At 43.4% G+C, this 72,089-nt stretch overlaps 1 protein-coding gene across 2 annotated transcripts; it reads right to left on the bottom strand.

Annotated features, from left to right (window-relative positions):
* Positions 1–33,011: 33,011 nt before the first annotated feature.
* On the bottom strand, positions 33,012–62,624 carry PSMD12 (proteasome 26S subunit, non-ATPase 12). 2 transcript variants are annotated; one of them, XM_021678421.2, is made up of 11 exons: positions 62,439–62,624; positions 53,830–53,889; positions 53,615–53,743; positions 47,014–47,121; positions 43,958–44,062; positions 40,198–40,347; positions 39,974–40,108; positions 38,650–38,762; positions 37,686–37,860; positions 34,562–34,639; positions 33,012–33,595 (listed from the first exon to the last, which is right to left on the bottom strand). In XM_021678421.2, the coding sequence occupies exons 1-11, from the start codon at positions 62,544–62,546 to the stop codon at positions 33,386–33,388; spliced, it is 1,371 nt and encodes a 456-aa protein (XP_021534096.1). In that variant the 5' UTR covers positions 62,547–62,624; the 3' UTR covers positions 33,012–33,385. The 2 variants fall into 2 exon arrangements, with proteins under 2 accessions (XP_021534096.1, XP_044777300.1); XM_044921365.1 differs by lacking the exon at positions 53,830–53,889 and having other exon boundaries at positions 62,439–62,609.
* Between the last annotated feature and the right edge of the window lie 9,465 nt (positions 62,625–72,089).

The following is a 72,089-nucleotide window of genomic DNA, read 5'->3' as shown; positions in this document are numbered from 1 at the left end:
AAAATTTAAAAATTAAATTAAATATTAAAAATTAAAAAGGGGCACCTGGGTAGGTCAGTCAGTTAAGCCTCTGCCTTCTGCTGAGGTCATGACCTCAGGGTCCTGGGAATCGAGCCCCAAGTCTTCGGGATGGGCTCCCTGCTCAGTGGGGAATCTGCTTCTCCTTCTCCCTCTCCCTCTGCCCCTCCCCATTACTTATGCTTGCTCTCTCTCAAATAAATAAATAAATAAATAAATAAAAACTTTTTATCCTACTTCTATTTGATTTACTTAACAATTATATTTAGATTAAAAAACAATTATATTTAGATTGTTTTTGAAAATTTTATCAAACCAATTAATTTTTCTTGCTGACAAATTTTGTATCAGAGATAGCATGAACTTACTTGATTAATAAACCCAGGTAGGATAAAAGTTGCATTACAGGGGTGCCTGGGTGGCTCAGTCGTTAAGCGTCTGCCTTCGGCTCAGGTCATGATCCCAGGGTCCTGGGATCGAGCCCCGCATCGGGCTCTCTGCTCAGCAGGGAGCCTGCTTCTCCCTCTCCCACTTCGCCTGCTTGTGTTCCCTCTCTCACTGTCTCTCTCTGTCTAATAAATAAATAAAATCTTTAAAAAAAAAGTTGCATTACATTATTATATATTGTTATATAATAATATTATATATATTGCATATTATATACATGCATAATATTCAATGTTGGTAACTCTAAAGAAATGCCTATACTTAATTAAGCCTCCCAAATTAAATTAGCTTTAATATTGGATATCTTCCCAGATCATGTGAATCTGAAAAGCATTTGGGTCAGTTCTCATTACATTTTTGAGAATTTTTATGAATACTCAATTTATATGTGCTTGTTTGTTTAAGCCAATTAAATACACCTCTTTTACAAATTAATGTTAGTAATACCATCCAGAGGGAGCAAATACCACATATCCACAATATATATATATATATAAACCCACATAAACATACAGACGGACGCAAACAGAGATTTTATAGCTTCAGTGCACTTAAGATTTCCCATTTGGCCAAGTTCTAAAAGACCTACTGTAATCCCTGCCTTTTTTTTTTTGCTTCTGAGAATTATCTCCCTGAAGTTTTTACTTTAATATTCACATCTTAAAGGCACAGGGAAGAAGGCAAGTTATAAGACTTGTAGTAAGATAGGGGCGCCTGGGTGGCACAGTCAGTTAACCCTCTGCCTTGGGCTCAGGTCCTGATCCCAGGGTCCTGGGATCAAGGCCCCCATCGGCTCCCTGCTCAGTGGGGAGACTGCTTCTGCTTCTACCCCTCCCCCTCCCCCTGCAGGCGCGTGCGCTCTCTCTCTCTCTCTCTCAGATAAATACATAAAATCTTTTTTTTTTTTTAAGTTCTTTTTTTTTTTTTTATTTGAGAGAGAGAGAAAGTGAGAGAGAGCATGAGAGGAGAGAGGGTCAGAGGGAGAAGCAGGCTCCCCACTGAGCAGGGAGCCAGATGTGGGACTCGATCCAGGGACTCCGGGATCATGACCTGAGCTGAAGGCAGTCGCTTAACCAACTGAGCCACCCAGGCGCCCCAAATACATAAAATCTTTAAAAAAAAAAAAAAAAAGACTTGTAGTAAGATAAATAGGGGAAGTTTGGGGATTGGTGAAAAAGGATGACCTCTGAACTGCCTCTAGACCTGCAATTTTAGGTTTGCAAAGAAATGTAAATTAGGACAGTTGTTCTCAATTCCTCCAAGAGCTGGGTTGCAACTGAAATGACATCATAAGTTGATTCACCCATAAATCCTTTTACAATGGCTTCAGAAGACTTTCTTTCCCTCTGGGTTCATAATTTTAACTTCAGAGAGAGGGCCTAAAAAGAATTCTATAAGGCTCCTGCAATTGGGCCAATCCCTGACCACAGGACTCCATTGTAGTTTTTAGTTGGGAAAACAGTAAATATTCCTGGCAGTATCAAATACCCCTTGGACTTCAGAGGCATCCCCAAGGAAGGTGCAGAAGCTATTTTATTTTCCTCTTTCTCCCAGCCACTACACACAAAGGTCTGGAAGAGAGACTCTGGCGAGAATTCTCACCCTGAGCCAGCTTCTGCTCGCTTTCCAGGATCCCATCTGTAGCTCTGGTATTTACCAGAGTTTGGCAAGGGTTTTCATTATTTTTAATTTTAGTTTTCCCTTGGCTGTTTAAGAGAGTAACATAGAAGCTTACCAGAAAATCCTTCAGAGTCCCAGCCACGTTGGGAGGGGCCCATATGGGGAACCTTCTTCGAGGGAAGGTCATTAACGTGGCCGACTTTTGTTTATAGTCTTATAAAGGCAATTCGGACAGGATTACTGGAATGAGTACTCAGATAAAGGGGGAAAAACCCGAGCAGGGAAAGTTACATAAATCTTATTGCTTCTTGGTTTTTAGGTCCCTCTATGTCTTTCATTTCTCATTAGTCTTTTGCAACAAATCTCTCATCTATTTTTTATTTTTATTTTTTTTTAAGATTTTATTTATTTGAGGGCGCCTGGGTGGCTCAGTTGGTTGGGCGACTGCCTTCGGCTCGGGTCATGATCCTGGAGTCCCTGGATCGAGTCCCGCATCGGGCTCCCTGCTCGGCGGGGAGCCTGCTTCTGCCTCTGACCCTCCCCCCTCTCATGTGTTCTCTCTCTCTCATTCTCTCTGTCTCAAATAAATAAATAAAATTAAAAAAAATCTTAAAAAAAAAAAAAAAAAGATTTTATTTATTTGAGAGAGAGAGCACAAGCTGGAGGAAAAGGCAGAGGGAGAGGGAGGAGCAGACTCCCCGCTGAGCAAGGAGCCCGATGCGGGACTCGATCCCATCATGACCTGAGCTGAAGGCCAACACTTAACCGACTGAGCCACCCAGGTGTCCCTGGGAGCCCTTGCTTTCAAATGCACTTTTTTTTTTTTAAGATTTTATTTATTTATTTGACAGAGAGAGACACAGCGAGAGAGGGAACACAAGCAGAGGGGGAGTGGGAGAGGGAGAAGCAGGCTTCCTGCTGAGCGGGGAGCCCGATGCAGGGCTCGATCCCAGGACCCTGGTATCATGACCTGAGCTAAAGGCAGACGCTTAAGGACTGAGCCACCCAGGCGCCCCATCAAATGCACTTCTTAAACGATCTTATCTACTTGGAACATTCCTCATTATGGCCGGTGTAATTCTAGGTTGTAATTCCTGAGGGCTGGCAACAGTTTCGTAGGACCCTAGCCGCAAAAGAAATTCAGCTCACATTTTCTGTCCAGCTATATCTAGTCACAAACAGAGTGTGACCCACATTTTTAACAGGCCACATTTTGGGGCCCCCAACTTAAAGGTGACCAAACTACAGTCTCAGGACACAAAACAAGTGTAGTTAGTTGTTGTCATCTGCTAAGCCTTGGGGTCTCTTGGGGGCAAAATACCACCTAAAGGGGATGTGTTGCTGGCTTGGGGATTCCATGAAAGGGTTCCTGAAGTTGGCGGGTGGCCTACTGTCAATCTAACCCATTCTGCGAGCAACTTACTCTAGCCTGGGAGTCTTTGAGTGATGGGCAAACACTCTAATAGATTTTAAGTGTTTGACCCATGGCCACCAATTTTTGCAGCTTTTTGGCCTCTGAGATCTCCATTAGCAAAAGCTTTTATCTACACAAAACAAGACAAACAAACATGTGCACCTTCATATACCAGCGGCAACCAAACAGTGTTACTGTGGACAGGCCAGGAGAAGGCCACACGCCCTACCAGCAGTTCACACGGCGTGGATTCAACCTGCAGACTCCAGGGGCGCCTAGGTGGCTCAGTCTGCTTAGCCTTCGGCTCAAGTCATGGGATCGAGCCACACTTCGGGCTCCCTGCTCGGCGGGGAGTCAGCTTCTCCCTCTCCCTCTGCCTCCAGCTCCCCCTGCTTTTGTTCTCTCTCTGTCAAATAAATAAATAAAATCTTTTTTTTTTTTTTAATCTGTAAATGGGGATTGCAGACTGTAACTGGGGAAAGGATGAAACCACCAAACCCCAGTAAGTGGGGACTGGAGACTGGAACTGGGGAAAGAGATTTCGAACAACAGGGCAATTTTGCACTGAACCGAGAGTTCCCCGAATGGAAACATCTACCAGCTCAAGCTGACCTGCTAAGCCCTGGACTGGAAAGCCAATTAGACTGGGAGCTCAACGCAAAGAAAGCAGAATTCAGAGCCGAGGGGAACTCACCCACAGCCCTCAGAACGCACGAGAAAGGCAGTGAACTCCAAAGTGCGTGCAGGGCACCACATCTGTGTTTCTTGTTGTTCCCCGAATCCTTGAAAGTCTCCTTTGTTCCCAATCGATGGCACCAAATCTGTTAAGCAACAAAAATTCAGCGTAGTATCTTTGAAGAGCAAATGGGCTTCATTCAAGAATTCGTGAATCAGGCAGTGGCCCATCTAGCAATAGAAGGGAGCTCCCTTGATAAGGAAAATCCATGTCCTAAGACGGCCCACCGAGCCAGCAAGAGAGTCCCAGTGCCTGCCCCCGGCTCTTCCGGGTTCTCCCTGCTCCGCTTCCCGCGCGCACCAATCCGGGTCCTTCTCCCTGTCCCGCTGCGCGCAGGCGCCAAAAGTGCCAAGTATGCGGAAGTAGAAGTGTATAAATTGCCCCCTTTGTGCTTGGGGCTCAGACCTTTGGCGATCACTGGCTTCTGAGTTTATCGTGTTAAATAAACCTCCTATCCTCCAAGATCTCCGAGGGTCGCTTGGTTCTTCCATCAGGCGATCCAGTCCAGGTCCCGTAACGTTTGGTTCCCTGACCGGGAAACCCAACTGCGCTGGCCCATTGTTGCCACCAATTTGGGGCAATGGCAGGGCAGTGACGGAAGGAGGGATCATAACGGAGAAAGTGCAGCCTGCCTAATTTTCGGCAGTCTCCCACCCCAGTCACCTCAGGCCAGCCCCACTCCACTGCTCCCGCCGGACTGGAGGAGACTTGGCAGGTGAGGACCTGGTCCCGACGTCAGATTCGGACCCCAGGACCCACAGACAGGCCCACCCCCACTGGGGTGGAAGGGGAGCCTGATCACCTCCCAGAGACTTCTTAGAGGTCTCACAGGTAGGGATTCCCAGGGAGGGAATGTAATAACTTCTGGAGTGTGAATGTGCAGTCCGACCTGGCTTGTTCAAGCGGGCTGATTCTGTGACTCGATGGGGTGGGCACCCTTAAGGTCCCCAGAAGCCTACAGAATCTGGGCCCGTCTGCGATTCCATGGTGAACGGCATACAGACTACGGCAGCATCGGAATAGTTTCTGATCATCAGTCACAACGCTAAAAAGAAAAGGGAATGGGCCATGGCTGAGGGAAGCCACTCTGACTGAAAAGGATGGTGGATGATGCCAGGTGGGCACATCTTTGTTCCAGCAGCAACTGGAGGGCATCTAGTCAAGGAACACCACCAACTCACTCATCTGGGAAAAACTGCATTAGAGGCCCTTCTCAAGAAGCACTACTACATCAGTCAGCTGCCAGCACTATGCCGAGCAACAAGTGAACGATGCATAACATGTGCTAAAAATAATGCTCGGTCTGCACCATGGCCCCTGCCAGGTGTCCAGAGGATGGGAGCAACCCCCTTCGAAGATCGAGAGGTAGATTTCACAGATGTGCAGCCGAGCAGGGGGTTCAGATATCTCCTAGTAATAGTATGCACACACTCTGGGTGGGTCGAAGCCTTCCCGACCAGGACAAAGTTCTCTTGCGGGAGATCATGCCCCGGTTCAGCCTGCCATTAACAATCCATAGTGACAATGGACCCGCATTTGTAGCAAACATTGTACAGTCTTGACCAAATCTCTCAACATCACCTGGAGACTCCAACACCGCTTACCAGCCCCAAAGTTCAGGGAAAGTAGAGCGAATGAATCATACCCTCAAGGGAACCTTAGCCAAGTTTTGTCAGGAGACTAACCTCCCATGGCCGGATCTGCTACCCCTAGCTCTCCTGCTTGCTTACTGCACGCCCGGGACATCAGGGTTCTCCCCATTCGAATTAATACATGGACAGCCTCCCCCATGCTTGGGAAGCCTTCCAGGAAACATGCATCAGGTTGGAGATAAAGGGATAAAGGAGCAGCTTCAGGCCCTGGGGGCCACCCTAAATAAATTACAAAAGTACACCAATGAGAGGGCCCCAATCTCCTTGGAGTCTCAGGTACACTCCTTCCAGACAGGGAACTCAGTTTGGGTCGAAGATTGAAAAAAAGACCCCCTCAAACTGCAGTGGACAGGGCCCCACACTCTTCTAACCACACCTACTGCCCTCAAGGTCTCAGGTGTCACCCCGTGGGTCCACCACTCCAGAGTGAAGAAAGCTCATCATTCGGACGAGGAGACACGCCAGTGCAGAGTCCAGCCAGACTTCACGAACCCACTCCAGCTTCACCTTCGACGAGACCCCATCGACTGATGGACACCTGCTCACCGTGGTCCCTGCCTCTCATCGGTGTAATTTCCCTCGTCTTGGGAGTCGGACTCTACACTGTTGCCCCTCCTGACCGGACTTTCCCCCAGAAGCTTACTATTGTCATTGCTTATTGGGTGTCCCTAGGGTGTATTATTGCACTCACTTGTCCACGGGTTTCATCTGCTGTCAGGTTAGCCATGATGGTGCCCTGTACCTAAGGTCATAAATCCCACTTTTACTGGCCCTCTGCTGTCTACTCCTGAGCGCATGTCACCGTGGTTTTCCTCGCCCCAGTCAGTCCCAGTTTTCTGCTACCTGGTGTGCTGTTCCTCCACACTGCCTCTAGCTTGCCCGGCCCGGCAAGGGGGGCAAACTCTCATAACACCATTACTGGCAAATGGACTGTTTCCAGCTTACCCCCCTCAATCCCGCACCAGCACCCCCACTGACTTCTTCCACCTGGGATAGGCACACACCAAAGGTTAACCTCCATTTTGATGGATGCCAGCTTCTTGATACCTCCTGGGAACCTCATAGATGGTGTTCCTACCATGGCCCTCACTCAGGCTACTGGCTGGTAGATATCTACATCAGTGGGGGCCCTACGTCTCAACAGCCAAATACCTGCCCTCAGTTCTCCTCACAAGCCTGGGGATGTGAGTCATGGGTAGCGACTTGGCCCAGAATGGAACAATGGTCCACCAGGTGGTGGCACCTCAAACAGCGCAGTGACATCCAGATTTCCTTGTCACGCAACGCTCCCCCATCCTCTTGCTCTAACAATCACTGTATACCACTCACCCTCTCAGTCTTGGAACCCAATGCCATATCATGGGCTACAGGAATCATCTCCTGTTGGGCCAATATCACCCTATGGGAACCGACCCCATGGCCAAATTTATGATTAAGTCCATGTTCACTCCAAGCTTTACAATTGACCCACAGAGTCAGACAGAAAATAACTCACCCAGGCACATCCCTGGGTCCCCCATCCACACGCAGCAAGCATCTATAGCGCAACTGTTAGGTATGATTAACGCCTCCCACCAAGTGCTTAACCACTCGAATCCACCCCTAGCGTCTGACTGCTGGATCTGTATAAAGCCTGGCCCCATCCAATACCTAGGTATCATCCTCAACCAATCTACCATGTCACCTCCCACCTTGGCACTGGGGACCTCAAATTATCCCTTTCTGGCTCCCATACTGCTGTATGGCAACTCTTCTGCTCCCATCACGGGCCACAGTCGGGTCTGTGCGCCTAACTACACTTTTCTGGCTGGTGATCAAGGTGTATACATCTGCATTACCCTGCGCAATCAATCACACACACTTGTCAGTCTCTTACCGATCTTTCAGTCCTCCCCGGGAGCGATGCCCCACTCATATGAAGACCTCCTAGCCACCCTCGATGCTCCCCCACAGCCATCCGTCTTATCATGAGCCTGCTGGCCACATCAGGTGTTGCCCTCAGCGCCACTGGTGTCCGGATGTCTCAGGTTCAGTACCAGGGGTTAACAACTCAACGGCGGACTTTTCCACCCTTACTCAGTCGGCCCTGGCCCTGCAGTGCCAACTCGATTCACTGGCCTCAGTGGTCTTCCAAAACAGGCGTGGGCTCGACTTGCTCATGGCTGCGCAGGGGGCTCTGCCTCTCCTACAGGAGGAATGTTGTTCATACACTAATGAGCCAGGGGTGGTCCAAAAAACTCTGACCCAATTACGGGGAACGAGTACATAGCCTGTGGGCATCGCTCCAGCAGACAACTTGGTGGGATATCCGCTCAACAATGGTTCCCTTGGTTCGCCCCCCTCATCGGCCCCCTTCTATTGCTTCTCATAGTAGCATTTGGTCCTTGTATTCTTAATGCCCTTACTAGGTTTATCACTACTCAAATTGCAAAATCAGACTCCAGTTGCTCTTTACTATTGCCCCTTAAAAGATGAAAATGATGCCCTCTAAACTAGGTGTTTAAAGAGGCATCAAAGGGGTGAATGATAAGGAAAATCTGTGTCCTGAGATGGCCGACCGAGCCAGTAAGAGAGTCCCAGTCCTTGCCCCAGGGCTCTTCCGGGTTCTTCTCACTGTTCTGCTTCATGCATGCACCAAAAGTGCCAGGTATGTGGAAGTAGAAGTGTATAAATTGCGCCCTTTGTGCTCGGGGCTCAGACTTTGGAGACCACTCTCCTCTGAGCCTGCTGGCATTAAATAAATCACCTATCCTCCAAGATCTCCGGGTGCTGCTTGGTTCTTCCTGTCGGGCAATCCAGTCCAGGTTCCGTAACACCCTGAGCTGCAGAAAATGAAAGGATTTTATTTATTTATTTATTTTTAATTTTTTTTAGAGAGCAGGTGGGAAGGGGCTGAGGGAGAGGGAGAGAGAATACCAAGTAGGCGCCGTACCCAGTGCTGAGGCCCACACAGGGCTTGATCCCACAACCCTGAGATCATGACCTGAGCTGAAATCAAGAGTCAGCCACTTAACTGACTGAACCACCCAGGCACACCACCCCCCCCTTTTTTTTTTGAAGGAGAAAGGTTTTTATTTTTTTTTTTTTTAAAGAATCGTCTTTGGGGTTTTTTGGGTTTTTTAAATATTTTATTTATTTATTTGAGACAGAGATAGTGAGAGAGAGCTCGAGCAGGAAGGAGGGGGAGAAGCAGGCTTCCCGTGGAGCAGGGAGCCCGATGCGGGGCTCGATCCCAGGACCCCGGGATCATGACCTGAGCCGAAGGCAGAGGCTTAACCATCTGAGCCACCCAGGTGCCCCAGGAGAAAGGTTTTTAAAGGTGGAAAGTGATGGGGGCGGATAAAGGTAATTATTTGCAAAGAATGCATCGTTTCAGGCAAGGTTGCCTTCCTAAGGTGAATGGGAGGGGCTATCAGGAGCATTATGTCCTGGTGCTGACCAGGTATTCCGTGTTGACAGTAAAAGTGACATTCCTTGGGGGCTGAAACGGCAGTTAGGTTAGGTATTAAGTCTCGGTTTGCTGATGTGGGGTTTAGCACAGCTGACTCCATTTTTTGGGCCTGCTGTTTACTTTTTAATAAGTCAATTGTTTAATTTGCTGAGTTTATACCTTAGGTGTTAAGGAAACCTACATAATGGATTCCAAATTCATACCACATTTTCACCCAGCAAAACAGCTGGGCCTCATTCTTGCTGTTGACTGAACTTCATCAGAAAGTACCTAGGTCCCAGGCCAACCTAAGACCCAGATAGAAGGGCGCCTGAGTGGCTCAGTTGGTTAAGCGACTGCCTTCGGCTCAGGTCATGATCCCGGAGTCCCGGGATCGAGTCTGCATCGGGCTCCCTGCTCGGCGGGGAGTCTGCTTCTCCCTCTAACCCTACCCCCTCTTGCGCTCTCTCTCTCACTCTCTCTCTCTCAAATAAATAAATAAAATCTTAAAAAAAAAAAAAAAAAGACCCAGATAGAACAACGATTCTGAGCTAAAGAGGTGGATGCCAACCTTCTTGCATGGAGCCAGTGGCATTCCCATGCTCCCGTGCGGGCTTGCTTGCTGCTTCTCCGGGGGCCAAACTGTCCCAGTGCTCTAGCCGCACATCACCCTCCCCCACGGCCTTACCTGCTGCAGGACCCCCTCTTCCATAGAAGCTAAAAATGCCAAGACTTGCTTCTCACCCTCCTTGTGGTTAGACGATGGGCATGTGGCCTGATCCTGGCCAACAGGACCCGTAGGAAAACTTTTGGGAAAGATCTCCCCTAATGCAGAGACTCATGGGAGGAAATGCCTTTCTTGGCTCGATGTGTGCATGTCTGTGATGCCTGGAACTGCTCAACCATCTGTCTTTTGACCACGAGGAAGGGATGTTGCTAACAAGCTGAGCATGGCCAAATGGAAAGTTGGAAAGTTCCCTGGGTCCTCAACATCATGGCTGAACCACTGCATCTACCCCAGATCCCACCAGTCTGCCTTTGAACCTCCAGTTATGTGAGATAACAATACCCTAATTGGCTAAGCTAGGGGTTCTCAAACTTCTGGTCTCAGGACCCCTTCAAGCTCTTAAAAATTACTGAGGACCTCAAAGAGCTTCATTTATGTGTGCAAAACATCAAGATTTACTACATTAGAAACTGAAACAAAGTTTAAATATTTATGTATTAGCTTATTGTCAAACAACAATAACAAACCCATTTTATGTTAATATAAACACAGTTTTATGAAAAAAAAATATTTTCAGGGCTTCTGGTGGTGCAGTCAGTTAGGCGTCTGACTCGGTTTTGGCTCAAGTCATGATCTCAGGGTCATGGGATTGAGCCCCGCAGTGAGCTCTGCGCTCAGCCAGAGTCTGCTTGAGATTCTGCCCACATCCGCCTACCCTCCCTTTCTCGCTAAAATAAAAATAAATCTGAAAAATACATATTTAAAAAATTATATTTTCCAAAAGAAAAAGAATTAGTAAAAAGAGTAGCTGTTCTACCCTTTCACAAATCTTTCTTTTTTTTATTTAAAAGATTTTATTTATTTATTTGAGAGGGGGAGAGAGAGAGAGTGCACGCACATGAGCAGGGGGAGGGAGAAGCAGACTCCCCGCGGAGCAGGGAGCCCGATGTGGGGCTGGATCCCAGGACCCCAGGAACATGACCTGAGCCGAAGGCAGACACTTAACGACTGAGCCACCCAGGCGTCCCTCACATATCTCTTTAATGTCTGAATTAACAGGAGACAGCTGGATTCTCATACTTGCTTCTGTACTCCATCCGTTATACCACACACCACATAAGCACTGGAACTCACCCACCTCACACTCATGAAACAATGAGGGTGGTCTTGGTATTATCATGAAAATGCTTTAATCTCGTGGATGTCTTCAAATGATCTTGGAAATTCCCAGGGGGTCCCCAGATCTTTGCAAAAGGGTGGCCTAAGCCATTCTTAAATTTAACATTTTTTTGTCAACCTTGGTAAGTTAGCTATTATAAGGAACAAGTTACCTCCAACATAGCTCACACCCGAGGAAGCAGTGCATTTCCTAAAACATTGATTATTTTCGGGACACCTGGGTGGCTCAGTTCATTGAGAGTCTGAGTTTTAGTTCAGACTCCGGCCGTGAACTCAGGGTTGTGGGATTGAGTCCTGGGTCGGGCTCTGCACTTAGTGGGGAGTCTGCTTCTCTCTCTCCCTCTGCCCACCCCCCAGTAAATAAATAAATAAATCTTTTTAAAAAATTGATTATTTTCATCCACAAAGCTCTGGTCCAGCTGTTGGTTTAATTTATTTGCAAAAAATGCTCATTCACAGCCACTTACTCTTCTTTCGCAGTGAGTCAGCTGGGGAGGGCTCGATCGCGTTCTTGCATGAAAGCAGCCGGGAAACGCTGCTGTACTATGCACCAAGCTGTTTCACGGTATCACAGAAATAAAATCACAGGTCGGGACTCACTTCACTCACACACACACACACACACACACACACACACACAGAGTATCAGGAAACGGCCTGTCCATTTTGGCTTTGGAGGCAAGGATTATGGTTTCCTTGGCTTCAGAGCTGTGCTTGGAGCTGGGCCATCCAGGGAAACTGAGCAAGTCCATGGGTCCATTGAACTTGGGCTGGATCCATCAAGGACACAAAAAACAGACTATCCAGCCCTCTCCCCCCAAGTGGAGCAGACAAATGTGTCGTTGATGTTGAAGCTGTGGAAAGCTTCTGAAGGGCCCTGTGGGAGGAAGCTTGGCATGAGTGGGCAAACAGCTCGGCCTGACCCTGGAAGGGAGCACCAGGCTGGGGGAAGATCCAGGGCCTCCGCTCGGCCGGGACGGCTGACACCCTGTGCTTTCTCAGGGAGCGAAAGAGGGAGGCAGCCCATCCCCGCAGGCTCCGCCTGGTCGCCTGCCCTGATGATGTCTGAGGAATTCTCGCAAAAGGACGCCACCCATGGAAAAATGCTTGGATGTAACGTTAAATGGAAAAAGCAAGATAAAGAGGTTATGTACGTGTAACTTATGTGTGAACATAATCCGAATATACATTGCATCTTTGTTTAAAAAATATTTAAAGCGGGGGCGCCTGGGTGGCTCAGTCGTTAAGCGTCTGCCTTCGGCTCAGGTCATGATCCCAGGGTCCTGGGATCAAGCCCCACATCGGGCTCCCTGCTCGGCGGGAAGCCTGCTTCTCCCTCTCCCACTCCCACTGCTTGTGTTCCCTCTCTCACTGTGTCTCTCTCTGTCAAATAAATAAATAAAATCTTTAAAAAAAAAAAAATTTAAAGCGTGCATTGAAAAACAAGATCAGGGGGCCCTGGCTGGCTCAGTGGGAAGAGCATGTGACTCTTGATCTTGGGGTTATTAGTTCAAGCCCCATGTTGGGGAAAAAAAAATTTTTTTTAATTAAAAAAAAAAAGAAAGAACCAGGAGGAAATACATTACAATCGTATCAGTGATGTTCTCTGGGTGGTTGGAGGTAACAGGTAATTGTTTCTCTCTTTTTTTTAAGATTTTATTTATTTGAGAGAAAGAGCATGGGTGGGGGGGATGGGCAGCAGGAGAGGGAGAAGCAGACTCCCCACTGAGCAGGGAGCAGTTGTGGGACTTGATCCCAGGACCCCGGGATTATGACCTGAGCTGAAGGCAGACGCTAAACCGACTGAGCCACCCAGGCGCCCTGTTTATCTCTTATTTACATTTTTCTGTGGTTTAAAATTTTTCTGCAACTAGAGTGTGTTATTTATTTATTTATTTAAGATTTTATTTATTTGACACAGAGAGAGAGAGAGAGCACAAGCAGGGGGAGTGGGAGAGGGAGAAGCAAGCTCCCCACTGAGCAGGGAGCCTGATGCAGGACTCAATCCCAGAACCCTGGGATCATGACCTGAGCCGAAGGCAGACCCTTAACCGACTGAGCCACCCAGGTGCTCCTGGAGTGTGTTATTTAAATGGTGCTAAACCCATTTTGAACTCTACCAACCCAGTAGCCCCTGGGCATGGGGGAAGGTGTGGGCTATGGAAAAATGGGTGGGGAATGCTCTTGGAAAGATTTGGCAGTGGTAGTGAACTTGCTGCCTGGTGGAAGAGAGGAACCATCTGGAAGGCCAGTGGTAGAGAACACCCCCTGGCTTTTTTGCTTTATAGTGTTTCTCAGAGTTACTCCAATTTCCCTGATCGTGGGCCTGCTGACCAAGGAACACCGCAGCAGATGTGATTTTTTCCCCCTAGAAGATAGTCCCCACTCCCAGAGCAGAATTAGCTTCTGTGCTCTGCCCCTGCCCCACCTCCCTCACCTGACATTCCAGGAACACTTCACAAAGGGCTCCCCTTTGCGTGGTCCTCAGATATCCACGTTCTGACACTTCTGAGAATATGCCCTAAGTTCCAGGGAGGGGGGTGCTGCTTGTTTCCCAGCCCCTTGCTCCTTCGGCTTGGATCTAAACCATCCCTCCTGCCGCCTCAGCCATGTCGGGACCACGTTGCTAATACCAGCCGCAGCTGTGGAAAATGACATAGACAGTTTGTCCTTTGGAAACACTTGGCTTGTTCCTTGGAAGGAAAAATTTAGCTCATCCCAAGGAACAGGAGAGAACTGGGGATGGTACAGTAATCTCTGGAATCCACAGAAATCTATTTCTTGGCCTCTTTTTTTTTTTTTCCTGACTGTCATTAGATTTTTGCAGAGGCCCTCATTTCCCCAAAATGGATTTTCTTCACATCCACACCATAGTGAAGCTAGATCACGGCCACCGAAGAATAGCAGAATCACGCAAGTTGCTTTCTCAGAATTCGCATGGTGTGGTCGGGTGGGCTGGATGGAGCCTTAGAATACAGCACTGAAAATGTTCCCGTTGCTTTGGGAGATGGTCTAATAGTTAGGAATACCATGGGGAGACCCGGGCATATCTGAAGCCGGGTGAGTGCTGGAGACTGGCCCTAGCTTGAGAGAAGTGTGTGGTGAGGAGGTGAGGAGAGCTAGAAAGTTCCCCCACCTCTGCAGCTGTCACTCACTGGCTCCAGATGTAACACACACACACACATCACAACAGATAGGAAGAGGTGGCATCCTTAGACCATCACGCTGGGGGCTGCCCTCCTGCGAGGATCTCCTAAAGTGTAGCTCCTGAGAAGGAATGAAGGAAAGCCGGAGGAGGGGGGTGGGTTTCAGTGTTAAAGCAGGTCCTGGCTCCCCTTCCCTCCTATCGAGTCAAGGCCTTTTAATTAGCTTCCAGGGCAGAACAAATGTCCCTTTCCCAATGAGTTCCCTTGGGCTGAGCTGGACTCTGAATATGGTTCCCACTCTGTGTCCTTCCCCCAGCACACGAAGGGGCTTCATCCCAGGAGGGTAAGGCTGAGAAAGGCATCCTATTCCCCACTTGAGGGACCAGAGAGCTACTGCAGGAGATGCCTGTGTGTGTGTGTGTCTGCAGGGCTGCCGCTCGCCCTAGTGCAGGGGAAGGGGGTGGTGGGGGAGAGCCCCAGCTCTACCCACCCACAGCACAGCGCAGCTCAGACCGCCCCCCACACACCATCAGTAGCTTCAGGTTCTCCCTGGCCTTCCCACCCGGATCCTCATGGAGTCCCCTACCCCCATTTCCCCTCCTTGCCTCTATCATCCCAGTGGGGAGGATGTACAATCTCTGGTGGTCTCTTTAGCTGTCCTTGGCATTGAAGAGAACTGAGCCCAGTGAGTCACAGTGTACTGGGGGCTAAACTGTGTCCAGCGCCTGGGTGGCTCAGTTGGTTGGGTGTTTGCTTTCGGCTTGGGTCGTGATCCCAGGGTCCTGGGATCGAGTCCTGCGTTGGGCTCCCTGGGTGCCTGCTTCTCCCTCTGCCTCTCTCATGAATAAATAAATAAAATCTTAAAAAAATAAAAATAAAAAATAAACTGTGTCCCCGGAATTCCTATAACAAAGGCCTAACCTCCGGTCCCAGAGCATGGAAGCATATTTGGAGAGGAGGTCTTCAAAGAGATGAGAAGGTTAAGATGGGGCTGGAGGAGGTTAAAATAGGGGGTGTCCTTGAAAGAAGAGGAGGGTCTCTAAGGGTTCATGCCGTATCAGGACCATATGGACAGGCAGTGAGAGGGCCGCCCTCTACAAGCCAAGGACAGAGGCCTCAGAGGAAACCAAGCTGTCCACACCTTGATCTTGGATTTCCAGCCTCCCGCCCTGTCCACGGTATTGTGTTACTGCAGTCTGAGCAAGTGACTGCAGTGCTCGGCAGGCCCTAGTGGCCTCTGGACTCCGTCTTGGGACCAGACACACTCACATTCACACATGGACAGCACAGTGTGGCCATGTTCCCGTCCCCTTGATTGGCCGGGCAGGGGTTTGTCTGTGGAGGTGGAGGGGCTGAGAAAAGGCCAATGAAAGGAAGTTCATGACATGAGTTGGGCCACCTCTCATTCCCTGCTTGGAGGGAGAGAGGGGGACACCATCCCGCCTTGTAGGCAAACCCCACTTTGTGGGTGGTGGGAAAGAGGGAGAGGACGCCTGTCCCTCCATGTCAACAGGGAACATCCCCAAGGGCTCAGCCCCTGCATCTCCTGCAGCCCCCATTCCTTCTTGGGGCTGCGGGTCACGGATGGACACCAAGGCCCTGGGTGACTCCACACACTGATTACCAGGGCCACCGGCCCCCACAAAAAGGAGACAGCATCAGTCTCCTGCTGTCGTTTGAGAGACCTGAGAGTGTGCCCAGCACATGCCCTGCGCGTCCTTGCCGGAGAACAGGAGTGGGAAGGGAGGGGAAGGGGTTTCAGACCTTACTTGCAGCCTTTACAACCCTGAGCTGGGCGAGCGGCCGGGACCCCTGAGCAGAGCTGCCCCCTAGTGGCTTCTAAGGGCCATGCAGGCTTTTCCAGGAAGTCCTATGTTGGGAATTAAGAGTTCCTTAAAAAAATAATAGGGGGGTGGGGGGGGGGGCGGTTAGCCTGGTGATGGGTATTAAAAAGGGCACGTACTGAATGGTGCACTGGGTATTATATGCAAACAGTGAATCATGGAACACTACATCAAAAACTAACGATGGGGGCGCCTGGGTGGCTCAGATGGTTAAGCATCTGCCTTCGGCTCAGGTCATGATCCCAGGGTCCTGGGATCGAGCCCCACATCGGGCTCCTGGCTCAGCAGGGAGCCGGCTTCTCCCTCTCCCTCTGCTTCTCTCCCTGCTCATGCTTGCTCGCTCTCTCGCTCTCTCTGTATCTTTGTGTCTCAAGTGAATAAATAAAATCTTAAAAAAAAAAAACAAAAAACAAAAACTAATGATGTAATGTATGGTGATTAACGTAACATAATAAAAAATAATAAATAAAAATTTAAAAAAATTAAATGTTGGAAGGAGAGCTTATTTACCTCTTTCCCTCTATATCTCTGAGGAAGAGAGGAAGAGGACAAAAAAGGAGAGAAAGAAGCAAGGTGGGAGGGGTACAAGAAGGACTGAGGGAATTTTTAACCTGTTTAATAAATGTGAGGCAAAGTTAAATATTTTCCTAAAAGCACCATGAGGCCATTTGCTCTTTGCTGCCTCAAGCCTGGCTCCTTTTAGCCTGGTAATGGTGCCATATATTTTACTGGGATAGTTAAATTTATTTAATCCTTATACAAACCCTAGGAAGCATCATCATCATCATCATCATCCCCATACAAATAGGAAGACTAAAGTACAGAGGGGTACGTGACCTACCCAGGGGTTACAGAGTTACTGAATAAGGAAGTCTGAAGCCTGGATCAGTGTCCAGGCTCCAGCGAGAGGACCGAATATTAACCCCTATGCTGAGCCAGACCAGCACCAAGGTCAAGGGTTCTCCGGACATTCCTGCATGCTGGACTCACCACACATTTGGTCCTTTGTGTCTCAAGTCCCTCCTCCAAGCTCTGACACTCTCCAAGCTCATGAGATATGGAGGGGAGGCACAGGATGATTATTCCTTCTCATAGTCCAATAAGCTCTTCGGTGACCCTGCCCCTTTGAGCAAAAAAATAATTGTAGGAGCAACTGGCTGGCTCTGTAAGTTGGGGTCTTGGGGTCATGAGTTTGAGCCTCAGGTTGGGTGTAGAGATAGCTTAAATAAATGAAACTTAAAAAAATAATAATTGTAAAGATAATGAAAGAAAAACCAGGGAAATATATCTCTTAATGGGAAAAAAAAAAAGCCAGTTATTTCCAAAGATTGCAAACCACCCTTCTGACCTCCTTTATTCTAAGTTTTATTTTTTTATTAATTAATTAATTATTTAAAAGATTTTATTTATTTATTTGACAGAGAGAGAGAGAGCCCAAGTAAGCAGAGTGGCAGGCAGAGGGAGAGGGAGAAGCAGGTTCCCCACTGAGCAGGGAGCCCGATGTGGGGCTCTATCCCAGGACCCTGGGATCATGACCCAAGCCGAAGGCAGATGCTTAACCAACTGAGCCACCCAGGTGCCCCATTCTGTCTTTTAAACAGGTTGCTGAAGGGAAATAATGACCAGAATGCTACCCCACACCATTCATTCATTCAACAAATATGTATTTCATATCCAAAAGTATGGGTTCCTATTGGGTTCTAGGCTAGGTTCTATTCTAAACTCCTGAGATATAGTAGGGAACAGGACAAGATCTACCATCCTGGGTTAAGTAGTCTAGGAGATGGAGACCATCAGTACTTACGCAAAGGAATAAGGAAGGAGGACAATAAATGACAAGATAATTTCAGGCAGTGATAACGGACATAAAGCTGGATAATGGGATAGGGAGGATCTCAGGGCCAGGCCCACTTTAACCAGGAAAGTCCTCTTAGAGAAATGACACTGGAGCTGAGACCCAAGTAATAAGAAAGAGCCTAAGAAGAGCCAACCATGTCAAGGTCTGGAGAAGAGTGTTTTGGGAACAGAGAGGTTAGCATGGGAAGGGGCGCCTGGGTGGCTCAGTCATTAAGTGTCTGCCTTTGGCTCGGGTTATGATTCCAGGGTTCTGGGATCGAGCCCTGCATTGGGCTTCCTGCTCAGCGGGGAGTCTGCTTCTCCCTCTCCCTCTGCCTCTCTCCCCAGCTTGTTCTCTTTCTCTCTCAAATAAATAAATACAATCTTAAAAAAAGAGAGATAGAGAGATTAGCATGGCAAGATGCAGACCCAAGAGAGGTTCAACATGTTAGTGTGTCAGAAAAGAAGAGGGAGAAGAGGATCCGAATAGGAGATCAGAGAGTTCAGCCAGGGACAGATCAGGTAGGGGCTGGTGGATCTTTATCCTCACAAGGGATGCTGTTGGAAGACTTTTTTTTTTTTTGAGCAGGAATGAGGTACAATCAGATTTAAGTTTTACAAAAATTGCTCTGGTTGTATTTGGAGGTACTCCAGACTCGATACAACAGTGGCTTGGGACAGGGTGGTAGCAGTGGGGGTGGTGACAAGTGGCTGGATTCAGGATGAATCGTGGAGATTCGGGACTTGCAGATGGATAGGATAAGGGGAGAGAACCAAAGGATGTGATCTGAGTTTTTGACCTGAGCTCCTATATGGTGTTATTTCCTGAAATGTGGAAGAACAGAGAAGCACGTTGATGGAAGAAATCAGGAGTTCTGCTGTGACAATGTTAAATTTGAGTTGCCTTTTAGATACCCAAGTAGAAACAAGGTGATAGTTGGAGTCTGAGGTTCAAGAGGAAGGCAAGGGTAGAAAATACTGACTTGGGAAAAAAAAAAGAAAGAAAACACTGACTTGGAAGACATCAGCCTAGAGAGACATCTAAAGCCATGGGATTGGATGAGACTGTCTGGGGAGAGAACACGGTTGGAAAAGAGAAGGTGGAGGAGAGACCTTGGCCCCGTTTGATGGCCAGGGCTCTGGCAGTACTGGGGGAGGATGAGCCCCATCGAGGTAGGGTGTGGTGGCAAATGCATCAGGGAAGCCTAAAGAAGAAAATGTTCCAATAAGGCCATGGTTAATGGAGCCAAACGCTGCTGAGAGGCCATGTAAGGTGAGAACAGAGTATCTGACCTTTGGCTGTGACACGGCTGACGAGAGACAGTAGACCTGGTGAATAAAGCTATAGAAAATGTTTATGTCAGAGTCTCTGCCGTTTCTTGGACTCCTTTATACTCTCACTCCTCTCCTATGCAGAAGAGCAAAGAGCAGTTTTGCATTTGTTTTATAGCGTATTTTACAACCCCAAGAACTCAGGATTCTACTTCAACACTGATCACTAGAAAGATCTACAGATGGCTTAATTTAAAGTCAGGATAATCACATGGAAAATGCCAACTGTCTTAGCCTGGATTCCCCAGGAAGCACAGCCTGAAGCAAAAGCTTCGGTGCTACTCATTTACTAGGGAATGCAATTTCAGAGGGCGGGAGAGAGGGGCCAGGGGCCAGAGGCCGTGAAGGACGAGGAAGCACCACCACGAGGAAGATGCATTATTAAACCGGCCGCTGCTTAAACGTGGCTCACTGCGCCATCCTGGGGGACTTGTCTTCTAAGAAGTTATATAACCTGCGCTTAGGACAGTCCAACGGGGAGGAACAGGAAAGAAGCAACCCCCCAGCTCCCTTCTCCCTTTGGTCAAAGATTCACCTCATGGGATGTGACCCCCTGCTTTCTTTCAGGAGCGAGAGTTGGGTCCCATTAATGGGACGCCCTAGAGCAGAAGGAGACAAGGAGAGTGGGGCAGACCCAAGGCGAGACTTGGTAGGGCTGGGCCAGCTTGAAATCATCTGCGTCTACGAAGGAGTGACCGGTGCATCGGTGGCTGGGAACGTGACAGCAGATGCTGAGAAGATCTGAAGTGATGCATAAGAGAGATCTGTCACCTGAGTAATAATCTGAACTGTCACTTTAAAGAATATAATAATCAGAAATGTCAGTAAGACTGTATGTCTTCAGGACAACTGAACCAAGATATGTCTTCAAGGATGTTTACAGCAGCATTTTTTTTTTAAAGATTTTATTTATTTATTTATTTGAAAGAGAGAGAATGAGAGAGAGAGAGAGAGCACATGAGAGGGGGGAGGGTCAGAGGGAGAAGCAGACTCCCTGCCGAGCAGGGAACCCAATGCGGGACTCGATCCCGGGACTCCAGGATCATGACCTGAGCCGAAGGCAGTCGCTTAACCAACTGAGCCACCCAGGCGCCCCTACAGCAGCATTGTTTGTAATGGGGGGCGGTACACAAAATCAAGAACAAAAACTGAGAGGGGCTCCTGGCTGGCTCAGTCAATAGAGCCTGCGACTCCTGATCTCAGGGTGAGTTCGAGCCTCACGCCGGAGAGAGAGTTTACTTAAAAATAAAATCATAGTGGCGCCTGGGTGGTGCAGTCGGTTAAGTGTCCAATTGTTGGTTGTTCAGCTCAAGTCTGATTTCAGGGTTGTGAGATTGAGCCCCGCATCAGGCTCCATGCTCAGTGCTGAGTCTGCTTGGGTTTCTCTCTCCCTCGCCCGCTGCCCCTCCCCCCACCCCACGCGCTCGCGCTTTCACGTGCTCTCTCTCGGAATAAATAAAATCTTTAAAAATAAATAAAATTAAAAAAAAAAAAACCTGGGGAAACCATTCAAACAATGGGAACTCGTTAATAAATTATATTTAACAAAATAAAAATCTATGCCTTTATTTTATTTAAAGATTTTTTATTTATTTGAGAGAGAGAGAATGAGAGACAGAGAGCATGAGAGGGAGGAGGGTCAGAGGGAGAAGCAGACTCCCCGCTGAGCAGGGAGCCCGATGAGGGACTCGATCCCGGGACTCCGGGATCATGACCTGAGCCGAAGGCAGTCGCTTAACCAACTGAGCCACCCAGGCGCCCCAATCTATGCCTTTATTGAAAGGAGGGATACTAGGGTACAGGAGAGGGAGAGGGACAGGAAAGAAGCACTAGGGGGCTGGGGCGCCTGGGTAGCTCAGTCGTTAAGCATCTGCCTTCGGCTCAAGTCATGATCCCGGGGTCCTGGGATCGAGCCCCACATCAGGTTCCCTGCTCCGAGGGAAGCCTGCTTCTCCCTCTCCCACTCCCCCTGCTTGTGTTACCTCTCTCGCTGTCTCTCTCTCTCTGTGAAATAAATAAATAAATCTTAAAAAAAAAAAAAAGAAGAAGAAGAAGCACTAGGGGGCACCTGGGTGGCTCGTTCAGTTAAGCGTCTGCCTTCAGCCCAGGTTGTGATCTCAGGGTCCTGGGATCGAGCCCCGAGTCTGTCTCCTTGCTCAGCAGAGAGTCTGCTTCTCCCTCTCCCCCTGATCCTCCTCCCTGCTTGAGCTCTCTCTCTCTGTCTCAAATAAATAAAATAAAATCTTAAAAAAATTAATTAAAAAAAAAAGGAAAGAAGGACTAGGAAGGGATACCAGGATAGTTGTGGGGTGACAGGTAACATGTTCATTATCTTGATACTGGTGAGAGTTTCATGGGTACATACACATGTAAAAACTGAAGTGCAGTGTACACTTTAAATATATGACGTTTATTGTATGTCAATTATACCTCAATAAAGCTATTAAACGTGAGGGACGGTGGCGAAAATGGGGAGATGTTGGTCAAAGAATACAAACTTTCAGTTGTAGGATGAGTAAGTTCTAGGGGTGCCTGGCTGGCTTAGCAGGTGGAGAGTGCGACTCTTGATCTCAGGGTTGTGAGTTCAAACCCCACGTTGGGTGTAGAGATTACTTAAATAAATAAAACTTAAAAAAAAAAGAATAAGTTCTGGAGACCTAATATACAGCATAGTGACTATAGTTAATGATAGTGTATTATATACTTGAAATTTCCTCAGAGAATACTTATTAAATGTTTTCACTGCACATGAGAAAGGTAACTATGTAAGGTGGTGACTGTATGTTAATTAGTTTGATCATGGGAATGATTTCACAATATATCAAAATATCATGTTATACACTTTATTTTTTATTTAAAGATTTTATTTATTTATTTATTTATTTATTTATTTTTAAAGATTTTATTTATTTATTTGAGAGAGAGACAGAATGAGAGACAGAGAGCATGAGAGGGAGGAGGGTCAGAGGGAGAAGCAGACTCCCTGCCAAGCAGGGAGCCCGATGCGGGACTCGATTCCAGGACTCCAGGATCATGACCTGAGCCGAAGGCAGTCGCTTAACCAACTGAGCCACCCAGGCGCCCTATTTATTTATTTTTTAAAAAAGATTTTATTTAATTTCAGAGAGAGCACAAGCAGAGGGAGAAGCAGACTCCCTGCTGAGCAGGGAGCCTGATGTGGGGCTCGATCCCAGGACCCTGGGATCATGACCTGAGCTGAAGGCAGATGCTTAACCGACTGAGCCACCCAGGCGTCCTTATTAATTAATTTATTAATTTTTAATTTCTTTTAAAAGATTTTATTTATTTATTTTAGAGACAGAGCACAAGAGGGGGGAGCAGGAGAGGGAGAAGCAGACTCCCTGCTGAGCAGGGAGCCCGATGCAGGACTCGATCCTGGGACTCCAGGATCATGACCTGAGCCGAAGGCAGTTGCTTAACCAACTGAGCCACCCAGGCGCCCCTATTTATTTATTTTTTTAAAGATTTTTTTGAAGTAATCTCTACACCCAACATGGGGCTCGAACTTAAAACTGCAGGATCAGGATTCTGGCTGAGCCAGCCAAGCATTCCATCATGTTGTACACTTTAAATATAATACAATGCTTATTGGTCAATCAGTCCTCAGTAAAGTTAGGGGGAAAAACGAAAAAGGAGAAAAAATTTAAAATTAAAAAACCTGAAAGCAACAATTCAGTCAATGGGGGAGTGGTTAATAAATGATGGGTTTTAATACATTAAAAATCCCTGCATCCACTAGAAAACAAGAAGGTAGACCTGTACCAGGAAATCTGGAACCATCCCCAAGATATATTAAATGAGAAAAAACAAAGTTCAGAGCAGTGTGTCTAGTATAGTTTCTTTTGTGTACATTTTTGGAAAGATGAGCAGAGGCAGGTCTGTTAGGATATTTTGGGTGCCTAAATAACAACAACAATAAAAAAAACCCTAAGACTCTAAATGGCTTAAATAAGTAAAATTTTCTTTTCTCTTACACCAAAAGTGGCTTGGGTTTCCAGCCAGGTGTCTCAACCCTCTCCTCCTGCCAGCACCCCTCTGCCCACATGGGCCTCCCTGAATAAAGTGTTCATTCCTCAGATGAATCCAGGGACAGAGGAGAGAGCATGCCCTTATCTTCTCAGCCCACACCACAGGGCCCTTTAGGAAAGGGAGATGGGCCCTAGGAACACAAGGCTTCCTGGGGTGAAAGAGGGAGAAGTACCTCTTGTTTGTTTCTGAGTCCCCTCCGGCAGCAGTGAAAACGAAGAGCTCCACCAATCATCTCCATGTTTGTGAATGGCAGAGGGAGTCCTGGGGACCCAGTTCTCTGTGCAGGTTCTTTCCTGGATGGATCAATGCACAGTTACCTCACCTTGGTCTGGTTTGCCTGTGTGGGACTCCAAATGTTTTCTTGCCCAAAATGATGGGAAATACTGTAAGACATCAATTCTGAAAGCAACCAGTGACTCTGTGCTTCCAGGTGGCCCTGAGAAAAGGAAATGAAAGGAGCTCTCGGCCATTCTCCTCATACAAGTTCACTTGGAGTAGCAGACCTGGACGATGCTGTTACAAACCCCAGGATTCCAAGGAAGCCGTTTTGGCAGTCAGTTTACCACTTCCAGGAAAAGAATACCTCAGCCTGCTGTCTCAAAAGATGGCGCATCTAATGTCACTTTGCCAAGTTGTAGTATAACTACCATGACTAATAAGGGGTTTGAAAATGATTTTCAGAGAAAGAGCACTTGAATGTAATACTGGTCAATGTTTTCCTCAACAGAAAACCTGTCGTGAACATTCACAAATAGCGTGGGAATTCAAACCCAGGAAGGAAATGAACGATAGTGATCTCATGGGAAGGAAGAGAACTTCCTTACAGAGACAGGAGCCTCCTACATTCACTTGTATCCCCTGCAAGCCCTTCCTGACAACTGAGTATACTTAGAATGACTTCAGGGAGAGGATAATTTGCCTGAATCTATCAGCAGACATTCAATAGCAATTGGAGTTTTAGCAAACTTATTTTAACAATATGTTGTATCTCAAAAAACAGAGAAGTGCATAAGTGATTAAACATTACATTTCAAGATGTGGGGGAAAAAAAAGTCCAGGCCAGAAGTGAAGTTGTTAAATTTTCAAATAAGAAAAGGACTCTTGGGGTGCCTGGGTGGCTCAGTCGACTAAGTGTCTGCCTTCAGCTCAGGTCATGATCTCAGGGTCCTGGGATCGAGCCCCGAGTCAGGCTCCTGCTCAGCAGGGAGTCTGCTTCTCTCTCTCCCTCTGTCCCTCCCCGCGACTTGTGCTCTCCCTCTCAAATAAATAAAAAATTCTGTAGAAGCAGAGATTAATTTATAGATTTTTGTCCACTAAAGATGCAAGTAATACCCATCTGGCAAAAAGAGCCTCAACACATTACAGTTCATGGTCCTGTTAGACATGAACCAATTTTGTATCGCTCACAATTTTATTTTATTTTTTTAGAGAGAGAGCATGCCTGGGTTGGGGAGGGGCAGAGGGAGAAGGAGAGAGAGAATCTTTTCTCTGGAGCTTGACAAAGGGCTCAATCTCATGACCCTGAGATCATGACCTGAGCAAAAATCAAGAATCGGACACTTAACTGACTGAGCCACCCAGGCACCCCTCAATTTTATTCTTTTTTTTTTTTTTTAAGATTTTATTTGCTCATTTGACAGAGAGAGACACAGTGAAAGAGGGAGCACAAGCAGGGGGAGTGGGAGAGGGAGAAGCAGGCTTCCCACTGAGCAGAGAGCCCGATGTGGGGCTTGATCCCAGGACCCTGGGATCATGACCTGAGCCGAAGGCAGACGCTTAACGACTGAGCCACCCAGGTGCCCCTATATGTGATATTTTGTGTCTGACTTTTCACTTGGCTTGTTTCAAGGTCCATCCTCACTGTAATAGATATCAGCACTATTTTTCATGGCTAAATAATATTCTATGGTACAGATATGCCACCATTTACTTATCCATTCATTCTCTGATGGCCATTTGGGTCGTTTCCGCCTTGTGACTATTGCAAATAGTGCTGCTGTGAACATTCCCTTGCAAATATTTGAATACTGTTTTCAGTTCTCTTTGGTATAGACCTTGGAGTGGAATTGCTGGGTCATATGTTAATTCTGTGTTTAAGTTTTTGAGGACCCACTGAATTATGTTCCACCTGACTAACCATTTTACATTCGATTTTACCTTTTTGAAAATAGTACTTGGTAAGTTTCCAAATAACACTTGGTAAGTGATCATGAACTTAATGATAAGTTAAATCATCATCAGAAGTTTGCTTATTGGGGCACCTGGGTGGCTCAGTCGGTTAAGCATCTGTCTTCAGCTCAGGTTATGATCCCAGGGTCCTGAGATGGAGCCCCGGATCAGGCTTCCTGCTCAGTGGGGAACATGCTTCTCCCTCTCCCTCTGCCTGCAGGTCCCCCTGCTTGTGCTCTCTCTGCCAAATAAATAAATAAAATCTTAAAACAAAAACAAAAACATTGCATTTAAAAGAAATGTTTGCTTATTGAGCATAGGGTCAGATCAAGGTGAGGTTCTTACATGATTTCTTTATTATTATTTTGAGAGAGAAGGAGAGAGAATGAGTCGGGGAGGGGCAACGGGAGAGGGAACCTCAAGCAGACTCCCTGCTGAGCACGGAGCCTGATGCAGAGCTTGATCCTGATCCATTGACCCTGAGATCATAACCTGAGCGAGATCAAGAGTTGGACGCTTAACCGACTGAGCCACCCAGGAGCCCTGCTCCTTATATGATTTTAGGCCATTTTTCCATGCTGCCTCAATTTTCTGAGAGCAATGTTTCCAGGAAGGGGATCACAGAGTTTGGATCCATTTCCTGTATCCATTTCTGTGGTTAGAATGGCCTTGACGGTAAGTCCAGAACACTTGGATTCAGTTTGCTAAGGATCCCTCTCCCCTTCACACCACCCGTGTATGCTGTAGCTCCCATTTTCCTACCTTTCACGGCTAACTCTTTGATCAACACATTCCTTCTTCAGTTATATATCTCAAAGCTAGTCAAGTTAGTTATCTGGTCATTTTTCAAAGTCCATACATTTTGTAACTATATGCAAGGCACAAATTCCAGATGTTGGGAAATTTAGTTGTCAGCTAATTGTAAAAGTTGCCCGCCAGATGCTTACCTTCTAGCAGTCAGATTTGGGGAGCCAGGGAACCATTAAGTGTCTGCTTATCCACTCTGGCCCATAATATGCTATTATAATCTAAATCTTAGAGGAAGAATTTATTTTCAAACTCTTACTGTAATCCCTAAATACTGACAGCAGAAAAAAAGGACATTTTCCTTGTCTTTCAAGATTTGCATTCTAAAAGGTGAAGGAAATGTGGTTTCAAAGAGTGTTTCCATTAAGTGGGAACATTTTGAATAAAGTATCTGCCCTGCATTCCAGACACAATGGAAATCAATGTGGAAGCATCAGGAAACCAGCTGGTTAGTATTCTGTAGTGAGGCATTAAGCTGTGCATTCAGCAGTAGAAGACATGATACGCATCTTAAGAAACATCTTATTTCTTTGCAGCATTATCTTTGCTCTTTCTTGAAGGTTAGCTCTTTTAAAGTTATCTAATTCAAATCCTAAAAACTTTTAAATGAATAGAATGCTAAAATCTTGATGAAGTAAAGTTAGTTTGCATCATATTGCTTTTTACTTTCATAACCTTTTTACTTTCTGCACTTGCAAGAGAAACTTAGGCATAAAAAAAAGGTGTTATGGACCAGAAAGTATTCTTTTGCAGTTCAGGGAAAATGTCCCAAGTTCAAATTAAGGTATGAAATTGAACAGGGTACTAAATTTAGAATTATTAAACTTTTTTTTCTTAAAGATTTTATTTATTTATTTAACAGAGAGATACAGCGAGAGAGGGAACACAAACAGGGGGAGTGGGAGAGGGAGAAGCAGGCTTCCCGCTGAGTAGGGAGCCCGATGTAAGGCTCGATCCCAGGACCCTGGGATCATGACCTGAGCCGAAGGCAGACGCTTAGCAGCTAAGCCATGCAGGCACCCCAAATTATTAAACTCTTGAAGACGATTTTTACTGCAGAAGCTGGTACTCATTACATATCAAATAATAAGGCTGCATGTATGGCAATACAGAAAAAATAAGAAAAAAAAATGTGTGACACCTACCTTCTTCCTTTAGATAAAGCTACTCCTGTTGAGAATACTATTTCTACAGCCTAAGTCGTTTCTGAACACTTGGCCCAACTGTTTTTCGTGGATGCATTATAAATATGTATTTATTTAGCTACTTTTTAAGAAAAAGTAGGCACCGCGTCCAACGTGGGGCTTGAACTCATGACACTGAGATCAAGAGTCGGCTCACTCTACTGAGCTAGCCAGGAGCCTCTATTGAGCCACTTTTGATTCATACTGAATAGTTCTCTTTTTATTTGTCCCAGTGATACCAAATGTTTAGACTTTTTGGTACTGAAACCTAAAAACTCCTTAAGGGTTTCAGATAAAAGAGCACCTATTATGGAGACAGGAGTGCCTTATTTAATGCTAATTGCTCTCCTGAGATATGCACACGATGCAGGCTCCAAATGGCTGAAACTTGGTCTGATAACTTGATCACAAGTGACTCCGGCCCCTCCTGACAGTAGGTGCAAGAGAACAAGAACTCTTGCAGAATTTGTCTTTATGGTGAGTGGGGTAAGATTTAACATAGCAACAGCTTTGCCAGGAATTGGGTTCCTCTCTGGGCTTCCACATCATTCCTTTGTACATAAATATTCTTTTGGTTTTAAAAGCTAATGTGCAGGGGTGCCTGGGTGGCTCAGTCATTAGGCGTCTGCCTTGGGTTTGGGGCGTGATCCCCGGGTCCTGGGATCGAGCCCTGCTTTGGGCTCCCTGCTCCGCGGGGGGCCTGCTTCTCCCTCTCCCACTCCCCCTGCTTGTGTTCCCTCTCTCACTGTGTCTCTGTCAAAAAAAAAAAAAAAAGCTAAAGTGCGGGGGCACCTGGCTGGCTCAGTCAGTGGAGTGTAAGACTCTTGATCTCAGGATCATGAGTTCAAGCCCCACGTTGGGTGTAGAGATTACTTAAAAATCTTTTGGGGCGCCTGGGTGGCTCTGTCAGCTGAGCGTCTGACTCTTGATTTGGACTCAGGTCATGATCTCAGGGTCCTGGGATCGAGTCCTGTGTTGGGCTCCATGCCCAGCGGGGAGTCTGCTTGAGGATTCTCTCTCCCTCTCCCTCTTCCCCCACTCACACACTCTCTAAAATAAATAATTGAAAAATATATATTTAATAAAAATTTAAAAATAAATAATCTTTGGGGCGCTGGGCTGGCTCAGTCAGAAGAGCATGCAACTCTTGGATCTCAGGGTTATGAGTTTGAGCACCACACTGGGTGTAGATTACTAAAAACAAACACTTATAAAAAATAAATAAATAAAAGAACGTGCAAACTGAGTGAAAAGTACTCTGCACAATCATTAGTTTCCTCTAAATCTTTTTATTTTTTAAGATTTTATTTATCTGACAGAGGGAGAGACAGCAAGAGAGGGAACACAAGCAGGGGGAGTGGGAGAGGGAGAAGCAGGCTTCCCGCGGAGCAGGGAGCCTGATGCAGGGCTCGATCCCGGGACCCTGGGATCCTGACCTGAGCCGAAGGCAGACGCTTAATGACTGAGCCACCCAGGTGCCCCAAAATCTTTTTATTTTTTAAAAGCCAACATGCAGATATACGTAAAAGAATTGAAAACAGGACTTCAAACACTCGTACACCCATATTCATAGCAGTATTGGTCACAAGAGGCTAAGGGTGGAAACATAAGTCAGCATTGACAGATGAACCCACAGAATGTGGTATATCCATACAGTGGAATGCTCTTCAGCCATAAAAGAAAGTTCTGACACGTGCTACACGGATGAACCTTGAAAACATTATGCTATATGAAATAAGCCAGACAGAGGACAAATAATGTATGACTCACTCCACTTGTGTGAAGTACCTCGTGCAGGCAAATTCATAGAAACAGAAAGTAGATTAGGAGCTACCAAACGACTAGGGAAAGGGGGAGGGGTGGGGAATTCCTGCCTAATGGTTAACCGAGCTTCTGGTTGGGGTAACATTTTGCAAATAGGGGTGCCAGGTTGGCAGAGTCAGTAAAGCATGACTTTTTTTTAACCTGAGAGACAGACAGAGAGAGTGAGAGAGAAGGAGCAATGGGAGAGGCAGAGGGAGAAGCAGGCTCCCCGCTGAGCAGGGAGCCCGATGCAGGGTTCGATCCCAGGACCCTGGGATCATGACCCGAGCTGAAGGCAAACGCTTAACCGACTGAGCCACCCAGGCACCCCAAGTGTGTGACTCTTGATCCTGCGGTTGTTTGAGCCCCACATTGGGTGTAGAACTTAGCAAAAAATTTTTTTTAATGATTGAAAAAAGTTTTGGAAATAGGGATTAGTGATGGTTGTACATTGTGAATGTAATTAATGCCACTGACCTGTACCTTTACAGGGCAATATAAAGTTGGACGTGAGCATCAAAACAAAATCCCAGGAAGGTATAAGGATTTAAAAAAAATTAGTTGGTTAAGAAACAATTTAACTCAATAAGCATTTAAATTTCTATGTAACAGAAAAGATGGATACCAAGATAAACATGGTTCCCAATCTCACAGAGAAAAAGATAGTGAGATGAGGATACTTTCCGAATCTTCAATTCTTTCAACGTGGTAAATATTGAGGGACATTGCTTTACATCCACTCAGAAAGCAAGAACCTTTCTCTACATGTCAGCAAGCAAGATAAAACCAGACCTCCGATCACTAGACCTGGAAACAACCTGCACAGAATAAGCATCTTGCTGGAGCATAATCCTCACTGATGTTCGTGTCCACTAGGTTCTTTCAGCATCTGCAACCCCTGAGGACTTGCTAGGAATGAAAATTCTTGGGCCCTACCCAGACCTCGGGGATCAGAAACTCTGGGGGTGGGGCCCAACCATCTGTCATAGTGTGCCCTGCCGGTGGTTCTGACATGGACTACATCGGAGAACCATGGGTCGGGAGCACAGGAAGGCACGGCTTGTCACCAAACCCAGATCAGAAAGAACCCAGTGGGAAAAAAGCCAACCAGGTGGCTTTTGAAACAAACATGCACAGTGTTTTCCCACCGCTTGAGAAACAGGTTTACGGAGAGAAACTGATTTTGAAAGAATGAAAAACCTATGGCTTTTTTTTTTTTTTTAAGATTTTATTTATTTCTTCAGCAGATAGGTACAGAGCACAAACAGGCAGAGTGGCAGGCAGAGGGAGAAGGAGAAGCAGGCTCTCTGCCGAGCAGGGAGCTGGACGTGGGGCTCGATCCCAGGATCCCGGGATCACGACCCGAGCTGAAGGCAGTCGCTTAACCAACTGAGCCACCCAGGCGCCCCTGGCTCTTTGTTTTAAACAGCAAGAGAACTGGGGGCACCTGGGTGGCTCAGTCGGTTAAGCGACTGCCGTCGCCTCAGGTCATGATCCTGGAGTCCCGGGATTGAGTCCCGCGTCGGGCTCCCTGCTCAGCAGGGAGTCTGCTTCTCCCTCTGACCCTCCTGCCTCTCATGCTCTCTCTCATTCTCTCTCTCTCAAATAAATAAATAAAATCTTTAAAAAAAAATGATTTAAACAGCAAGAGAACTGAAAAAAGACGTGATCTTTACAAGCATGAGTTTATTCTTTAGGTTTTTACACACCCACAAATAGTGCTTTTTTGGCAGCTCTACCCAGGAGCCAAAAACAATGTAGAATATGTATTTGTATCACACATGTAACACTTAGAGGAGATAGAGGGAAACAGTATGAATTTTATTTATTTTTATTTTATTTTTTAATTTTTTAATTTTTTAATTTATTTTTATTTATATTTTATTTTTTTGAAACAGTATGAATTTTAAAGATTGGTTTTTCAATGATTCAGTGAACATATGGGAATTGAGGATAATTACAGAAATAGCTATTGAACTCTAAAATAAAAACATAAATTATATAAAAGGGTAAAAACCATCTCATTTAAAAAATGAAAACAAAAAACAGTGGCTTATCACGTCTCTGCTAGTTAGCAACCTAGTGAAAATGAAAAGGAGTCAAGTATTACCTTTTCCATATTTAAAACAAAGTGGTTCTATCCTCTTCACAAATAGGCAGCTGTAGGTCCAAAATGGAAGCCGGGATTTGGGGTTCTGAACATCTCAAATATTTTACTGCCCTATGTTAATGGATTCTTCTTTGTAACATTAAGAAATTTAAGTTTGCTTCGAGACGAAAAAAACAAGAACTGGATGAGCAGTTAAATCAAATGGGATTCAGTCACTGGGACAGTTACAAATGGCACCAAATCAGAACACACAAAGAGCTTAGTTTGAGGGCAAGCATGTTAAATAAAGACCAAAGAAGAGGACCGTTTGAGATCTTTACAACAACCAAGTATTTGGCCAAATAGCCTAGGTTTGGCAAGTACAAGGGTAATGAGTTAGTGAGTTAATGAGAAGCTAGACTCAAATTAGCTCCAACTTGATTTACAAATTAACAATACAAAATGATTTTTTTTATCCTTTTCATTCAGAAGAAAATGTAAACCATATTCCTACTGCTAGTGTGAACTTCTGATGTTCCTTGCCATATTTTTGGTTAGATTTTTAAAGATAAGTGGTAGCAGATGTTTGTTATTAATGTGACCAATACATTAAATTTCCAAAGAATAGAATTAGATTTAGTACTAGGTTATTACTCACAATGACTCAGCATAAATAGCAGAGATCCCACAATTGTCCCCAGCCCTGGGATCACAGAGTAGGACAATTTATGACCATTAAATGAAAATGAATTATGAAAAATGCCATTTCCAGAATGTCTTTTTCCCCCACTACCTTCATTTGGATTTTAAAAAAGTAGACCTCATACTTTCTTTGTTTAAACATCATTTTAAATAAGCTTCTAACATTGTTTCAATCTTCAGTTTTCCCTGAAATATATCAAATTTTTAAAAACTTCCAAAATTTGCTATTAATTGATTTCAGATGTTTAACAGTAAAACTTTTAACTTCTGTAAAAAAAAAAGTCAATACTATGCCATTTGCTAAGAGGGTGGCTGAGTCTTTTTTGTTGTCATTTTTTTAAAGCATTTTAGGTTGTAATCCAGTGTTCATATAATGGAACTAAAGTTCCTATAAGGAGATAATAAATTTGGAACATTAATGATGTAATCAGACCTTTAAGTGAAAGTCACAAAGAAATCTTATAAAAATGACTTTGTGTGTTAAACTATGTCAATACAATGTCACTTGATTTTGTTCAACAACTGGTCAAGTCAGAGAAAGGGGATGAAAATAATGAAGCTACTGTGACTGAAACCAGTTTGACTCAAGGTGGAAAAAAATTATGTGTATGTTAAGTCTTCAGCCTATCAGATCACTCTACATACACTCAATACTAAAATACAAATTCTTCACAAATCACAACTCTATCTCAAATGTTCTTATATGTCCTATGCTGTTTTTTCAATTCTATCAAATTGATAGCTTTACAACAGAATTTCTTTTATTTAAAAAATACTTAAATCACTATCCCACAAAATGTTCAGAAACACAGGTAACTATAGAAAGTCAATGTGCATATACTGCTTTTATTATTATAATTATGGTTGTTAGCTGAATGAGAACAAATAATAGCTAAAAAGTTTTCAAATGACAGAAAAACACATTTGGGTAAGTTATGACACAATTTTTTGAGTACATACACAATAGAAATGTATTTTTTTTTTGCACCAACTGTAAAATGCAAAGTTAACGATAAAATCAGGGAGCTGAAAGGTCAAAAGGGGCCTTAAACATATTCACGATCTTTTAAATTTTAGACAAAGGAGCTGAGAATATAGAAAAAAAAAAAACAACCCAACATTTACACCATAACAGTCTTTTTTTTTTTTATGACTTCCAATTTTAACTCTTTTCTAAAAGCATTAGGGGCGTTGAGACCCTTATTGTAGATTATGTATCATCTCCTCTTTGGCTATGAGGTGTGTAGTTTTGTTAACTAGAGACATTAGTGAGTTCAGTTTCTGAGACCAGTCATTTAATAAATTATTTGGATCCTTGGGTCTCTGGAAGTTGATAATTCCTGCCAACCTGTCTACTTTAGCAAAGATGGTCTTGTTAACTACTAGATTCGAAAGAAAAGCTTCTGACTCCTGCAAGAGAGAAAGACAATTGGATTAAGACAGGATAATTACAGACAATAAAATTTAAGGAAAGCATTTTCTAAACTCTTTACCTAAGAAAATGCAGGACTAAAATTCACTATTCATAGTTAGCAACTGTTAACTTCCCGTAATAACATACTATTTTACTGTGAGTCTAGGAATGAACAGACTACGAGTCTACCCATATCAGGGTGGAGTTTGAATCAGTCTCCCTGCAAACTCAACACTGTTGATAACTGCAGACAGCCAGCCTGCTGCCAACGGCAACTTGGTCCACACTCTTGGTCTACAATGTTTCCCCCTAACCGTTATACAGATAATTTGTTTCCAGAAATGCTAGGTTACCATATATGCTCTGCCACTGGTGACTCTGTAGTCAAGGACAAGACACTTTACTTCTAAGGACTCTGGTACCCTCGTCCAGAAATGTAAGCAGCTAACACGCCAACCAAGGATCAAATCTTCGACCTCTAACATCCGTGATTCTTCTTTTTTAGCTAACCCGAAAAACTGTCTGGTGATAGAAATGGCTTCTGGATTACCTCACTTGACCCCTGCCTCTGTGGTGGTATACATGTCACCAACAAGAACCCATACCTGCTCCTCTAACAGGACCTGGGACCTCTCTCTGCAAGGGAAGTGCAGTCAAGTCTCCCTCCCATTTTCTATGGCTCATTTCTGGGAACCTAGACGTATTCATTATAGAAATATATACCCTGCGCTGCAGATGAATCGGTGTAAAACTACCTTATTGAAGTGAAGATTTTAACTAGGACACATAATATTAATGTAACTATAAACTTGATATTTAAGCTATTTTTTGGTATTCAAGATAGCCTGGAGAAACTTTGTCACCTAAACTTAAATAATAAAACAAAACTGATTTTCTCATTCAATTTTTACAAGTCAGTTGATATTCAAAATGACTGGCTACAAACAACTCAAACTACTTACATCAACAGACAGATCGAGAAGCTGAGCCATCCTCTTCATTGTTATCCTCGTGTAATACTTGGCCATTATTCTAATATTCTGGGGAGAGGACAGAGGGCATGAAGGACACACAACAGTCATCAGTAAGGCTAAAAACCCATTTGTTTTCATATCCAAATAGGTCTATTTTATTTTTTTCATATCCAAATAGGTTTAGTTAAAATGTCAGATTCAGAGCTTTTCTCTATAGCCCACCACTGGAGTGAAACTGGTTCTAAACTTCAGTAACAAAGCAAAATTTAGATATTTTGGTTTCTGCAGTTATTTGTAACTGAATACTTTCCACAACTCTTTTAAATATATATAGTCAAGGGCGCCTGAGTGGCTCAGTTAAGCATCTGCCTTTGGCTAAGGTCATGATCCCAGGGGCCTGGGATCAGCCCTGCATCAGGTTCCCTGATGAGCGAAGAGTCCGCTTCTCCCTCTGCCCCTCCCCCCACTCATTCTCGCGCTCTTTCAGATAAATAGAATCTTGTGGAAAAAAAAAATATATAATCAAGATGTAGGCTTATCTTAACTAAAATAGTGGTTAAAAACTTTAACGGTACTGGGACGCCTGGTTGGCTCAGTGGGTTAAGCGTCTGCCTTTAAGCTCAGGTCAATTCTCCCTCTGCCCCTCCCCCTCTGCCTGTGTGCACTAGCTCTCTATCTAATAAATAAATAAAACCTTAAAAAAAAAAACTAACTGTACTAAAAGGTTTTTGCTAAACTTTAGAATCTAAAATTAAATTTTAATAATTATGACACAAAGGCTCAGATTCAAAATATGATTGAGAGCATCTTAAAACACCACATTATCATCATTTTAACTACTTAAAGGTAAACTGAAATTAAATTTCCTTTTCGGGCGCCTGGGTGGCTCAGTTGGTTAAGCGACTGCCTTCGGCTCAGGTCATGATCCTGGAGTCCCGGGATCGAGTCCCGCATCGGGCTCCCTGCTCAGCAGGGAGTCTGCCTCTCTCTCTGACCCTCCCCCCTCTCATGCTCTATCTCATTCTCTCTCTCAAATAAATAAATAAAATCTTAAAAAAAAAAATTTTCCTTTTCACTGGGAACAGTTCCCTTTATTATTCTTTTTAAAAAAGGATTTATTAATTTATTTTAGAGAGAGAGTGCGGGGGTGGGGGTAGGGGTGGAGGGAGAGGGAGAATTTCAATCAGACTCCCTGTTGAGCTTGGAGCCGGAAGTGGCGCTCGAACTCACAACCCTGCGATCATGACCTGAGCCAAAATCAAGAGTGGGACGCTTAACTGACTGAGCCACTGTTCCTCCCTTTATTATTCTCTATGTTATTAACAAAACAACAGCATTCATAGGAAAAATGTGTAACAGTGGGGAGAGAAAATGAACTGATCTTTGAAGAAGCTGTCCCTCCTCCTGTCTCTATTAGGGTCCATGGCCACACCAACTTCTTAGGAAGAAGGACAATCATTCTAGACCTCTTTTCCTTCATCCCTTAAATGTAATCAGCGACCAAATTCTATTGATTTTCTTTCTTAAAATAATTCCACCCCATCTATTCTTCAATCCCTCAGCTACTGCCTTGACTGACACCCACAAGGGGTGTTCACTCAGTCTTCTCAATTCTATTCCTGTCTCTCCCCAAAATCCATCCTCCATGCTTACTGCCAGAGGGGTCTTTGTAAGATACAAGCCTGGTCACTGTCCTCTCAGGTCAAGGTTTCCACTACTGCAGTATATAAATTTTGTTAAGCTCCAGGCCCTTTCCCTATCTCCGACTTTCTTTCTCACTGAGCCCTGTTCTTGGAGGCGCTTCCGTTCCCTGCTGGCATATCTCCACGTCCCTGCCAGACTATCGAATCTGCCTGCTCACTGGGTACTCTTCTTACAAATCTTACCTCCTGTGTCAATTACTGTAGATTTAGCCTGACCTTTTTTTTTTTTAAGATTTTATTTTTAAGTAATCTCCACACCCAACATACGTAGGGCTTGGACTCACAACCCCGAGATGAAGAGTCGCATGCTCCACCAACTGGGCCAGCCAGGTGCCCCCTTTTCAGGTAGAACCAATCAACTCTCTGCTTATGCTCCACTCCACGTGATATCTATTTGTGCCCTAATATCTAGAACACTTTTATTTATAAATGCATCTTTCCCTATGACTTATTTTTAAGCTGTCTGAAGGTAGAGACCATGTCTTACTTTGCCACGTGTCCCAGCAACTTTGTACACTGTCTGGCACATAGAAGGCTCACAATAAATGTTTGTTATGTGAATGAATGCTGAGATAATTCAATTTATACTGATGCCAAGAAGATCAAAGATCAGGTTTAAGACTTGTTACCCGTTCCCAAAACTATCAAGCAAGTATCAGAAAGAACTCCTTTCACCCACAACCATCCCCCACATTCTTTTTCTTTTTTAAAGATTTTTTTTTATTTATTTGAGACAGAGAACAAGAGAGAGAGAGCACATGAGAGGGGGGAGGGTCAGAGGGAGAAGCAGGTTCCTTGCTGAGCAGGGAGCCCGATGCGGGACTCGATCCCGGGACTCCAGGATCATGACCTGAGCCGAAGGCAGTCGCTTAACCAACTGAGCCACCCAGGTGCCCACCATCCCCCACATTCTTAAGAAATTCCTTCTGGTTTATATGCTATAAAATTTTGGATTTTCTTTTTTTCAGATTTTTAAGTAATCTCTATACCCAACGTGAGGCTCAAACTACAACCCCAAGATCAAGAGTCACATGCTTTACTGACTGAGCCAGCCAGGTGCCCCTAAAATTTTGAATTCTTGAGAGGTCCCCTCAAAATAAGCATGCTAAAACACAGGTGTTTTGCTTTGTTTTTCTGAAAAGCCAAAAACGGGGGGATAGGGCAGGGGGAAATAAGAGGGAGAAGATAAATTGGATACGGTTTTGGAAATACACAATAAACATTCGAACGACAAATTTACATCATTACTACATTGGGCAGAGCAAAAAACAAAAACCCTAAAGCGAAGAATTAAAGACATAACCTCCAAAAAAAACCATATTTGACTATCAAACTTGAAAAATAAAAGTTTATGCTCAAATTTGCCAGTTTACTTTCAGATTGGCATCTCTGTCATGCCAGATTCTTACATGTTCAACAACTCTGTTCTTCAAGTCTTTCCACCTTCTTTCACCTTCCTCTGTAGAACCAAAAACATCAGTTGCCGGACTCTCAAGAGACCCTTTTCTTAATTCCATTCCATAGTCTTCAACAAGTGTGGACCAACGCATCAGCTCCATTGTGGTAAAAAGCTTTAAAAGATCCCTGTAAATTGTGTAAAACTTAATATTCCAAATCTGTAAAAATTAAGTTTCATGTACTATAACAGCAAATGTTCAAATATCGACAAAGACTGTACTTATAAATTTTTATTTGTAGAACAAAACATAAGTTGATTATTATTTATTTTACCTACTTTACTACCATTTTTTCCACAGTAATTCTGAATGGAGCATTCCCCTGCTTAACATTCTGCTCCCTCCTGCAATGTATTTTCCAGCTTCTGGAATAATTAATGTAAACTTACCAATGAGACAGATAAAAGAAAAACAGCTTTTAATAAATAAAAGCCCACTCTGCTTAGGAAGTGTATACTTCTGAAAATCACAAAGCCCCAAACAACTAAGACTAAACTTTATCATACAGTTAATTAACCAAAAGCTGCTAAAGTGAGCTTGAAATGCAACTTCTATTTGATAAACGGCTTATTTATTTTTTAAAGTAGGCTCCACACCCAGCATGGAGCCCGACATGAGGCCCAAACTTACAAACCCAACATCAAGACCTGAGCTGAGACCAAGAGTTGGACGCTTAACTGACTGAGCCACCCAGGCGCCCCTTGATAAGTGGTTTGGAATGAAGTGTGTTATAACTTCATTAATTTCTAATGCAGCGTGAAAAAAACATTTTACTACTCTATGAACTCTAATTTTATTCACCAATACAATCTATCAGTAACCAAATTAAGCAGGTGGACACTTAGGTTAACCTATTTTCTTTCAAAATGGTGTTTCTGCTGAGATGTACACTACACTAGCTAAAAAAGTTACTTACTTGTATTTAGGAATTTCTTCTAACTTCTTGTCACCACTTATTCGGTGAACCAAATCTGACTGTTCGTTGTCAAAAGGAGCCAAAATCACATAGAGGACGACACTTTTCAGAGCCTAAAAATGTTGTATAACACAATGGATTATAAACAAGCTTAGAAACAAAGTGGAAACTCTGGCAGGAAAAAATCATGGGAGAATTGTCTATATTCATGTTTGATATTATACTCAAGTCTTAGGGACTAAGCATCCCACCAAGCTGCCCTTTACAGTGGCTTCCTGTCACATTAAGTTTCTCTGGAACAATTACAGTAAATCTTTGCTAACTTGAATTACTACCTGGGCTGACATTTTTTGGTGCCAGATGTATAAGGAAAAAGTTTTGTTTTTTTTTTAAAGATTTTATTTATTTATTCATGAGAGACAGAGAGAGGCAGAGGCAGAGGGAGAAGCAGGCTCCCAAGGAGCAGGGAGCCCGATGTGGGACTCGATCCCAGGACCCCGGGATCATGACCTGAGCCGAAGGCAGACGCTTAACCATCTGAGCCACCCAGGTGCCCGGAAAAAGTTCTTGTAACAAGTTATTACAAACATGGAATATACATATAAACCATTTGAAACAGTTTTGTGAAATAACTGTCCAAAATAATGCTACGTCTTTTACCTATAACCTTTGTTAGCAAGTGACCTGCTATACATATTTTATTTTATTTTATTTTAAAGATTTTATTTATTTATTTGTCAGAGCACAAGCAGGGGGAGCAGTAGGCTCCCTGCTGGGCAAGGAGCCCGATGCGGGGCTCGATCCCAGGACCCTGGGATCATGACCCGAGCCGAAGGCAGATGCTTAACCGACTGAGCCACCCAGGTGTCCCTATTTTTCAGAAGATTTTATTAATCTATTTATTTATTTATTATTTATTTAGAGCATGCTCGCCTGTGCACAAGCACAAGAGTGGGGGGAGGGGAAGAGGGAGAGAAAGAATCTCAAGCAGATCCTGAGGTGAGTGCAGAGCCTGATTGTGGGGCTTGATCTCACGACCCTGAAATCATGACCTGAACCGAAATCAAGAGTAGGACTGCTTACCCGACTGAGCTGCCCACGTGCCCCACTTTTAAACAGTAAGGCTACATTCTTCAAAAGTGGTAATTTAGAATATTGTCACAATTCATTTGAATCAGTAAAGATAAACTGAATTATCAACACACTGAATAGAAAGCAGCACCACACAACTGCATATAATTACTGAAGTTAAAATCATTTCAAAATAAAAAATGCAAATTCTTCCTAGTAAGTATCAATGTCAAGTATAAGAATATATTCTCACCTGTTGCCATTTTTCACTTTCTGCCTGGATACAGGGAGTATCATATATTGCTCTGTAGTGCTTACAAATAGACAAATAAGATCCCTCATGTTGATCCAGCTGAATCATTAAGTTATAATATTTCAATTTTAATTTCTGAAAAAAAAAGTTGATAAAATAAATTGGGGCTTATGGGTTTTTTCCAAACACTTCTAAAGTAAACTTGCAGTAAGAAACATGCTTACCTCTGTATTTTCTTCCTGGAAAAATTTGGTGTTAATTTTCTTGCTGATGATTTGTGTACGAATGTAATCCTTCACAGCTAGGCAGAGCCTCATTTGCTCCAAGATAAACTCCACTCTCTCCTTCTTTTCCATCGACCCGTAGGTTTCCACCTAGCAAAGTAAGATCCCAAATAAGTTTATACTTGGTAATTTCTAAAAATTGCAAAATTAAATGTCTGAAAATATTCACACTTGTCAAATAGTAAGAACCTTCTCGCACACTGGGAGAGTGCTCCTGATGATATAAAAAGGTAGTTTCCTCCAGGAAATTACAATTAAAAAAATTATATAGGAAAATTGGTATATTTTTCTTCTGGCATAAAAAGTTCTGTGAATTTCAGAGGTGCCTGGGTGGCTCAGATGGTTAAGCATCTGCCTTCGGCTCGGGTCATGATCCCGGGGTCCTAGGATCGAGCCCCACATCGGGCTCCCTGCTCAGTGAGGAGCCTGCTTCTCCCTCTCCCTCTGCCTGCTGCTTCCCCTGCTTGTACACTGTCAAAAATAAATAAAATCTTAAAAAAAAAAAAAGTTCTGTGTATTTTAACATATGTATAGACTTGTGTCATCACAATCAAGATACAGAATAGTTCTATCACCCCAAAACAAACTCCCTCATCTGCCCCTTCATAGTCACATACTTCCCCCACTCAGAATGATCTGTTCTCCATCACTACAAACACGTCTTTTCAAGAATGTCAAACACAGAATGTAATCTCTTGAGACTATCTTTGTTCACTCAGTATAATGCTTTGAATACTAAGATTCATTTAAGTTGTTATGTATATCAATAGTTCATTTTTTTTTAAAGATTTTATTTATTTGAGAGAGAGAGAAAGAGAAATAGAGAGCACAAGCTGGTGAGAGAGGCAGAGGGAGAAGGAGAAGCAGACTCCCCCCTGAGCAGGGAGCTGACGCGGGGTGTGACCCCAGGACCCTAGGATCCTGACATGAGCTGGAGCAGACACTTAACTGACTGAGCCACCCAGGCACCCCAGAAATTACAATTCTAAACACGAAAAAAGATCTCACTTGCAGGCTTTCTATTTATATTAACAAAAAATTATAGAAAAAAGAGGTGCTAGTCTTTTTAAAATTCAGATAACAAGGCTGGTATGACTTCTAACATGTAGAATGTAGATTTACAGTAAATATACAACAGATACAATATAGAAAATCAATTATGACAAATACTATGAAAAACTTTTTTTTTTTTTTAATTTTATTTATTTATTTGACAGAGAGAGACACAGCGAGAGAGGGAACATAAGCAGAGGGAGTGGGAGAGGGAGAAGCAGGTTTCCTGCCGAGCAGGAGCCCAATGCGGGGCTCAATCCCAGACCCTGGGATCATGACCTGAGCAGACGCTTAACGACTGAGCCACCCAGGTGCCCCACTATGAAAAACATTTTTAATTTAATATTTGGCATACACATACTGCAAATGAATTTATAAAATGCAGAATGGTAAAGTGGACTGAAGGCTATTTCATTACTATTATTAGGTCTGAAAAAAGTTTTTATTTCATGATCTTTGTAATTTTTTGTTAAGGAAAATAAAAACTTATACAATGAACCATCAATGTTTCATTTATGTATCTTCACCCACTCTCCATATGTCAATTACTTTGAAGCAAATTTCAGACAACATGTCATATATTTCACTTTGTCTCTAAAAGATAAACTTTGAAAAGTTATCTAAAAATTCCTTATATCACCAAATATTTAGTCAGTCCCCAACATCTATCTTATTTAATTAGATCAGAACCCAAATAAGGCTCATACTTTACAGCCGGTAGGTAAGTTTCTTATGGCTCTTTTTTCCTTGCCATTTATTTGTTGACAAAATCAAGCCAATCATCCTATAGTTTCCTAGAGTCTAAATTATGCTGATTGCATCCCTGTGGTATCATTTAATAGGCTCCTCTGTCCCTAGTATATCCTGTAAACTGGTAGTTAAACCTAGAAGCTTTATATAACTGAGGTGAATTTTTTTGGCAAGAATATTTCAGAGGATGTTGAATCATGAGGCACACAATCCTCCTGGTTGAAAACAGAGTTTGAAGGCAAAGCTATGGAGACAGTAGAAAGACCAGTGGTTGCCAGGGGTTGGGAAGGGGAGGAGGGAGGAACAGGCAGACCACAGAGAATTTTTAGGGCAGTGAAATTATTTTATACGATACTACGTTGATGAACACAGATCACTATGCATTTGTCAAAATCTGCAGAACACAATACGAAGACTGAAACTTAGTACAAACTAGACTTTATTTATTTATTTATTTGACAGAGAGAGAGAGATAGCGAGAGGGAACACAAGCAGGGGGCGTGGGAGAGGGAGAAGCAGGCTTCCCGCTGAGCAGAGCCCGATATGGGGCTCGATCCCAGAACCCTGGGATCATGACCTGAGCCGAAGGCAGACGCTTAACGACTGAGCCACCCAGGCGCCCCCAAACTACAGACTTTGGGATCACATGTCGATGTAGGTTCATCAACCCTAACTAATGTACCACTCTAGTAGGAAATGTGGTAGAAGGGGAAGTTGTGCATGTACGTGCGTGTTGCAGGGGGAGGGCATCAGGGGACACATGGGAACTCTTTCTGTACTTGCCACTCAACTTTGTTGTGAACCTAAAACTGCTCTAAAAAATAAAGTCTTTTAATTAAAAAGAAGAAAAGAAGTCTGAAGCCAAACAGAACTAGTATGAATCTGAACTCCACCACTTCTTGGCAATGACTTATTAGGCACATTACTTAATCCCTTTGAGTTTCAGTTTCCTTGGCAGAAAAATGGGGATAAAAATAGTATTCTATATGAACGGTGAAGAAGATAAAACGTATAGAGAACACAGGACATGGTTAAAAAAAAACAACAAAAACAATGCATAGCACACAGGATCTTCTCAGTGTTATTTTTTCCCTTTCTTTAGCTAAAATGGCACATGACTGAAGCAATTTAATTTAATGCGGAAAACTTGATGGACCAAAATTATTAGGAAAATTTTGAGTGAGTGTGTCTATGGCTTTTCTCAGATTTCTTAGTTCATTGATGTCTCATTTCAAGATCTCTCTTAAATTTGTCCTGAAACATGGCAAATTATGGGGCAATTTTTCTTTGTTAAAACAATTTAGCCTAGAAATTGACCATCAATCAAATATTCATTTATTTTTTATTTTATTTATTTAAAGATTTTTTATTTATTTATTTGACAGAGAGAGAGATAGCGACAGCAGGAACACAAGCAGGGGGAGTGGGAGAGGGAGAAGCAGGCTTCCCGCCGAGCAGGGAGCCCGATGTGGGACTCGATCCCAGGACCCTGGGATCATGACCTGAGCCGAAGGCAGACGCTTAACGACTGAGCCACCCAGGCGCCCCTCAAATATTCATTTAGAAGGAAGCTAATGATTAACAGCAAATCCCTAAGGCATACATAGTACATGAATTACTAATTTTACTTATGGTCTAAAGAGAATGAAAATTTTGAAATAGCACAAAATCAAGACTAATGCATCAATTCTACCTTTTCTTCAAAACTTTTTTTTAGCAGTTAGTCAGGACCCTAATGACATAGTTTTCAGACACTTGAATATCAACCTTACACTTCCCTGTACTCACTTTTAGTCTTGGTGTTTTTGAAAAAGTGATAAGTGTCAAAATAAGCTATTTCCACAAGAAATACTGCTGACTAAATATAAAGATTTTCACATTCTAAACAACTCCTTACCTGTAACTCCTGTAAAATGGAGGCAGCCTCTTTCACGTCACCGTTTTGCTCTTTTATAGTTGCTAATGTTTTAGTCAGTCGAGCACGCTCAATTTCAACATAAATCTACAAATATGAGAAATTTATATTATCAAAATTCCCATGGAAATGTGTTAACATTTTAAAGACAGAGTTGAACTATTATTCAAACTACGCCTAACAGTATTTATCCTGCAGTTATTGTGCACTTTATCCTCCATGTACAAATATAACTGTGTGACATTTTACATTTCACAATCACGAAATTTTTTTAAATTTATTCCTTTCAGAGAGAGAAAGAGAGTGTGCGTGCAAGCACACACATGCTCATGCATGCATGCCCAGGGAGGAGGGGGAGAGGGAGAGAGAGAATCTAGAGCAGACTCCCCACTGAATGCAGAACCTGACTCAGGGCTCGATCTCACGACCCTGAGATCATGGCCTGAGCCAAAATCAAGAGTTGGACATGACCAACTGAGCCACCGAGGCACCCCACAATCACATAATTTTTAAGAAAAGGTCTCTATGAAACATAATCCATATTTTGTAGCTTTGCTTCAAGAGCCTAAATATGAAATCATTGTGTTTAATGAATAACAGAACCATAAGCTACATTAAATAGTACAGAAAATAGAACAGTGCCTTTAAAAGAATTATTTGAAGGGTGTCTGGGTGGCTCAGTTGGTAGAGCATGTGACTCTTGATCTTGGGGTCGTAAGTTCAAGCCCCACATTGGGTGTAGAGCTTATTTTAAAAAAATAATAATAAAAATATTTGATCTTGTTAAAGTTATCAGCATTTTTTGCAGATACAAGCAATGTTAGTGGATTTATAATTTCCAACAAATTAAACATCAAAAATATAACTATAGCCTAATGGAGTCTAGGGAACTAATTTTCATGCTGCTTAGGCTTGCTTACCCCTTTAGCCTTTGTTCTGCAGCAACCCCTTTCCCCACTCCACCCCCAAAACCTTAACATCTAAGAATAACAAACTACTTTCACTTTCCTAGATGTCCCATGTCTTTCTTTCCTTTTTTTTTTTTTAAAGATGTTATTTATTTATTTGACAGAGAGAGACACAGTGAGAGAGGGAACACAAGCAGGGGGAGTGGGAGAGGGAGAAGCAGGCTTCCTGAGGAGCAGGGAGCCCAATGCAGGGCTCGATCCCAGGACCCTGGGACCATGACCTGAGCCTAAGGCAGTTTTTTAAACATCTGAGCCACCCAGGCGCCCCTTTCCTTTTTTTTTTTTAAGGATTTATTTATTTTAGAAAAAGAGAGCATGGGCACGAGCGGGGGTGGGGTGGGGGGAGGGAGAGAGGGAAAGAGAGAGAATCTCAAGCAGACCCCTACTCAGCAGGGAGCCCAACATGGGGCTGGATCTCACGATCCGGAGATTGTGACCTGAGCCGAAATTAAGAGTCAAGACACAGCACAGTGACTATTTTTATGATGGCTCTGTTTGAGGAGGCAAAGAACGGTGTTCTCAGGGTTGCAGGTTCAAGCCCATGTTGGGTGTAGAGATTACTTAAAAAAATAAAATCTTGGGGCGCCTGGGTAGCTCAGTTGGCTGAGTGTCTGACTCTTGATTTTGGCTCAGGTCATGATCTCAGGGTCATGAGACTGAGCCCCATGTTGAGCTCCACATTCGGGGGGAGTCTGCTCAAGATTCTCTCTTCCTCGCCACCCCCCCAACCCCGCACACTCTAAAATAAATAAACCTTTTTTTTTTTTTTTTTAAGATTTTATTTATTTGACAGAGAGAAACACAGTGAGAGAGGGCGCACAAGCAGGGGGAGTGGGAGAGGGAGAAGCAGGCTTCCCGCAGAGCAGGGAGCCCGATGTGGGGCTCGATCCCAAGACCCTGGGATCACGACCGGAGCTGAAGGCAGACGCTTAACGGATGAGCCACCCAGGCGCCCCTAAAATAAATAAATCTTAAAAAAATAAAATAAAATCTTTGAAAAAATTTTACTGAAGTGACAAAGACCTAATAAATATAAGCTAAGTTTTTATCCTCAGATGACAAAAATCTGTCTAGAAAAAAATATATTTACCTCAGTCACCATTTCATACTTGTCCTTTTTAGAGAAACATAAAATTAGGAGAAAGAAGGGATCAAAAAAATACAAATGGATTCTGGCAAGACAGTGAAATTTTGAAAATTAAACTTACACTGTGACTATGCTATTAATCTTTTTTTTTTTTTAAAGTAAGCTGTACACCCAACATGGGGCTCGAACTCAAACTCCAAGATCAAGAGTCAAGTTGCCCTACTAACTGAGCCAGCCAGGCAGTTAAAAATAATAATAAATAAATAAATAATAATAATTAAAATAATAAAACTATTATGTTAAATAGTAGAGTGAAACCTTAGCTATCCCAAGCATAGATTTCTCAAGCAGATCTAGGCTAGGGTGAAGAATTAGCTTTATCTTGGATTCATTGTTACCACATGTAAATTTGGAGTAAGATCACTAATTCCTAGAAAAATCTGTATATATCAAGACTGCCACTGGGGCGCCTGGGTGGCTCAGTTGTTAAGCGTCTGCCTTTGGCTCAGGTCAGGATCCCAGGGTCCTGGGATTGAACCCCGCATCAGGCTCCCTGCTCAGCAGGAAGCTTGCTTCTGCCTCTCCCACTCCCCCGGCTTGTGTTCCCTCCCTCTCTGTGTCTCTCTCTGTCAAATGAGTAAAATCTTAAAAAAAGACTGCCGCTATTTAAATATATTCATTTGGGGGTGCCTGGCTGGCTCAGTCGGAAGACCATGTGACTCATGATCTCCAGGTCATTGGTTCGAGCCCCACGGTGGGTGCAGAGATTACTTAAAAATAAAATCTTTAATAAATAAATAAATTTGTTTATATATGCAAAAATACTAGAAGGAAATGTACAAAGATAATGGCTGAATGAAGGTGATAATCTATTTTGCCATCTTAAAAAATATATACATACCTATTGATATGTCTACGTAAGAATCTCTGAATACAGAAAAGACAGGACTTTCCACTGTGAGTTATGCCAATGGAAAACTTACCTTTCCTTCTGTAACCATTCGTAGGGTATCAATTAATCGAAGTTTGATTGGAAGGTCTGTGATTTCCTCAACGTAAGTACAGCACTGTTGAACCATTTTTGCAACAGCCTACAATAATAACCATTCATAAGTAAGATTCATTCCTCATACAGTTAAAAAGGAAGTATTTCATTGATGGAAGAGCTATGTTCAAATCTAGTCTTCCCAAGCAATTCTAGAAATGGAAACGCCTATTAAAAAAAAAACATAAGGAGCAGGGCGCCTGGGTTGTTCAGTCTCGCTGTGTCGCTCTCTGTCAAAGTTATCTGACGGAGAGAGAGGCAGCGAGAGAGGGAACACAAGCAGGGGGAGTGGGAGAGGGAGAAGCAGGCTTCCTGCCAAGCAGGAAGTCCGATGTGGGGTTCAATCCCAGGACCCCAGGACCCCAGGATCATGACCTGAGCAAAAGGCAGACGCTGAACGACTGAGCCACCCAGGCGCCCCAATAAATAAAATCTTAAAACAAAACAAAACAAAAAAAACATAAGGAGTGCTTGGCTGACTTAGCTGGTAGAGCATGCAACTCTTCATCTCAGGTTTGTGAGTTTAAGCCCCACGTTGGGTGTAGAGCTTGCTTAAAAAAAAAAAAAAAAATTCATGGGGCGCCTGGGTGGCTCAGCTGGTTAAGCAACTGACTTTGGCTCAGGTTGTGATCCCAGGGTCCTGGGATTGAGCTCCATGTCGGGCTCCCTGCTCCGCGGGAAGCCTGCTTCTCCTTCTGCCTCTCCCCTTGCTTGTGCTGTCAAATAAATAAATAAAATCTTAAAAAGAATTTTTTTCCCCAAATGTCTCTGATAGGAGGCACCTGGGTGGCTCAGTCATTAACCGTCTGCCTTCGGCTCAGGTCACGATCCCAGAGTCCTGGGATACAGTCCTGCACCATCTCATTGGGGAGCCTGCTTTTGCCCCTCCCCCCTGCTCATGCTCTGTCTCTTTCTCTCTCTCAAATAAATAAAATCTTTAAAAAAAAAGTCTCTGATAGCTAAGAAGTACTGAACACCTAGTAATAAACTCAAAAAGGTTAGAAAAACCTCAGATGAAAGACTTTACCCCTCTCCACTACAAACAGTGAACTGATTACACAAAAAGGGGTGTTTGAGAATGTCTACTAGAAGGCTTCCTAGATGGGGCACGTGGGTGGCTTAGTTGGTTCAGTGTCTGCCTTCAGCTCAGGTCAGGATCTCAGGGTCCTGGGATCGAGCCCCGCATCAGGCTCCCTGCCCAGCAGGGAGTCTGCTTCTTTGTCTCTCCGCTTATGGTCTCCGTGTCCCTCAAATAAATGAATAAAATCATAACTACCTTTTTTTTGGAGCCAAGCAAAAAAGCATAGAAGAAGTCGCAAAAGACAAAAGGGGGAAGAAAGAGAAGAGAAAAGCAGAGTTCAACAGCGGCTGTGAACACAAAGAAAGCCACAGCCACGGATACTGTGACTGAAGAAAAGAGTCAGCGGCAGAGGCAGAGCTTAAGTAGTTCCATTGCCTGGGTGGGGAGGAGAAGCCACAGTCACCCATACGCCCCTCAATAAAGTATGACATTGATTGGTCACGTATCCCCTGCCCAGGTTCCTCACCTCTAGCATTCTATAACATTCTATCATCTAGGTCAGGGGTCAGCAAAACATTTTGGTAAATTTTGGTAAATATTTACATAGTAAATATTTTTTTTTTTTAAAGATTTTATTTATTTATTTGAGAGAGAGAATGAGATAGAGAGCATGAGAGGGGGGAGGGTCAGAGAGAGAGGCAGACTCCCTGCTGAGCAGGGAGCCCGACATGGGACTCGATCCCGGGACTCCAGGATCATGACCTGAGCCGAAGGCAGTCGCTTAACCAACTGAGCCACCCAGGCACCCCTTACATAGTAAATATTTTAAACTCTGTGGGCCACAGGGTCTCTGGGGCAAGTAGTCAACTCCGCCTTTGTAACTACAAAGCTGCCAGACAATGTATAATGAAAGGGTGGCTACGCACAAAAACTTTATTTACAAAGCCGGCAGGTGGGATTTAGTCGTGGCCTGTAGTCTGCAACCTCTAACACAGATTCTGAACAGCATTATCAATTATCATAATCATTGAGAATAATAATTAGGACTCTTTGTCATCAAGAAAATGCATATTTTAGGGCGCCTGGGTGGCTCAGTTGGTTAAGCGACTGTCTTCGGCTCAGGTCATGATCCTGGAGTCCCGGGATCGAGTCCCATGTCGGGCTCCCTGCTCGACAGGGAGTCTGCTTCTCCCTCTGACCCTCCTCCCTCTCATGCTCTTTGTCTCTCATGCTCTCTGTCTCAAATAAATAAATAAAATCTTTAAAAAAAAAAGAAAAAGAAAAAGAAAATGCATATTTTAAGATAGCAGAAAAGTAAACAGAATACCTTCTGTCAATTATACCTCAATCAAGCTGGAAAAAAAAAATCCCATGGTATATCCTGCAAACATTTCCTTGAAAAACAGTATTCATATAGCTAAGGTTGAACTTTTTTTTTTTTTTTTTTTAAAGATTTTATTTATTTATTTGGCAGAGAAAGACACAGCGAGAGAGGGAACACAAACGGGGAGTGGGAGAGGGAGAAGCAGACTCCCCGCCGAGCAGGGAGCCCGATGCGGGACTCGATCCCGGGACTCCAGGATCACGACCTGAGCCGAAGGCAGTCGCTCAACCAACTGAGCCACCCAGGCGCCCCAGGTTGAACTTCTAATTATCTGAAAAATTAGCTGTTCAGAGACACAGGAGTTCCAGAAAACGAATGTTTTATTATAAAATAGAACTCTTTTTTTTTTAATTTTTATTTTTTAAAAATATTTTATTTATTTATTCATAAGAGACAGAGAGAGAGAGGCAGAGGGAGAAGCAGGCTCCCTGCTGAACAGGGAGCCCGATGCAGGACTTGATCCCAGGACCCTGGGATCATGACCTGAGGCGAAGGCAGACGCTTAACCATCTGAGCCACCCAGGCGCCCAAAATAGAACTCTTTCAATAAGTGCAAGGCTCTGGGACACCTTGTATCTCAAAAAATGATCCCTCTAACACTAATTATAACCATGATTTCTAGAAGGGCGTACAACTTAGTAATTCTAATAGCTGTGCAAAAACTACATTAACAGAAATCAGATGGGGTACAAGAAAAACAAAACGAAACAATTACATCAATATTCTAATGGTAAGTGAACATCCTGCTGTTCCTTGAAAAAAATACAGGTCATTAGGTAAGTCATGGCTGGAGTGAGGCTTACCCCCTGGGCTCAAGTGACAGACAGTGAATTAGAAACCATTAATTTTAAGCAATCTAGAAAAGGTTATTTTAAGAAAATCATTACTTTCTAAGTCTGGTAGAGCAAAAAGAAAAGTTTTAGGTAAAAAGTAATTATGGGAAAAGGAGAGGCACATTTTGTGTCCTTAAGCACTTTCCAGAGCTAAGGAGACATGTCACAGCGAAAAGAGGAACCTCACTGCAGTTGTGGTCATGCCATTAGCCAGCTGCAAGACTGTCTCAAACTCTTCTTTCTCCAGCAAGCCTCCCTGACAAACCTAATCAAAACCCTCTCTTCCTCCTTTCATGTCTCCTAGGGCCACTCACTGTTCTGTGTCATTCACTATATACTGCTGTGTAACTTTTTTTTTTTAAGATTTTATTTATTTATTTTTTAGAGAGAGAGCAGGCTGGGGGAGGAGCAGAGGGAGAGGGACAAGCGACTCCGCGCTGAGTGCAGAGCCTGACACAGGGTTCTATCCCACAACCCCGAGATCATGACCTGAGCCGAAATCCAGAGTCAGCCTCTCAACCGAATGCACCACCCAGGGGCCCCTATGTGTGTAACTTTTAAAAAAACAAATCACCTTGCCAAAGAGGTACTACCGTTACTTGTGATTTATACTGTGCACTGAACTAGAGGTTACCTGGCACATTTCTTCACATTCCAAGAGTCTTACATATAAATGTCAATTTCTCAATCAGAAAAACAACAGAGGTGAACAGTCCCCTCCTACTAGCTCTAAAATGTTATGACTATTAATAAACTGTATTTTTGGATGTGTCTGGAATGGCACCAGTACGATATAAAACACATATTTTTGTTTATAACCCAGGTTGCCTCAAGACAAATAAATAAGCAGCCCTTGCCAAATTGTCCTACAGAAAGCAAACCTCTTAGAAAATCAGAGGAAGGGGCGCCTGGGTGGCTCAGTCATTAAGCGTCTGCCTTCGGCTCAGGTCATGGTCCCAGGGTCCTGGGATCAAGCCCCGCATCGGGCTCCCTGCTCCGCGGGAAGCCTGCTTCTCCCTCTCCCACTCCCCCTGCTTGTGTTCCCTCTCTCGCTGTGTCTCTGTCAAATAAATAAATAAAATCTTAAAAAAAGAAAATCAAAGGAAGACAATGGTTCATCTATGCCAGTCTCTCAGCCGACTCTATGATGGTCTCTCGCAACACAGAACTGAGCAGTTAAAGGCGTATTTAAACGAATTTCATTCATATATACTGGACTGCCTCAAATCTATATTAATTTTTTTTTAGACTTTTTTAAAGATTTTATTTATTTATTTGACAGAGAGAGAGAGAGACAATGAGAGAGGGAACACAAGCAGGGGGAGTGGACAGGGAGAAGCAGGCTTCCCCCTGAGCAGGGAAGCCCAACATGGGGCTCGATCCCAGGACCCTGGGCTCGTGACCTGAGCCGAAGGCAGACGCTTAATGACTGAGCCACCCAGGCACCCCTTTTTTTAGATCTTATTTTTAAGTAATCTCTACACCCAACGTGGGGCTCAAACTCACAACCCCAAGAGAGAGGGAGGGAGATTTAGATAGCACGAATTATATGCATCTAAACTTATCTTAAAAAAAAAAGGAGAAAAACAATTTGTTTTTTGCAAAAAGTAATTTAACCCACTCTAACACTAGGTTCACTTTTTTTTTTTTTTTTTAAAGATTTTTATTTATTTATTTGACAGAGAGACACAGCGAGAGAGGGAACACAAGCAGGGGGAGTGGGAAAGGGAGAAGCAGGCTTCCTGCGGAGCGGGGAGCCCGATATGGGGCTCGATCCCAGGACCCTGGGATCATGACCTGAGCCGAAGGCAGACGCTTAACGACTGAGCCACCCAGGCGCCCCCACTAGGTTCACTTTAGCAGTAAACTAATTAATAAGATGAGATTTCAACAAGAACACCATATTTCTGTTTTTTGGTTCCACTACTACCCTGTTTTATGTTAATACCTTTATTTGAAAGCAAAAAAGAAAAACCTGGAAACTACTCAGGGAACAGCATTTTAAAGATGAGATATAAATGACAAGTGGAATCTACTTGCACAGAGAATCATTTAAATACCTTAAATAGAATGGGGCACCCAGCTGGCTCAGTCAGTGAGCATGTGACTCTCGATGTTGGGGTCATAGGTTTGAGCCCCATGTTGGGCATAGAGTTTACTAAAAAACAACCACCACAACAACAACTCAAGCAAAAAACAGGGAAAACAGTAAAGAAAATCTAGCTTCCCCAAAACACCAAATGAGAACATGGTCTTTAAACAAAATTAGTCAAAATAATGTCTGAAAAATGGCCTCAAAATAAGTTAAGTATTAAATGTTTAATAAAAGACATAACTATATAAATTACAGATTATCAATTTGATGGATTATACGCAATCATTTAAAATAATAAGCATGATGGGCGCCTGGGTGGCTCAGTTGTTTAAGCGACTGCCTTCAGCTCAGGTCATGATCCTGGAGTCCCGGGATCGAGTCCCACATCGGGCTCCCTGCTCAGCAGGGCATCTGCTTCTCCCTCTGACTCTCCCCACTCTCATGCTCTCTATCATTCTCTCTCTCAATAAATAAATAAAAATCTTTAAAAAATAATTAAAATAATAAAATAAAATAATAAACATGAGGGCACCTGGGTGGCTCAGTCATTAAGCATCAGCCTTCGGATCTGGTAGTGATCCCAGGGTCCTGGGATCGAGTCCTGCATCGGGCTCCCTGCTCAGCAGGAAGCCTGCTTCTCCCTCTCCCACTCCCCCTGCTTGTGTCCCCTCTCTTGTTGTCTCTCTCTCTGTCAAAAAATAAATCTTTAAAAAAATAAATTAAAAAATGAATAAATAAAATAATAAACATGAGGGGGTGCCTGGGTGGCTCAGTCAGTTAAGCGTCCAGCTCCTGATTTGGGCTCAGGTCATGATCTCAGGGTTGTGAGATCCACCAGGCTCTGCACTCAGCAGGAGTCTGCTTGAGATTCTCTCGCTCCCTCTCCCTCCCCCATCCACCCCACATGCTAGGGCGTGTGCGCATGCTCTCTCTCTCTTAAATAAATCTTTTTAAAAAATAAACACGAAGACATGGAGCCACATGGAAACAGAACAAAGCTGCATCAACACTCAGCACAATTTTGTAAAAATATTCAAATATATAAAAACTAGAAGAAAAAACATAAAAACAGCTGACATAAAAATATGGACATAATTTTTAAAAACTGTCTAGAACGTAATGCTGATTTAACAGTAAATTTAAAACAAATTCATAGAACAGTTTTCTAAAGTCCTAATTTAAATGCAAATGTACTCATGAACTCACTTGTTTTAACTGACTCCGTCTTTTTGACAAAAGCATAATATTTTCATTAAGTAAATCCCATTCTTTAGCCTCATAGCACATCTTCACTACTGCAACTAAGATGCGGGATGTAGACACCATATCAGAAGCCTGTAAGAATGAAAATATACTGAAGTTAATGGAGCACAGTTAAATGAAATTAATGATAATTGAGGTTTTCACTATAATCTACTCACAGTGCGGGTCTGTTTCTCCAAAGAGAGAAGGGTTTCAATGACTTCTTGAAGTCTTCCTTCCTAAAACAAAAAATAAAAATGAAGAATGAAAACACTACCACCAACACAAAACCAAATAAACTAGTCTAAAATGAGATGTTTCTGACACAGAAAAGAAAAAAAATCCATTTTAGAGGAAAAGGGCCACCTCCACTACTATTGTTTGGTTTTCTCCTCTTGGTAGTGCTTGCTTTTCCTGTGGACTCCCTAAGTCAGTGGTTCCTAAAGTAGGGCCCACAAGCTGTTTTTAACATTTCAAAATGCCTAAGAGAAACTGAATATAGAACAATGATTTAACACCTGAAAAAAAGTCATTTTGGATTCTAAATGATCAACTCAGTGTGGTAACCAGATTATCTTGTTCTGAACTGAGACTCTAAGTGGCACTCACACGTGTCTTTGAAGAATAAAAATGGAAAAAATGAACGATTTTTTTATGATGTAACCATAACAAATACTTCAAAACATGAAGTTTCGAGGAAAAATGTAAAGGATATTTGGTGGTGAAAAGACAAGAAATTTTTCAATGACTTTTTTTTTTTTTTTTTAAGTAAGCTCTATGCCCAGCGTGGGGCTTAAACTCACAACCCTGAGATCAAGAGTCGCATGCTCTGCCAACTGAGCCAGCCAGGAGCCCCTAATTCTTCAATGACTTTTAAAGTAAATTATAATTGTGCTTAAAGGAAATGAAGACCACCTGAGAATATCCATACACAGTCTGCCAAAGGTCACACTTTTTTTTTTTTTTTAAAGATTTTATTTATTTGACAGAGAAAGAGAGAGAGAGTTCACAAGCAGGGGGAGAGGCAGAGGATGAGGGAAAAGCAGACTTCCCGCCAAGCAGGGAGCCCGATGTGGGGCTCGATCCTATGACCTGAGCCGAAGGCAGCCACTTAACCGACTGGGCCACCCAGGCGCCCCAAAGGTCACACTTTTAAGCAGATACTGATCCAAATGGAATACCCCTTTTTGTCAACTGACAACAGCCTCTATCTCTCATATGCAAAAATAAAATATTTTTTCTGGGGTACACGTTAGGAAATGGGAATAACAAAATCCAAATGATATAAACCTAAATGATAATATATCAGGACTAAAATAAGCTATCCTATTAAGAAGCACACATTGTGGGCACCTGGGTGGCTCAGTTGGTTAAGCGACTGCCTTTGGCTCAGGTCATGATCCTGGAGTCCCGGGATCGAGTCCCGCATCGGGCTCCCTGCTCAGCGAGGAGCCTTCTTCTCCCTCTGACCCTCCCCCCTCTCATGCTCTCTCTGTCTCATTCTCTCTCTCAAATAAATAAATAAAATCTTTAAAAAAAAAAAAAGCACACATTGTGGGGCGCCCGCGTGGCTCAGTTGGTTGAGCGTCTGTCTGCCTTTGGCTTGGGTCATGATCTCGGGGTCCTGGGATCGTTCCCTCACTCTCAGTCTCTCTCAAATAAATAAAATCTAAGGAAAAAAAAAAACCTAAAACCAAAACAAACCACATTGTGATAAAAACAAAACCAGCCCACAGCAAAAAAAAAATTGCAAGTACTTAAGATATTGGTATTAATAACAGTGAATGAATTAGAAGTGATGAGGAGGGTTTTATTTTGAAACTGGTTTTCTAACTATAAATGAAATTTATTACTATTTATTTTTATTTACTTTTTAAAAAAGATTTCATTGTTAAGTATCTCTATACCCAATGTGGGGCTCAAACTCACAACCCCAAGATCAAGAGCCACATGCAGGGCGCCTGGGTGGCTCAGTTGTTGAGCAACTGCCTTCGGCTCAGGTCATGGTCCCAGGGTCCTGGGATCGATTCCCATATCGGGCTCTCTGCTACACGGAAGGCCTGCTTCTCCCTCTCCCACTCCCCCTTGCTTGTGTTCCCTCTCTCACTGTGTCTCTGTCAAATAAATAAATAAAATCTTAAAAAAAAAAAAAAAAGAGCCACATGCACCACAAAGTGAGCCCGCCAGGTGCCCTGAAACTTATTTTAATGACATGTATGGATAGTATATGAGTACTACTCTTTTATCGATAAAAGAAACAGTTTTTGAATTAAGGATACAAATAACGTTTCGACTTTTCAAAATATTCTTTCCATATTTTCCAAGATAACGTTTAAACTGTGAATTTTCTATGGAGCAAAGAATATGTACTGTACAGCCATTATTTGAACTTTAACTCTGAAATCTATGATTACTATAATTAAATCTGAAACATATGATTACTAGCATTGTAACAATGTTTCCTATGCAAAGGGGGAGTATCAGTTCTGCAAATTCTATAGATTCGTGTGTACCATGAATGCTGACTAAATGTCCATCAGAGGAAAAGAACAAAGAACAAACCCATAAATTCTTCAAAGGCTAATAAATCATAAAAGATCAAAGAATCTTAGAACTGTAAAGAGGAAGATTATTTAATCCGATCACCTCATTTTAGACTATAAAAAGACTAAGGACCAAACAGCTCAGCCACAAAACTTATCAGCAGAACCAGAACCCAGGGCTCTTGCCTCCTGGCCCAATGTTCCCTCCACGACACCAAAATGTAGTTAGTTTAAATCACACCTTTGCTTCCATCAAAGTAATTTCCATTAGGGAAATGGTTACTATCTGGCAACAAATGTAGTGCAAAAAAAGTTAAAATGCAAAATACTGTTCATTAATGGTCACCTGTCATTTTTACAATTACTATTAGTCATGTGACTATAATCAACAGAGTATAGTTTATGGTATTTTAATTCAGAAGGTTTTTTTTTTTAAGATTTTATTTATTTGAAAGACAAAGTGAGAGACCACAGGGAGAGGGAAAGCCCAAAGCTGGGGTCGATCACAGGACTCTGGGATCATGACCTGAGCGGAAGGCAGACGCTTCACCAACTGAGCCACCTGGGCGCCCCCAGAGTATGGTTTTAAAGAATTGCACTCTATGTGTGAAGGAATCACATAGCACTCTAGAGCCATGGGCTCTAGGTATCAACAGAACGTTAGCGGTCACCTTCTCAGGAAGGCATTCTTTTTTTTTTTTTTTAAGATTTTATTTATTTATTTGACACAGAGAGAGAGACGCAGCAAGAGAGGGAACACAAGCAGGGGGAGTGGGAGAGGGAGAAGCAGGCTTCCTGCCAAACAGGGAGCCCAATGCAGGGCTTGATCTCAGGTCCCTGGGATCATGACCTGAGCCGGAGGCAGATGCTTAACGACTGAGCCATCCAGGCACCCCTCAGGAACACATTCTTAATTTAACTCCCCATAGTCAGTGGTTAGTCAGCACTTCCTTCTTTAACTCACAAGCCCCCTGACTTTCTGCTTTGTAATGACTCCAAACTCTTTTCTGTTTTAACACTGTCTTCCTAATCTCACTAGAATGTAAATTCTTTAAGAAAAGGGACTGCGTGCATCTATATTGTTCACCACTGCAGCTCACTCTGCATCTGGCACCAGCTCACTCCGCACCTGGCAAAGCACATCATGTTGCTTCTGTAGATATGATGGTACATCCCTTTATACCTTGTACCAGTTATTAACATGCATGTCTTGCCTCCTAAGTGGTCTGTAAGTTCCTTCAGGGCTGGACCATGTTTGATCGTTTCCCATGCACTAACTTGTACATAGCATGCATTGACAATGACCAGAACTATCAGATGACCTTAAGGGCTCAGAATTCCTGATTCTCACTGTCACACTATGTAGGATGTGACAAATTACATGGCTGGCAACTCAGTGTGATTTGAAGGACGCTACCATCAACTTCATTAAATACAACTCCCAATTCTCTAAACATCCCACTTTTTTCTCCCATTCTTCCATGCTCAATGCTATGGCTACCATCTTCCTCCTTTCTTTTCTATCTTCACACAGTTCTTGAAATTCCACCTCCTCGATCCTGCTTTTCAACTCAGAGGAATGAGATGGTCAGAGCTATCAAAACCAACTCGTCAGAACATGTGACTTTTGTGACTCATTTTTCTCATCAAAATAATCTTTGTAAATGAGGTAAACGACTAAGGAGTTTGTTCAACATCAATACATGTTGGGTATCTGCAAATTCCATATGTTTGTGTCCTTTAACTCCTAAATGGATCCAATCTTTTAATGATTTGTTAAACAACCTAAATAAGAAAAAGGCCAACAGCTGAAATTTTTTTTTTTTAAAAGATTATTTATTTATTTATTTGACAGAGAAAGACACAGCGAGAGAGGGAACACAAACGGGGAGTGGGAGAGGGAGAAGCAGACTCCCCGCCGAGCAGGGAGCCCGATGAGGGACTCGATCCCGGGACTCCAGGATCATGACCTGAGCCGAAGGCAGTCGCTTAACCAACTGTGCCACCCAGGCGCCCCAACAGCTGAAATTTAATGCCAATCCAATGCTTTCACAGGACCTATTTCTTAAAGGGGGGGGTGTCTCTTTGTCCAAGCTGCTAACAGTCAATAAACTGTTTTACATTTCACCTCCTCTTTATTTTTGATATTAACCTTAAGAGGAGGCTGCAGCTAACCAAATGAAAAGACAAGAACCACCACCAAAGGATATATTCAATTTAAGAATGTAAATAATCTCCAAATACCCACGTACCAAATATATCATAATCAAGAAGGGTGGTGGTGATCCTCTGTGTATTAGGAACTGCTCTGTACTACACAGTTACAGTTCAGAAAAGGCCCCAAGGGTGAAGCACTAATCATTACCAAGAACTAGTATCACTCCTACTATCTCACCAACCCCAAATACCAATCACAGAGGCGTCAGAATGTAATGGTTAAAAACAAAGGCTCTGCAAGCCAGACTGCTTGGGTCTAAATGCCAGGTCTTAGCACTGTGTTACCTCGGGCAAGACACTTACCCTCTCTGACCCTTAATTTTCTCTTCAGTGAAATGAGCATAATAATAATTCCTGCCGCACAGGGTTGCTGTAAGGATTAAAGCAATACTGGGGCACCTGGGTGGCTCAGTCGTTAAGCGTCTGCCTTCGGCTCAGGTCATGGTCCCAGGGTCCTGGGATCAAGCCCCACATCAGGTTCCCTGCTCAGTGGGGAGCCTGCTTCTCTCTCTCCCTCTGCTCCTACCCACCCCCCAATCGCTTGTGCTCTCTCTCTCAAATAAATTAATTAAATATTTTTTTAAAAGTACACAGCAATAAACATTAGTGACTGGTGTTATTTGTTGAATGTGATATGAGTGTTGGGATACAGAAACATAGGTCATTGTAGGAGATTCAAATGGCCTAGATTTGGCAATTTTACCACTCACATCTAGACTTCAGTTTGCCTTTTGAAGGTTTCTGCTATCTGTGCTTTTCTCACTGGGTACATTCTTATTAAGTTTCTATACACATAAATTCTGTCTTTCACATTAAAAATAAAAAATGACTGGGGTGCCTGGGTGGCTCAGTCGTTAAGCGTCTGCCTTCGGCTCAGGTCGAGCCCCACATCGGGCTCCCTGCTTGGCGGGAAGCCTGCTTCTCCGTCTCCTACTCCCCTGCTTGTGTTCCCTCTCTCGCTATGTCTCTACCTGTCAAATAAATAAATAAAATCTTAAAAAATAAAATAAAATAAAAAATAAAAAATGACTTAAGTACAAAAGTAAGTCTCTTAAAGAGGTCGCAGGATATAGCAAAAAGAACACTACCTGCTGCCAGGAGACCTGAGCATGACCTGGCTTTGCTGCAGACCTTGGATAAACCACTTAAGCTGCAAGAACCTTAGTTTTCTCACAAGTAAAGTAAAAACAATAAAGTTTTCTTTAGTTTTATTGATGGGCTCAAAGTAAAAAACTGAAAAATGTATGCTAAAGTGTTCTACAGGGGCGCCTGGGTGGCTCAGTTGGTTAAGTGTCTGCCTTCAGCTCAGGTCATGATCCCAGAGTCCTGGGATCAAGTCCCGCATCGGGCTCCCTGCACAGCGGGGAGCCTGGTTCTCCTTCTCCCTCTGCTGCTCCCTCTGCTTGTGTGTGCATGCACACAAACGCTCTCTCTCTGTCAAATAAATAAATAAAATCTTTTACAAAATAAAAGGCAAAACAAAGAAACAAATCTTAAAATTAACTAGATGGTAAGACAACCATCTAATCCAAAAGTTGAAAATTGTGGGTTTGCATTAAACAAAAACGAAAACGCTTATACCCTGCCATCCCCCAGCCCTCTACCTGCCTCCTTCACAAAAATAATCCATACCTGTGCCTTGTTTTGTTTCACTGGCTCACTGGCTTTAAAACAAAAAATGCAAATGGCTTTAATTTTACCTAGTTTAACAGGCCCCAACATTCCCTGTTTGAAACATTTGTTACCAATTTGACACCTAAAAAGGCATTTGAGTTTGCAAGTCTTTTCAACCATCTTGAACTAACCACAATGTCCTAAATAAATGCCATACACATGATTACTACAACTGTAACAGTGAAATTTTTTTTTCTTACTGGCCTATAAGCTATCTGAGGGCAAGAGCTTTGTCTAATAATAATCTTTATACTCCCCACAATGCCTAGCACTAACTACTGACAGTAAGCTATCAGAAGAAATCGGTAAAGGGAAGATTTTTTTCTCCCAGATCTCAGCTTTAGGAATAGCTGTACTTCTTTAAAGCAAATGGTTTCTTCCTTTGGACACTAGCCATCTATGACTTCCAAAGTGGTGGTGCAGGGGCTGACTTTGGCCCACACATATGTTTTGTTTGATCTATGTGGTATTGGCTCAAATGTGTTTTAAAACAGATTTGCGTCCAGTTTCTAAATATTGAGGCAATTCATATTAAAAAAACACTGCATATTCCTGGTTTCTCCCTCAAATTAGAAGAGTTGACAAGGCTTGGCCTTCATCCCCAACAGGCAAAGATTAACTGGAGGTGAAGAGTTACTGCCCCCTTTCCCTGGACAGGTTCTCAGAAGTTCAGGTTTTCATTACACTTGGCTCCCTAGGCAGGATAGCATGGTGAGAGCACAAGCACCAGAATCAGTCTGCTTGGTCTGCATCCTGGCTCCACCACTTTACTAGCTGTATGACCTTGGAGCACATGACTTAACTTCTCTTAGACTGTTTTCACGTCTGTAAGATAAGAAGAACAATACCTATCACATAGGGCTAAGGTGAGGACCAAATGAGCTAATACACGCAAGCACTCAGAAGAGTGTCTGGCACTGCAGAAAGTACTCACTAAATGCCAGGAATTGTTATCTGCCTGGCACTATGGGTGTTTTCCAACCCTTATATACATGATGTTTCTTTACACTAGCTTCCAGTTAGTACAGAGATGAATGTATGGCTCCCCTCCATCAAGTACTGAAGTTAAGAAATTCATGTGTATCAACTTCATCATCTTTCCCTATCCCTGTCTTTTGTAAAGCTCTATTAAATCCTTCATCAGAAAAAAGGGAAGTGTTGAAAAGGTTTCTTTCTAAGAAATATTACTGTGAAGTAATATTTGACACTCCTCCTGTCCCTGAACTTATTAACACTTAAATGTACTTATGCAGTAAGCTTCTTAAGGGACAAAAACAACTCTATTAGTACATGCATTCCAGGTGAATAGCAATGTGTTTGTGGCTGGATTGATCAAGGAATTTAATGAGGCCTGAGAGCAAGGATTCTTAGCAACAGCCCATCATGGGAGTTGATTTAACAACCATCCAAACCCACTACAGACAAAACCTAGTTTTGAATCCCCGGTTCTATTACTAACTGTTAACGTTCCACAAGAAACTCTCCAAGCCTTGGTTTCCTTATATAAAATGATACATAAACTTGCCTGGCACATAGCGGGGGCGGGGGGGGGTATAAATGTTAGGATCAAGTTAAATTTCTATTCCAGGGGAGATAAGCAGTTGGGCTAAACCACTGTTCATGACCTCCCCTAAAGAGGTTATCCTGCAATTATGTGAAATTTGTCTTTACTTCTGCAGTTCCCGCTCCAGGAACGATTCCTCCCCATCCCAATCTTCTTTAAGGCCCAATACAAACGTCAACTTCTCTGTAAAACCTTCCCTTATCCCACCAGTAAGAACGAACAGCTTCCTTCTCTGTGTTCCAGCGGCACGTTTATACTTGTGTGAAACTCACCACCATGCCTGACTCGTCTAATTCGTGATGTATACGAACTCCTTAAGGGCAGAGATCCTGTGCTAACCACCTTCGCCCCTATCACTTTCCTAACCCTTCTCCTGGCTAAAGGCCAGGAACATCCCATGATCCATAAACAACTTAACGACACAGATTGATTCAGCAAGGGCAACAGAACTCAACTCTCTGATCTAGCCTGAACGCTGAAGCGGCCTTAACCCCTGGGAAACTGCTAGAGTAAACGTTAAACAGTATCAAGAAACGGTAAAAAGTACTATGGGGCCCCAACTCCTCCGGGCAGTGGCCATCTGTCCTGGGGAGGGTTTGGGAACCTGCATACACTAGCATACTCCCGCTGAGGAGCGGACCTGGGACCTCCTACTCATGCAGGCCCAACTCGGGCTGGGCAGGCAGTGGGGGACGCGCCCTCCAGCCAGCAGGCCCCCTGAGGCCTAAGCAAGCTCCGCGCCGTGACTCAGCCCTTGGCGCCTGCCAACAGCCAGCCGGCCTCCCCTCACCTTGGCTAACTTCTCGCACTCGGGCAGTCGCTGATCCACCGTGGCGCTGTAGTCCACCTCCATCTTGACGATGCGCCCATCAGCCCGCTCCGAGCCGCCGTCCGCCATGGTCCCTGCCTGAACGTCCCTTGATGTCCCCCTGCTTCGGCCACCAGTCGTCACCCACACCGGAAGCCGCCTGCGCAGCAGCTCAGGCAGTGCGTCGGGAGCCCGCACGAAGGACCCCACGAGGCCCCCGTGCGCTGGCCGCCAGTCCGGCACTGCCGCGGACAGCCCTGGGGGCGGGGTTGAGGGTGGGGTTCACCCTCGCCCCTGCAGCTCACGTCCGGTTTTGTCTGGGTGACAGACTTTTCATCCAAAATTTGCGGCGGTGAGAAAAACTAGTGTAACGGAATAGACCGCCCCATATATTCTTACATTCCTGCTTTGAAGTACTATTTTTCAGAAATGTAAGCAAGTCGCTTAACTTTTGATGGATCTCAGTGTTCTCATCTCTGCATGAACAGGCTGAAATAAACCCTAAAGAAAAAAGTTCTAAAGTTTCACCTGGTTGAGAATCTTGGTGGTTTAATCTGTGGCATCTCTCAAAGCTCAAAGAGAAGGTATGACAGCGGTTCGGTGATAAAACAAGTTTTTTGTTTGTTTTCATTTTTACTATAATCTACTACGTGGATAAGAAGAATCTTTAGAAAAGACATTTTATTGGCTTTCTCTGTAGGACTCTTGTGAGCATTAAGCGAGATCACGTATGCGAGGTTATTTCAATTTTTAAGGACCGTACAAGTTTTCATTATCATTCGCACCATCTAGGTCCCTTTTAAAAAGTTTAGGATGCTTGAAAGTGAGAATGAGGCTGTGTGTGATGTGGTCAAAGTGTCAACAGTAGCCTCCCAAGCAAATGGGAAATCTTGGAATGGTCTACCTGTTAGTGAATTTAATCAGCACCAGCATCCCTTTCTATATGTTGAATAGACCTTGTTTTGTTGTTGTTTGTTTTTACTGTTCTGTACTCTAAATCATGGATAATATAAGCCATCTGCGCACATAATTTTTTTTAAGATTTTATTTATTTATTTAATTGACAGAGAGAGAGAGACAGTGAGAGAGGGAACACAAGCAGGGGGAGTGGGAGAGGGAGAAGCAGGCTTCCTGCCGAGCAGGGAGCCCGATGCAGGGCTCAATTCGAGGACCCTGGGATCATGACCTGAGCCGAAGGCAGTCGCTCAACCAACTGAGCCACCCAGGCGCCCCATCTGCACACATAATTAAAAACAACAAAACATCCTAGCTGTAATGTAAAGGAGAAGCATTGCAAAATAGCAAAATAATATACATTATTCAAAATATAAAGGTTAAGAGTGCCTGGCTGGCTCAGTTGGAGAAGCATGCAACTCTTAATCTCTGGGTGGTGAGTTCCAGCCCCACCTTGGGTATAGAGATTACTTAAGTAAATAAATAAATAAACTTCCAAATATAAAGGCTAAATACGTCTATCATAGGAGATAGAAAAGAAGTCATTTACTTGTACACATATATAACAACTGTAAAAGCAAAATCTGCAATAGATATGTTTTCATTGGTTCCCCAGGCATCATAAGGGCTTACTGTGGGTGGCATGATTTTTCCAAAGTGGTGTAGAACTTCTTGGTAAAGTTCTGTCTGTATGAAAGTACAATCTTTCGGGGTCTGGGTGGCTCAGTCGTTAAGTGTCTGCCTTCGGCTCAAGTCATGATCCCAGGGTCCTGGGATCGAGCCCCGCATCCCTCTCCCACTCCCCCTGCTTGTGTTCCTGCTCTTGCTATGTCTCTCTGTCAAATAAATAAATAAAATATTTTTAAAAAAAGAAAGTACAATCTTTCATTGTTTTTCACATAGAAGAATTCTTAGAAATTTTTTGTGCAGGGGTGCTTGGGTGGAACAGTTGGTTGAGCGTCCAACTTTTGATTTCTGCTCGGGTCATGATCTCAGGGTCATGGGATCCAGCTCAGCCAGGAGTCCTCCCTGCCTCTCCTCACACGCGTATGTTCGAGCACTCTCTCTGTCTCTTTCACATAAATCAATCTTAAAAAAAAAATTAGTGTATATTAAAACTTCAAAAAATAGGGGCACCTGGGTGGCTCAGTCGTTAAGCGTCTGCCTTCGGCTCAGGTCATGATCTCAGGGTCCTGGGATCGAGCCCCACATCGGGCTCCCTGCTTCGCGGGAAGCCTGCTTCTCCCTCTCCCACTCCCCCTGCTTGTGTTCCCTCTCTCTCTGTGTCTCTCTCTGTCAAATAAATAAATAAAATTAAAAAAAAAAAAAAACAACTTCAAAAAATAGCTTAGCATATGTGAAATGGAGTTAGAGTCTAGGCTTCGGACACATAAGTAGGTGTCCGGCAGGACATTGAAAAGTCAGGTGGAATGTGGGACAGTATTTTACTGCCCAGGTTTGTTACATTGTAGATGTCTGGCATCCCAATTACATGCTGATGCCTCCCTTTCCCGCCCCAGTGATCGTGACAACCTGAAATACCCACACAAATTTCTAGAACACATGCTAGGGGCCAGAATTGTTGAGGCACGCTAGGCTAAGATGTTTTCTGGCTCTTTATTCAATGTGCACTTGGTTTGACTAGAGACAAAGTATTTGGAGGTTTACATTTTGTGTGAAGAGTGTGAAAAACAAAAAGTAACAAAGGTGTAATGGGGGAAATGGATTTATGGTTTCCAGGACTCAAAAAATAAGAGTGAGAAAGGGTCTAAGAAAGAGGTTAATAGGTGGAGAAAACTCTAGTTGGCTCTCAACACCAAACTGAAGCCCTTCCCCGCCAGGCTTAGAGATCATGGAAAACGAAAGTACATTGAAATCTAAGGAAAAGCTTGCAAAGGAAACAACAACAAAAAAAGAGAAGTAAAGAAGGAACTCAGTAAAAGTCTGAGCCAAAGGTCAGAGAAAATAGGTAAAGTACTGTTATATAGATAGACTCTTTATAAATCCTTTATTTGGGGGCGTCTGACATTGTAAGTAAGAATTGAGTTTCAGAAAAAAAAAAAAAGAATTGAGTTTCAGGAGAGAAAATTAGCAAAGAATAAGGACGCAAAGGTAGAAATGAAACCGCTATAGAAACGTAAAAATAGATGGAAATTAAGATAGACACACTAGTTGGGGCATCCTCCTGGCTCAGTCCACAGTCCACTGATCTTGGGGTCCTGAGTTCAAGCCCCATGTTGGGCTGAGAGATTAAAAAAAAAAAAAAAAGATTGGGGCCATGAGTTCGAGCATCACTTGGACAATAGAGATGACTTAAAATAAATAATGCAATAAAAAAAAAAAAGATGGACACACTAGAGCCTCAGCAAGGCTTGACTTTAAACTGAACACATTTTTCTCTTCCTCATTCTTGAAGTCTCCCCTCCTCTTCCCCTTCATTTGTTTTTCTGTAGAATCCTTTGTTCCAGGAACTCCTTACCAGTATTGACATCCCACTGACCTCAATGTATACTGAATAATGAGACTCATGACCAGTGCCACCGTTGGTCATGAGACCACCTTGAAGACGTGAACCCGGCTGGCAGCACGGACCAAATGCCTATCGAAACCACCCAGATCCTGTATTTTCCTATAAAACCCCGCAGCCTTTTACCCCGGGCAGGCTTGCAGTCTTTGGAGCCATGAGCCTGTTGCAGCCTCCTTTGCCTGGCGAAGTCATAAGCTGTCTTCCTTCTATAAACCCAAACTCTGTCTTCGAGTTACTGCTCCGGGGCGCAGAGGTTGGTTTTCCACAACAGAGAGAAATACTGATTGGAGAAACAGTGGTAAAGTACATCATGATACTAATTATTGAAACTCAGGAGTCTATATTTTTTTTTTTTTTTTTTTTTTTTTTAAAGATTTTATTTATTTATTTGACAGAGAAAGACACAGCGAGAGAGGGAACACAAACGGGGAGTGGGAGAGGGAGAAGCAGACTCCCCGCCGAGCAGGGAGCCCGATGCGGGACTCGATCCAGGGACTCCAGGATCATGACCTGAGCCGAAGGCAGTCGCTCAACCAACTGAGCCACCCAGGCGCCCCTCTCAGGAGTCTATATTAACGACTACGTTCGTTTTCATATCTGGCATCTCTGGCACGTTCAGCTTATCGGCCGTGCACACATCGGACCCAAAGTTCCCACCTTTGTGAAGCGAACATTCTAATGGGGGGGGGGAGACAGAAAATAAACATGTAAATTTGGAGCAGGGGTGATAGTGAATGGGAGGTGGTCAAGGAAGGCCAGGCTTGTGAGCCAAGACCTGCAGTCAATAAGAGAGTCTTTTTTTTTTTTTCCTATGTAAGCTCTGCCCCCAATGTGGGGCTCGAACTCCCAACCCTGAGACCAAGAGTGGCATGCTCCACAGGCTGAGTGCCCCAGGAAAGGAGTCTTGCAGATAGTTGGGTGAAGAAGATTCCAGGCAGAGGCGAGAGCAAGAACCCTGAGGTGAGAGCAATCAGATCACTCCGGCTTGTCTGAAGACCAGAATGAGTGAGGGCAAGAGTTGCAAGAGATGAAGTTTCGACCATTATAAGGACTTGGTTTTTAATCTGAGTAAGATAGGAAGCCAGTGGGGGTTTTAGGTGAAGGAGTGGCATGAGCCGACTTACATAGTGAAAGAACCTTCTGGCTGCTGTGTGGTGATTAGGTTGAGCAGAAGCTGGGAGACTAGCTGGGAAGTTATTGTAATAATTTGGGAGGAAAATGATGGTGGCTTGGACTAAGGTAGGAGAAAGGGCTAGATCCTGGGTATAACCTGAAGATAGAGCCAAGATCGGATTTGCTGTTGGCTGTGGGGGTAGAGAGGTCACATATGTCAGCAAGATTTTTGGCCTGAGTGTCTGGAAAGATGGAGTTGCCATTTACTGAGAAGGAGCAGGTTAGGGGACAAGCAAGTCAGACAGAAAGGGACGAAGCCCAGTGTTGGATATGGTAAGTCTGAGGGCCCTACTGGGTATCCAGTGACAATGTTGAAAAGGCAAATGCATATACAACTTAAGGCGAGTCCTTTGGGCTAGAGGTTTGAATTTAGGAGTCATTAACATATTGATTGCATCTAAAGCCAAGAGGCTTACATTACAGAAATGTTCCTGAAATGTGTGTGAAACATTTGTTTTTCTAAATTGCCTCTTTTAAAGGCAGTGAGAAGGGTGCCTGGCTGGCTCAGTGGGAGAGCATTCGACTCTTGATCTCAGGGTCATGAGTTTGAGCCCCATATTCAGTGTGGAGATTACTTAAATAAATAAAAACTTTTTTTAAGAAAAGATTTTATTTATTTATTTGACAGAGAAAGACAGCGAGAGAGGAAACACAAGCAGGGGGAGTGGGAGAGAGAGAAGCAGGCTTCCCGCAGAGCAGGCAGCCCGATGTGGGGCTCTATCCCAAGACCCTGAGATCATGACCTGAGCTGAAGGAAGACGCTTAACGACTGAGCCACCCAGGCACCCCAATAAATAAAAACTTAAAAAAAAAAAAAGGCAGTGGGAGAACTTGCTATTTTCAAGTCTGTTGTAAATCATTTTCAAAGAAAATTATACTATATTTTATCTTTTGAGTAAATCTCTTGGACTTGTGTTAGAATTATTTCATGTCAAGTACCATTATATCAAGTGAGTAAAAAGAATCATTGTGTTCATTTTCTCTTGCTGCTGTCAAAAATAATCATGTATTTAGTGGCTCAAACAACAGAAATTGATTCTTTCACAATCTGGAGTCCAGAAATCTGAAATCAGTATCAGTGGGCTGAAATCAAGGTATGACAGGGCCATGCTCCCTCTGGGGGCTCTAGGGGACAACCCCTTCGTTGTCTCTTCCAGCTTCCAGTGGTTGTGGGCATTCCTTGCCTCGGCTCGTGGCCTCATCAGGCCAATCTCTGCCTTCAAGGTCATGGTGCTTTCTCCTCTTCTGTGTATCAGTCTCCCTTGCCTTTCTCTTATGTACACTTGTGATTGTATTTAGGGCCTACCCAGAGGATCAGATTAATCTTCTCTTCTCAAAGTCTTTAACTTAATCACATCTCCAAAAACCCTTTTTCTTTCTTTTTCTTTTTTTAAGATTTTATTTTTTAAGGGGCGCCTGGGCGGCTCAGTTGGTTAAGCGTCTACCTTCCGCTCAGGTCACGATCCCAGGATCCCGGGATTGAGCCCCACATTGGGCTCGCTGCTCCTCAGAGAGTCTGCTTCTCCCTCTCCCTCTGATCCTTCCCCCTCTCGCGCTCACTCTCACTCTCTCTCTCAAATAAATAAATAAAATCTTAAAAAAAAAGATTTTATTTTTAAATAATCTCTACACCCAATGTGAGGCTCAAACTCACAACCCCCACAAAATCAAGAGCCGCATGCCCTACTGACTGAGCCAGTCAAGCACCCCCGCCCAAAGACCCTTTTTCTAATAAGGTAACATTTTCAGTTTCCGGGGTTTGATATAAATGACTACATACTTTTTTTTTTTGATCGACCTTAATGATTTATGGAAAACTAGAGACACACAAATCAGTTCTTCCCTTATTATTACATACTCTTAATAACAAACATAACTCCCTCTTTTTCCCTCTGGTAACACTTAAAATATTCCACAAAAAGTCAAATATCATTCTATCTCTATGGCACAACGTAGCTAAGAAATACTATTTCCAGGAGAACCCGGCTGGCTCAGACAGGAGAGTGTGTGACTCTTGATCTCGGGGTTGTTAGTTCGAGCCCCACATTGAGGGTAGAGATTATTTAAAAATAAAATGTTAAGAAAAAAAAAAAAGAAAAGCAACACTATTTCCAGATCTGTGTTGAGATCATTTGGTGATACTAGGTCAAATATGCTTTGGCATTAAGTAGCTATAATTAGTTATATTTGCACAGGTGCCTCCTTTTATTTATTTTTAAAGATTTTATTTATTTATTTGTCAGAGAGAGAGAGAGAGAGCACAAGCAGCGGCAGTGGCAGGCAGAGGGAGAAGCAGGATGTGGGACTCGATCCCAGGACCTTGGCATCATGATCTGAGCCTAAGGCAGATGCTTAACCAACTGAGCCACCCAGGCATCCTTTTTTTTTTTTTTTTTTTTTAATTCATGAGAGATAGAGCGAGAGAGAAAGGCAGAGGGAGAAGCAGGCTCCCAAGGAGCAGGGAGCCCGATGCGGGACTTGATCCCAGGACCCTGAGATCATGACCTGAGCCAAAGGCAGACGCTTAACCAACTGAGCCACCCAGGCGCCCTAGGTGCCTCCTTTTAAAGGACACTCAGGATCAAGGACAGTGTCTTCTTTGATCCCTAAAACTTGTTTCCAGTGAGTAGAGGTTACATATAGTCTCATAATTTATCTCAAAATATTCCAGTGTTTTGCCAATTTCTATAAAGGGAATGCAATAAAACTTTGCTAAATTTATTACTAGCTTATTTGTTAAAAGAAAAAGACAAAACTATACCTTTGGCCACAGAACTTCCAGGTGTTTTTTTCTGTGTGAAGCAATTTATACCACATCATTGTCAATTAATTTTTATTTTATGAGCTCACAGCTCCAAGCAATTATACATCAAAGGCATTCTCTGTATTTAATAGAGGCCTGATAAATGGGTCTACACATAAGAATTGCCTTGGGACTTGCTGTCTGTAGTTGTAGTAAGGATGAATTTATCATTTCATTAGTATCTGACAAGGTCAGACACACAGGTGTTTGAAACACACACTGCTGGAATTAAATAATATTTAATAAAAATTAATTGCAAGGGGGCGCCTGGGTGGCTCAGTTGGTTAAGCGACTGCCTTCGGCTCAGGTCATGATCCTGGAGTCCCTGGATCGAGTTCCGCATCGGGCTCCCTGCTCAGCAGGGAGTCTGCTTCGTCCTCTGACCCTATCCCCTCTCATGTGTTCTCTCTCTCTCATTCTCTCTCTCTCAAATAAATAAATAAAATCTTAAAAAAAAAATTAATTGCAAAGGATAACATTTGATTTTCAAAAATAACCCTTAAAAGGGGGGTATGTGACATAGACACAGGGACCAACCCACAAAAGCTTCCAGTGTCCAAAGCTGGAACAATTTGAGCAACAAAACTAACATAGTATTGAATTGTTATTCAAAGTGTAATAAATATGCATGAGTCCAACTGATATAAATAAATAACTGAATGAATAAGTAAATGAGGGAGAAGAGACAAATCTCACAGAATTCCATATTATATATATAGATATTCTCTCCTCAGGAGGCAGGCTTAATTCCCCTCCCTCATGGACTGGACTTAATAACCCACTTCCAAAGAACAGAGAATGGAAAGGGAAAAATAGTAACTTTACAATGGAAAACATTGGCAGACATGACCTTCACCAGGTGATCAAGGTTAAGGTCAAGCCCTTCATCAAGGGCTACTTTGGTAATGTAAGGCAAATCATGGGAATGAGAAGGTACATCTTTATATTACTGTGATGTAACAGTTTTATCCTTCTCTCCTTAGACCTAATTTTGACACGTTGGAAGTCAGTGTCTCCAAAAGCTTCTTCTTGGAGTAGCTAAACATTTAGATAAGATTAATGAATGTTACATTAATACAGTGGTCTCCACTGTAGGACTTCCTCCCTCCCTCTGCACCCCCATATTTGGCAGTGTATGTGTGTGTATGTGTGTGTGGGGGGGTGCTACTGATATTTAGAGGGTAGAGACCAGGGATGCTGCTAAACATCCTACAGTGACTACCACAACAAGAAATTATCCGGCACCAAGTATCAGTAGCTCTGAGACTGAGAACCCTGAACTAATTATAAATATACACCTAATAGATGTTTATTGGGACACTACCCCTTATACCAGGATACGTTTTCCAGATAATACAGAGAGGACATGGTCTCTGTCTTTTCTGGAAGCTTAAAATCATGTCTGCAATTAGAAAACAGGGGAATCCTTTTGCACTGTATATGACATTTTCTATATAAAGGCCACACTTTCATGCAAACAAGAACCAGAATGAATAGTCCAGATAAGTGTTCCAGGTTGTCTCGAAAGGTCAAGAGTTGTCTAGAACAGCTCTGTGTGAGAGTTGGGACTTTCAATGGGCTTTGACAAACCCACAGACCTTATATACAGTGAGTAGGAAAGAGGAAGATGGAAAGAACCATAATATTTTAGAGGTACCAGGGATATTCTAGGAATGAAACATGATTTGAAGTCACAAAGACTGTAGGTGCACTCTTCTTTCAGATGCTACTTAGAGAGTGGGTCATAGTTCTTTCACACAGACCGAGAAGAGGTTTCAGTGTGGGGGATGGGTGCATCATCAGAATCCAGGTGAAGAGAATGGATCGAAAAACTCCTTAGATGATTGATTTTGATGTGCATCTCCCCCATCTCGCCTTCCGAGAACCTCCACCTTCACAGATTGTCACTTATCCGAGGATATAGGCTGTCACAGATGTGTATAGGCTAATACTCTTTTCCTTCTGCTCGTATCATTCCTCACTGATAACTTTACTTTTTCCTCTTTTTGCCCTGTGTGCCCCACCCCCATTTTTAAAATATATGATAATCAATAACTGTAGATTGTACCGTTGTTAATGGATCATTACTACTTATCTTAATGATGATAGCAGCACCTTCAAAGGTCTTTGGAAGTAGATATTGCGGATTCCACTGGTTGAAAAGAAAGAATTCTTG

This window comes from Neomonachus schauinslandi, chromosome 15 (genome assembly GCF_002201575.2).
Source record: "Neomonachus schauinslandi chromosome 15, ASM220157v2, whole genome shotgun sequence".
Taxonomy (NCBI): Eukaryota; Metazoa; Chordata; class Mammalia; order Carnivora; family Phocidae; genus Neomonachus; species Neomonachus schauinslandi.
Note: the sequence above shows the minus strand (reverse complement) of the source record. Positions and strands in the feature narration are given on the sequence as shown.

Excerpts from the sequence above, each read along its gene's own strand:
- PSMD12 (XM_021678421.2), bottom strand. The coding sequence starts at position 62,546 with ATGGCGGACGGCGGCTCGGAGCGGGCTGATGGGCGCATCGTCAAGATG. Across the intron at positions 53,744-53,829 it reads TGGAGAAACAGACCCGCACT|GCTTCTGATATGGTGTCTAC; the intron begins GTGAGTAGATTA and ends TCATTCTTACAG. Across the intron at positions 47,122-53,614 it reads GACGGAGTCAGTTAAAACAA|GCTGTTGCAAAAATGGTTCA; the intron begins GTGAGTTCATGA and ends TTATTATTGTAG.